A 72,089-nucleotide genomic window follows, 5' to 3' on the forward strand; every position below is an offset into this window, starting at 1 on the left:
ATTGCTACTTTTTTAAGTATTAAGGATAACATTAAAAATATGAATGTGTAAAGATATATCAATCAAACGCGTCCAATAATTTGAAGTTTTAATAACTTCCACAAAAAAAAGATTTTTATGATATTTTCGTATGAAATGCTATAGCAACAAATATAGAAAAATTTGACATAATATAAACATCAAATTTGTGGCTACGCACCTTTGATACTTAATTATCTAGCTAAGAAACAAAATGATATATGCCGACTGATTATGTTAGTAGTAAAATCGCCTTCGAGTATTTAAAAACTTTACGATAATTAGCGATATACAACTGTAAGATAGCAAAACGAAAGTAGGGAATTTTCAAGATTTGCAGGAAGTGAATCATAAAGGTAAAATATTTTCTCCAAGTGTTAGTTTTGCTCATTGAAATATTTCAATATTATTTGTGAGTTAAAAAATACGATTTTTGTCCCCTTTTATTGTTAGTGAAGGGAACGCATATACAATATCTATATCTATCATCATCATACAGTTACTTAACAATCATGAAATAAACCCTAATTTTTTAAGTTTCGTTTTTAAGAACACATTTCCTGTCTATCGGTAACCTTTCTAAGCTGTCTTAAATCGGGTATAAAATGATTACTAGTATACTGGTAAGACAAAATGAGATTAGGATTGATGATACCATTATAAAAACAAGAGGGCCCCGGGCCACAGCGCTCATAACTGCCCATGCTGTTCTTCACCAGATTATTCCTTTTGTAAAACCTTAATCCGAGATTCCTCTGACTCTAACCCCCGCTTTTATATTATGACTTGTGCGGGGAGAGTCAGAGCGGAGGCCATATTGAAAACTGGCAATTCAGCGATACGGGCTAGTGTCGCGACTCTGCCTACCTTTTACAACTTTATTTCGCGGACTTTACTCCCGAGACGCGAGAAATCAGTACAATAATTATTCTCCTACTTGTTAATCATGATTGAAAGGATGCTACCGCCGTTTAAACGGTCCTATCACCGACAAACGAAGCATCACTTGAATATTGTCGCCTCCTCGCCATTCGACTTCTTCGCGCATGACGTCAGCACACAAATACACAAAATTCCAAAGTAACACGTGCTCAAACACGTATGGACCTTTCGGAAAAATATGAAAGTGTTGTGAAAAAATACATAAAACAATATAATGATGTTTCATTTATTTATTTATAAGGAAAGCAACTGTCAAAAACGACTTCTATGCTAAAATTCGGTTAAAAACAGCATTAACACCAAACATAATAATTTCACGTGATAGTTTTGTTTGTGTAGTTGTGTATGACGTCATGCGCAAAGAAGTCGAATGGCGAGAAGGCGACCTAATTCAAGTGATGCTTCATTTGTGATAGGACCGTTTAAACGAAGAAAGCATCCTCTTAATGATGATTAACAAATAGGAAAATAATTATTTTACTGATTTCTCGCGTCTCGGGAGTTAGGTCCGCGAAATAAAGTTGTAGAAGGTAGGCAGAGTCGCAACACTAGCCGGTATCGCTGAATTGCCAGTTTTCAATATGGCCTCCGCTCTGACTCTCCCCCGCACAAGTCATAATATAAAAGCGGGGGTTAGAGTCAGAGGAATCTCGGATTATAAAACCTTTGCTGTCCTGCTCAACCCCTGGGACATGATTTGAACAATTTAGAATCTACACAATTCCATGAGGCTTTCATATGAGGTTTCAGCTTTCTTGACACAGTGGTTCTTGAAAAGATTTTAAAAATATGTTCCTTTATATTTCAATGTTAAAACTTAAATTCCCTATCATGGCCTCGCCCTACCCCTGGGGGTTATGATTTGAACAATTTAGAATTTACAATTCCCAAGGATGCTTCCACATAAGTTTCAGCTTATCTAGCCCGTCATTCTTTACAAGAAAATTAAAAAACTTTCCCTATATATTTCCATGCTAAAACCTGCATTCTCTAATGTGGCCTCGCTTTACCGCCGGGGGTGGGGGGCATGATTTGAACAATTTAGAATTTACACTACACTAGGATGGTTCCACATAAGTTTCAGCTACCCTGGCTCTGTGGTTCTTAAGAAGAAGATTTTAAAATATTTCATATGAAATTTAATGTTAAAATTTTATTCCTTATTGTGGCCCCGCCCTAACCCCATGGATTATGATTTGACTAATTTATAATTTACACTACCTCAGGATGTTTCCACATAAATTTCAGTTTTCCTGGCCCCGTTGTTCTTGAGAAGAAGATTTTTAATGACTCAATCCTATTTTTGTCTTTCCTTGATTATTTCCTCTTGGAAGGGAGCTTGACACTTTATTTTAACAATTTAAACTCATCTGCACCCAATGATGCTCTTTACTAAGTTTGGTTAAAATTCATCCAGTGGTTCTTGAGAAGACATTGAAAATGTTAAAACTTTACACAGTTACAGTCTTGCGAACAGACGGACGACGGACATGGGGTGATCAGAAAAGTTCACTTGAGTTTCCACCTCAGTTGAGCTAAAACTATTGTGGATAAACATTTTTCTCTGAATTTGAAAAGTTTGCCCATGCTTTATATAAAATGCTTTTATTTAAAGAAATATAATATTTCATAATCTGCAAGTTACTCCATTTTCCCCTTAATAAGACAGGTAACTGAGTCAATAGATGAATCATGGAATGGAATGCCAATCAACACATTTTTTTATTATTCTTGCCAAATATATATAATTTGTGTTAAAAGTCTTAAGATCTGAAACGTGCACTGATTTACAACAGGATCAACAAGATTCCAGCACCCAAGACCAAGCATATTTTTCAGGGCGAAGCCATTATTTATATAGTTACAAATCGTAGAGGTTATAGAATATTACGAAGTAATTTATTCCGTAAGCTAATTAAGAATTTTCACATACATTTCCACACTCAAACTAGGAAGGCATTTAAGTCTGAAAGCAAAATGATTTGGATGAAGATTCTTCTGAATAAAAAATGAGGATATAAAATTGTATAGAGTCTTGTTTTTTTAATGTAATACAAATTCTACACTTAAACATTAACAAATTTTCTTTTTCAGTCTTATTTAATGACAAGTTCTTATGTATATAATGAAGTGATCATTGCTTTTAATTGAGTCTTAACGTTCGTCCCTGTTTCCCTGAATACTCATACTCGTATTTTCATAGATCTCAAATTCGTAACTTTCTACCGACTTCCCGTTCAAGTCAAAGCTTTGTACACATCTGGCGGAAGTTGTACATGTACCTCGCACTGTATCGCCCGGTGAAGAATGACACGAGCTAAATTCAGAATCAAAGTTACATTCAAATTTCTTCCTTTTGTCAGATCTTATAACTCTTCTCACCATGGTGATTACTACCATCACAACAATTACGACGAAAGTGAAAATAACGGATCCTCCAATAATGATTATTATTTGAAATTTTTCCATATAAGAACGCCCCTCTTCTTGTGAAGTCGCATTCCATACAAGGAGAATTTCTGGGATCTCTGAAAAAGACATTTAAAGAGACACCGTGAGGTACAAATGGAAAATTGACAAATGTAAAATTTTTGCATGACCGGTGTAAGTTTTTTTCAATTCCTTAAAGTATCAGGTTTCAGAAAATTACAGGTATCAGAACCTAAAAATTCTATTTTGATGGAGAAAAATAAAAGTAAAAATAATTTGAGTATGCCCCATAACGAAAATATTGCAAAATACACTGATGCTTCTTCCTTCCTATCTTTTTCTGGTTGTAAATGATTTTGCTAATATGTTTTTTGAATATCTAGAATTTGTAAACTTTCAATGAAGTTCAAAATCCAACCACTCTGCAACCAACCTTATAAATCTATACATTTTTGTTACTTAAAATTCTATCATTGTGAGAATTTGAAGAAAAAAAAAAACTCCCTAAAACCTGTGCGGTAAAAAAATATTCATTTTACTTATATAAATATAACTGATTTTGTTATTTTAAGGAATTTTGACAAAATTTTGTTTATACCCCATGTCCTTAAGATACCTGTGCCTAATTGACATCCCATGATATGATGACAAGCTGTCTCAAAACAATAACACTTGGATTGACATCTTTCTCCGTAGTTAGGAAATCTACAGGGATCTGAACAGGTCAGGCCATAATATCCAGGATTACAATCTAAAGAAATAATATTCGAATATCATTTACATCAAATTTCATACACTAGTAATGGACTAAAAAAATGAAGGGAATTTTAAATTCAAAGATATTGCTAGATTCACATATTCAAATCAAATAGTCATTTACTACATCGTTGTCTTAGTTTTCAAACTGGCATTTCCAACTTTAAATTTATTTCATGCAATTTTAACCCCCATTAACCCCCATTTACGCAGTCATGCATTTTTAACAATTCCATTTTTAGCATACCCCAAAATCACGCATTTTTCACGCAGACGCTCCATATGAGTTAAAAATTCTTGAGAGGGACGTTTAACAATAAACAATCAATCAATACAATTAAAGATGCATTTCATCTTTAATTTAATGCCAATTCCGATTTATTTTATATTTGCTAAAATCTTATAATATAAAGAAAAGTTACAATCATTATTAATTTTAAACATTAGATAAACCTGTAGCGCGCCATAAAAGGCTTGCGGGGAAAAGGTACATGTAACTTCGTATTTCTCGTGAACATTAAATGTATGTTGCGTCACAGTTCAGTAAGTTGTAAATAGTTTAATTGAATTCTAAAAGTTGTCAAAAATGCATTTTATCCCTTACAGCTGTATGGCATAGATTATTTCATGGGCTTTGGCCTTTATGTCATTAGGACAGGTTAGCACCTAAATAAAAGTATGATATTCTGATATATGTGATCTAAAGAATAATTTGAGATAAGATTTTTGGAGGGAACATCCCTTGCTCTAAGGTCGAATTTACATGTAACAAAAAGCCTACGAAAAAAGTAGGAACCTGTTCCAGACAATAATAATCATGTTTACACAGTTTATCCTCATTATCAGCTCAGATTGGTAGATCACCAGGTCTTGTTACCGCACTAATGTTATTGTTGACTTGTGATTCAATTTCACAGGAATTCAGACCTTTTTAGTCTTATATTATTTCCTTACATTACATTACGTTTTCCTACTTACGAAATTGCATTGAGGAACAAGAGAGTTTATTACGCGTAAAAAAAAACCAAATGAAGCCGAATCTTATTTGTGTTATGAATAGATTCCATTTTAAAATGATCGACTTCTTGAAAATAGTTTATTTCCAACAAAAGAAAATTATATGATTTCATTGAATATAAATATGATAGTAAAAATAGTGCAAATACGCATGACATATTTAAATGTCTCGTGAATATATTCTATTTTTAAACTACATACATGTATGAATTAAAAAAAAAACTCCGTAATTATGATTCGCTATTGTTTTAACTTCTGTACACAAACCTGAACTATTTCGACATCCACCGACAAAGTCACAAAATTCCTGGGTGCAGTTGCATTCATGTTGACATCTTTTCCCATAGCTCGGGTATCTGCAGGGATTTTCACATTTTTTGCCGTAAAAACCAATTTTACAAGCTAATGAAAAGAATATATATTTTTCCCAAGTTTGGATTTTACTGAAGCAAATAATGGGTCTTTAAGGTCAGAGACATTGCTAAATACACAAAGGATATACTTTGCATTCAAAATTTAAAAAAATTGCCTTAAGAAGAAAAGAACTTCTCGGAAAAAGTCGCATTTTAAATCAATGATCATTAGTTATTTGTCACAGGGTATATGTCTACGTTTTGAGTCTACTAAAAGTGAAAACAGAGGAGACTAAAGGTTTTTCAAATTGGAATAGTTATATAACAGGTTATTGCATGGCTTTTGGCCTTTAGGTCATTAGGATAGGAGAGCACCTAAGCAAAATTATGATTTTTAAATAGATGTGATCTATGGAATAATTTAGTAAGATTTTGTTGGGAACAGTACTGCTGTAAGTTATAGGATTGACGACACAAAATCCTATAAAAAGAATGAAACCCTGTCTCAGACAACATGGTTCATATTTACGAATAATTTTCGGCTCAAAGTCAGCTCAGATGACAACCGCTCATTTTTTTATTGCTGTGGTTCAATCCTGCAGGACATCGCGCCTTTTCAGATTAACATTCTTTTCTTGCATGACAATTTTTCTTATCAATCAATCTTGAAATGGAAGGTCTTTAGATACATGAGAGTTTATTGTTTATTGTGCATCATAAATTACCGAAATTTTTTTTCTTCAATATTATAAATGTAAGAGGTCCAGACCTGATATAATACTTAAATTGTAGGTCAACTGTTTGAAAATAAAATTCCATGTTTATTGAAAGGTCAGATGTATTCGATTATTAATTCTTTAAAAGCTGTCTGAAATAATATTGAATTTCAGTCAATCAGTGAGTTAGGCGTCAAATAATAATAATAATAATAATAATAAGATACATTATCAACTTCTTGAAAATAATGGTTTTTCTTTAGCAAATTTAGAATCATAAATGAATTGAATGAAAACATGACAGTAAAGATGCACATACATATTTCAGTTTTAAGCAAAATGTCTCATGAATGGTATCTAATTTCTAATAAAAAAAACTCCGTAATTATGATTTGCAATTTTTTTTAACTTCTGTATGTGTACAGACCTGAACTATTTTGACATCCACTGACAAAGTCACAAAATTCCTGGGTGCAGTTGCATTCATGTTGACATCTTTTCCCATAGCTCGGGTATCTGCAGGTATTTTCACAATTGGGACCGGAAAAACCTATTTTACAAGCTAATAAAGAGACTTTTGTACGTATTTATGCTTTTATCTGAAATTTATCAAGCAAATAAAAGTTAAAGTTAAAAAATACCTGTACATGTATTTAAATCATAATTCCAAGAGAGGCCGGGGAGACAGCATTTCATATCGTTACTAAAAAGTTTAAGTAGCAGCATAAATTGTATATAATTAACAGCATAGTGCGTAACATTTATTCTATCATTTAATTATTGTTAGAGACGATGTCAAATTATAATTACCTTGAGCAAGTTGACTCAACAGTTGCTAAAACATTAAATAAAATCACTAGAAAGATTTTTCTGCCGTCCATTTTTGATATAAGGCATTTTGACAAGGAAGAGATATATACTGTAATGTCGCTGCGAAAACCTATTTTTGCCTATTTCCTGCTTTGCATTTTATGGAACCAAAATGTGCTTTAATTAATAATATATGTAGCTATATCTAAAAAAAATACATTCATGTGCCTCTTTCCGTGCCCTTAGTCCAAATAACAATTTTGGAAAGTAAAATTTAATTTAGCAAAAGGAATGTATCCTTTCTGAGGATGAAAAGTCGCACATAAGATGAAACTCAACCATTCATTTCACTTAAAGGTGACTGAAAGTATGCTGAATGTTGACTAAATTTTAGAGTTCTGTTGACTGAAGGGTAAAAGTTCGTCCGATGACATGTTTAAACCCTTTCTTAAACCTAAAAAGCAATTTTGAAAATTTGCAATACAACTTCAAGATTTTTACTTAGATCTTTTGTCTAAGCTAAAAAAACACCTTTTGCTCTCGATCGAAATGCTTGATATAAAACATTGTACACACACGTGTGAAAATTCCATTACTAGAATTGTCTCAATCATTATTTATATCATCATTGCTATAGTTCTACGCCGTTGTACATTTCAAAGACTTTTTTTCAAGTAAATATTAACGAAGGTGTTTTATATTGATGCATACCACTACTATTTCGAAAATAAGATTGTGTTTTAATACTTGTAAAATTCTAAAATGTTTATGCAGCATAACACACTCCTCAATGCAGTTGATAAGATCAACATAAATACTATTGCTGCAACTTAAAAATATTATCGTATATGTTCAAATTATTTGAAAATAAAAATAAACATGTATTTGATTATATCCTTCAAAGTAACTGATAGTAATTAATGACATTTGTATATACATATACGTCTAGTAAATGAATTGTGAGTAATTGACAAACATATCGATGTATTTTAAAGTATTGAATTACATTTGTATGTGATTGGCCCAAAACCTTACCATAATTTTGGTTTAAGCACTTTATATAGAGATATATGAGATAGAATAATTCTCGTTACTCCTAAATATGACTTTTGCTGTGTATCTTTTTTTGGTCTTCAGCTTCGTCATACTTTCAAAACATGAGAAGAGGAAAGGGAAAACACGTGTGCTTACATTTCCTAGTAGTAATCATTCAGGTAAGGACATGTACCCTACAGTGATTTTCTATTGGATATACTTAAAAAAATTTGGTAAAACCTCATAAATTTTTTCAGTATATTTTTGCATCTGACATCAGTAATGAAAAATGCAAACCTAGAAATATACTTTAAAATCTTTAAAAGAGAGAGAGATAGAGAGAATATCAATTTGGTGTTGTTATACGGACTTTTAAACAGCTAAATAACAAATCTTGAATATCTATTTTTACTCTTAGCTTCTCTAAGAACACTCTTGACCATTTTCAGTGAATGAGAAGTCATAAGTTTTTTTTTATTTGTTGTCACCTTCTTGACGTTTAATGCATGAAATATTATGAATTCAAAGTTATCTTTTTTTGTAATTGAATTTTAAGTGTCACACATTATGAATTAGCAATAGGTTACTAGTTTAAAGTCCATTAAACAACAAATTTCTGGAGCAGAGCAAACAGGGATCTCTTTAACATAAGTGGTTGGATCCGGTGCCATGGAGACGTCAGCATCGGTCACATCTGCCATGTGTTCCTTATCATGATCTGAAAATAACGGAGAACTCGTTTATTATTTCAGATCTTTGATACCGTTTTAAGCTGTCCTGCATCAACGCCGACTATAACGTACGTATCTTTTTGTCCGACAAGTCAAGAAGAATGGGAAAAGGCAGCTGAACGGAAGAATTGTGAGAGCATTGCTGCTATTCAGAACTGCACTGATCGGAGTAAATTTCAATATCATTGTTTAATGAATCACTGGAAAAACGCAACACTAGAAGTTTGTGCACCTATTTTCTACTTACAAGGTAAGTCTTTACAAATCTGATATTATGTTTTATATGCCTTTATCATTATATGAATAAATGTAAAGAGATAAACATGGAAGAGTGAAGACAAAGCAAGCTTTTATAGTTAAGATAACACATTAAACATAATGCAATTTTCAGGCTATTGTGCAGAATTTAACATTCAGATGAAACAAGTGGCAGAAATTTACGACGAAGGATTCGAATGTCTGAAGTTTAATGGCACACACAAATGTCCACGAAGATACCCGTCCATCGAGGCATATAAATGTAATGTCAAGTACATTTGTAAGACGTGTATCTACAAATTAAGAACTATCAATACATCACATAATTATATTCATTTAAAACATTTTTTCTTTAGATCAACGATGCTATAGATACAAGAATATATCTACATATATCTGTACGGAAAAATTAAGGTAAACAATTAATCTGACTTAAACTTTTGAAATATAATTGATATACGTACATATGCATGTGTGTTATAGAAGGGGGTGTAAGTAATATCAATTTACTTTATTCCAAAGTCAAATGAGAAAGAGAGAGAGGCATAGAGGTAGTATTTTTATTTACAGTTCAAAAGACATGTACAAAGACAACAGTTGGATAGCACTTGTGTTTATTATCATCGTTTCACTCCTAATTGGAATCCTTGCCTTCGTCGTTGTGATGATGAGAAAAGGAATTTGTAATAAACTCAGCAAAGGTAAACAAAAGTAAAACAATCTAGTTTATATAAAATAAAAAGATGTTGGTTATCAAAATACACTGAAGACAGCGTGGCTAAAATGGTGGAAAATTTGATCATAAACTTCTTCAATAGCTCATGGTCAATGTCCTTCCCTGTCCATAATTTTCCTAACGTATGGGATCTTGACAATTTTTTGTCTTGTTTACTCAATAACTGGACATATCTACATCACATTTCATGAGTAATTTCTTTTACTTTTTGTTTTTTTTATCATTGTTTCTTTACAAAGAGATGGATTAGAAATATTTTTACTTCTACTTTAAATCAAATGGTTCAAATTACTCTAAGTTAGAACAAAACAGTATTATAAGAAAAGTTTAAAATTGTTGACAGTAAAGGAGACACAAGCGAAAGAGGTACAAAATATAAGATTAACATAATTTTATCTCCATCAAAGCCGTAACTAGGCTCAAGTTTTTAGTGAGGCAAGGGTGCTGGGCATTCCTAGTCCTAGACGGGACAAAGATAGTACCTGATGGGCAGACATGGGGGTTTACATGGGGAGGGGATCCTTAGATCCTTAGATCTGGGTATTAGAAAATAAAAGATTTAATCTTAGAAAGTTTTTAAGTTTTAAATTATCGCTTGCATGGCACAGTGGTTAGAGCGTATGCTCTAGAGTCGCACTTACATCGCAGGTTCAAATCCCTCTGCGGGATGTAGAGACCGGTCCTTCGGAGGAGACATAAAAACCGAGATCCTATGTTACAGTAAGTGATGGCACAAAAAACATCTCTCACTGTTCAATCATCTTCGGTGACTCTGAAAGTCCATTACAGATTTAAATCCTTTAGGTCACCTGAGTTAACTGAGGTGACCTATTGCTATCCGTAGTACGTCGTCCGTCGTGCGTCGTTCGTCGTGCGTAAACATTTGAACATTTTCAGCTTCTTCTCTGAAACCGCTGAACCAATTTCAACCAAATTTGTCCCTGTCCCCCTGGGCCGGAGCCTTGGGGGCGGGGCCAAAAACACTAAAATTAGTGCAATATTTAAAAATCTTCTTTACTCTTGGACATCAAGCAGTCAAACTGTTGGTATGATTGTAATCAGCATTTAGTCCTCTACCAAAATTGTGAAATTCATGGCCAAAGGTTTAGGGGTTCTAGTGTTAAGGCGGGGCTATATGCATTATATAGTGAAAATGCATACATTCTTTAAAATTCTTCTTCTCTGCTCATGGGCATTAAATAAACTAACCAAGTGCATAGTAATATTGAATAAGACTGCCTCTACCAAAATTGTGAATAAACATTATATAATGAAAATGCATAAATTCTTTGAAATTCTTCTCCACTCATGGGCATTGAATAAATTTACCAAGTGCATAATTATGTTGAATAAGACTGCCTCTACCAAAATTGGTAAATTCATGGCCATAGGGCCAGGGGTTCTAGGGCTAGGGCGGGGCTATTTACTTATATAGTGAAAATGCATAAATTCTTTAAAATTCTTCTTCTCTGCTCATGGGCATTAAATACACTAACCAAGTGCATAGTAATGTTGAATAAGACTGCCTCTACCAAAATTGGTAAATTCATTGCCCAAGGGTCAGGGGTTTCAGTGCAAGGGCGGGGCTATTTACATTATATCGTGAAAATGCATAAATTCTCTGAAATTCTTCTCTACTCATGGCCATTAAATAAATTTACCAAGTGCATAGTTATGTTGAATAAGACTGCCTCTACCAAAATTGGTAAATTCATGGCCATAGGGCCAGGGGTTCTAGGGCTAGGGCGGGGCTATTTACATTATATCGTGAAAATGCATAAATTCTTTAAAATTCTTCTTCTCTGCTCATGGGCATTAAATCAACTAACCAAGTGCATAGTAATGTTGAATAAGGCTGCCTCTTCCAAAATTTTGAATTTCATGGCCCCAGGGTCAGGGGTTCTAGTGCTAGGGCGGGGCTTTAAACATTATATAATGAAAATGCTTAAATTCTTTGAAATTCCTCTCTACTCATGGGCATTTAATAAATTTACCAAGTGCATAGTTATGTTGAATAAGACTGCCTCTTCCAAAATTGGTAAATTCATGGCCCCAGGGTCAGGGGTTCTAGTGCAAGGGCGAGGTTATTTACATTATATCGTGAAAATGCATAAATTCTTTAAAATTCTTCTTCTCTGCTCATGGGCATTAAATCAACTAACCAAGTGCATAGTAATGTTGAATAAGGCTGCCTCTTTTAAAATTGCGAATTTCATGGCCCCAGGGTCAGGGATTCTAGTGCTAGGGCGGGGCTATATACATAATATCGTGAAAATGCATAAATTCTTTGAAATTCTTCTTCTCTGCTCATGGGCATTAAACAAACTAAACAAGTGCATTGTTATGTTGAATAAGACTGCCTCTACCAAATTTTGAAATTCATGGCCCCAGGGTCAGGGGTTCTAGTGCTAGGGCGGGGCTATATACATTATATAGTGTAAATAAATTATTTCTTTGAAAAACTTCTTTTCTGCGCCTGGGTATTAAACCAATGAACTATGTGCATAGTTATGAGGAGGAAGGATGCCTCTTTGAGATTTGTAAATTTCTGGGCACCTTGGCCAGGGCTTCTTGTGTTAGGTCGGGGCTCTAATGTTTATATAATGGAAATGCGTGAACTCTTTTGAAAATCTTTTCCTTTGCTCTTGGGTATTATGCCAATGAACTAAGTACATATTTATGATGAAGAAAGTTACCTTTTACATAATAGTTAATTTCCGGGTCCCTGGATCAGAGGTAGTTGGAAGAGGGGGGGTACATAGTCTGCAAAATAAATTAATGCTTTGAAATTTGGCATAAATGATACAATTTTCAAAATTTTGAAATATGTAGCCCCAGGGTCCGTGGTTCCTGTAGGATGGGTTGCAGAACTGGTTACAAGTTGAAAATGCATTTTATCTTTCTTACTGTGATCTTCCTCTGGATATTAAGTAGCCAAAGTAAGAATTCTAAGTGTATAATTATGATGAGCAATGGTTCCTCTTTCAAAATTGTGAATTTCATCACCTCAGGTTTAAAACATTAATCAAATTCAATTGTTGGAAAGTTGTTACGAGATACGCAGGTGACCTATAAGGCTTGTGGACCTTTTGTTCAATATTAAACTCTAAAAACTTAGTGTGGCATTTGCCTCACTTGTCTCAATGGCAGGTATGTCAATAGATCAATAAAATTCGGAAAAGAAAAAAAAACTTCATAACTGTTTTCCGAATGGCATATTTAATTTTATGTTTGTGAAAGGATAGGATATATCAAGTTTATTTCACTTAATTCTAACCATAATCTAATAGAAATGTAAAAATACGTTTATCTTCTTTTTTAAACAAGTAATAGACCCTTGTCTAAAAGTATTGCTCAAATCAGGGAATAGTATTCACCTAGTGCATGAAAATCTCTTTATGAAACAGTAAGGCTATAATAGTCGTAATTAAAATTATTCATTTCCAGGAAATATGGATTCAAGTGAGGTTATGTTATGACATTCTAAGGATATAGTGGGGTCACATTGGGGCTGAAAAAAAGATTGATCGCTTTAACCACCACGTTACGAAATCTATGAATATTCGTTGTGTGTACGTTCGATTACAGTAAATGAGCTTATTGATGCTAATTTTTTCCCCCAGAAAATTTGATTTTCATATAGTTTGGGTTCAGTCTCCATTTAAAAAAAACATGAGATATATTTAAAGAAGCTCTAAACACTAACAAAATGTGCTTTTTGAATTTGTAGAAAAATGTATCATATAAACCGGTGCAAATTGAGACTAATTTGTTCATTTTCAACATGCATAAGGTACGTGCCGTAATTCTGCAAAAAATATGTTCAAAGACAATAGACTATGCGTGAACAGAAACACTGTTGTTTACTTACATTGGTAATATTAATTAAAATAATCAAATCAATTGCTTATTCTTTGTTAAATGTAAAATTAAGCATATTTTAGTCTATTACATATTGTGTAATTAACTGTTAATAACATGTTTTCTATCTCACTTCTAAAGGCAGATCACTATAACAGCACGAATATAACCTACAATTAGAACATTTTGAAATGCACTGTTTAGAGCTTCCTTAACATTATTTTTCACAATTTGAATGTAAATGAAGATGGAGACTTTAGTACGAAAGCCCAGAAGGCTCATTCGAGATTCGAGGTTCGAAATACGAAATTCGAGATTCGAAATACGAGATTCGAAATTCGAGATGCGAAATCCGAGTTCCGAGATTCAAGATCCAGATTAACCAATAAAAAGCGGGTTCAACATTTGATTACTCCCCTTTATTATGATTTTACTCTCAAGAAATCGTTTAATATATTTATAACAAATGAGTCATTTGATTTAAATCACAATGCAAGAAAGAGTGTTAAATATATTAGAAGGAAATTTAAATGATTATTTGAATTTTGATCAGCAAGATATACTTCAATTTATATTATGGCTTCTTAAATATTCGTAGGATCGTTTTCCTGATAGAGGAAATACATAAAAATTAAGTATTCAATTACTTATCTTCATACATGGCTTTGATTTCTTGAATTAATAAAAAATTACGAGGGTTGATCCAAAAGTAATGTCACAACTTCGATAAAATTTCTCCTAGTCGACGTAAATTAACAAAATTTTACATGATGGAAGCTATATTTATTTTAAATCAGTCCTGAAAAATTCAAATTAAAATCATTTATACTTTTCAAAATATCGTATTAAACACAAAGTGCGAATATGGTAGTCGCCGCACCTAAATAACGTCATAAAACGGATATGCGCCGTCACACACTTTTAAAAACGCCTTCACATCGTTTTATTAAAAAAAGATTGATATTCACAAAACATTCACATATTTTATTTTCTTTAAGAACAATTGGCACCAGTTGTACACTTTATCTATAATTTAATCCTTCATCAAAATTCTTTGAACAATACCATAAGACATACTTAAAAGTGTCTCATATCACTCAAACTGCCACTAATCTCTTTTACGACAACGTCGACGCCATTGAACGTTTCCACCCGACCTCCTATCTTTCGGTATTTCTGTCCCCAAATGATCATTTATTTACCTTTTACCCGCCCAAAATCTCTGAAACCATCCATGAACAAGTCTCTCGTTAACATCCTTTCCTCTGTGAGTTTTATTTACCATCATAACCGTTTTTACTTGTGATTTCCCGATTTTGAAGGAAAAATACATTACAACTCGTTTCGGTGTTTTATTCCATTTCGACATTTCCTTTCTGCAATACATCAGATATTAATAATACTGTTTATGATGAAAAAAAAAATGCTGTCATTGAATTTTTAACTAAAGATTAGAAAATGTCATAAATTTTGTCTTTAAAAATATTGGACGATTAGACGATTTTTAGATGCTTTTTTAAATGTGTTTGTCTTTTTTCATTCAACAAAATTAACTTTAAAACGTGACGTTTAGTTGTGACGCGGCGACACCCTCTATGTTTAATGTTTTAAACATCCATAAAATGAATTCAATTCAACATTATTAAATGAAATTTTTTATTTTGATTAGATTTATGTTTATGCATCTTTTGGTGCATTATATTTGATACTATGACGCCAAATATTAAAGATATGGACACAGTGACATTACTTTTGGATCAACCCTCGAATATATACATGTACAATACAGGTTGCCGATATGAATTAAAATAAATGCGGCATTTATTTTATCTAATATCAATAGTAGATGAGTCTAAATTAGATGCAGAACTATAGCGTTATGGTTTTAAATTTTAGTCTCTGACTATACCGTTATGACCAAAGACTAAAATATACTCGTGAAACCTTATAACGCTACAGTTCGATTCAGCAGTCAAGTCTCACTGCACAAATGTACCCTTTACAAATGTAATGAAATATATGCCCTTGAATTACTGTGCAGGGTAGAGATGATTCATAATATACTAGTATTTCATATCTAATTATAATCAATACAATATTCTCCCTCAGCAATGATTTGATAAAAAAAATAGTTGACCTACTTAGACCGCAAGTCAACGATAAGACCATGTAATATTCCATATATACGTATTTACTATTTTGTTTAATGAGAAAAATAAAATTATACATGTATTTTTCAAATTGTAATCCAGATTTTATTTTCATTTCGTTTTAATACATAAAACATTTTTTCTTGCAGTATTATTTTAGCAAATGACCCATTTTTAAAAAATGTATTCAACAATTTCTTGATAATAAAAACATAATAAAGGGGAGTAATCAAACGCTGAACCCGCTTTTGATTGGTTAGTTTGAATCTTGAATTTCGAAACTCGAATTTTGAATCTCGAATTTCGAATCTCGTATTTCGAAACTTGAATCTCGAATGAACCTTCTGGGCTTTCGTACTTTAACCATTCAAGTTAAAAATCATTGTAACGGCTTTAATATACCCGTTTCCCACTTAATATGCTGATGACTGTCGACGTCACATTAAAATAAGATTATCAATTAACAAGTAGTTCAATAAAATACTGTAAAATAGCATATTTTAGAGGGGTCAAATTTTCGTGGTTTGAAGAAAATATATTGGTTCATGGGGATTTGATTTCTGAAGAATTGTTCACTAGTAATATATGTGAAAAATTGCATTTCGTTGTGGACATAAATTTCTGGGTCTCTTTATACCTTGAAAATCACGAAAATTAGCCCCCCCCCCCCCCCCAACGAAAATCAGTGATTTCACAGTAAGTGAATCAAATGTATTGATGAGAACATAAATGAAAATAAACTTTTAGGAAAAAAATAAACTTGTACGTGAACATTTAAAATTGAGAAATATAATACGTATATTATTTCGAAATTCCTAATACTAACAATAACTGTTTAATAAAGGTTGATAATCAAAACTTCAAAATTTCCTTATGCAAACACCCCATAAATGTACCTGATAGAAACTGGAAGAATAACACAAATTGTATTGGCGGAACTGTCATGGCTTTATATTAAAAATCAACATTCACATTTAACATGCAACTGGCATGTTCATACAAATCAACATTCACATTTAACATGCAACTGGCATGTTCATAACCTATGCGCCGATCTTACAACTGGTAAGCTTTTGGCAGCATAGCATTCACAAATATCAAACAAACCATATCATAGCTGGGGGACCTGGAGAAAACAGTATCCCTCAGCAAATGGTTACTTGTCAAAATTGCGTAAACACTAACTGTCAGTATTATCACGTTTAAACAGCAAAGTCCATAGCATTCTTCATCAGTATGTAAGCCATGACGATTTCTGAAATTGTCACATTCACACAGCAAAGTCCTTAGCAATCTTCATCAGCATAAAAGCCATTACGATTTCTGAAATTGAAAGAAAACACACCGCAGAAAACGGGAACCAAAATAATTCATGAACTACATTTAAAATATTCAAACCAACCATAAAATTTAAGGGAGGGAAGGGAGGGGATTTTTCCGTCTGCTCAAAAACAAGATGGAAGATGAAAAGACCTGGCGCATGCTCATGAATACTCATGTATTATTAATCGTAGAATCATAATGATAGAACCGTATAATTCCGGAAAACGGGTTACACTTAATAGCTATTTATAATTTCACAATAGAAAGCAATATATACGTCATTCTCAATAACTTTATTTATCTTTTAGGGATAAATCTGATTATTTCGAAATTCCTAATACTAACAATAACTGTTTAATAAAGGTTGATAATCAAAACTTCAAAATTTCCTTATGCAAACACCCCATAAATGTACCTGATAGAAACTGGAAGAATAACACAAATTGTTTTGGCGGAACTGTCATGGCTTTATATTAAAAATCAACATTCACATTTAACATGCAACTGGCATGTTCATACAAATCAACATTCACATTTAACATGCAACTGGCATGTTCATAACCTATGCGCCGATCTTACAACTGGTAAGCTTTTGGCAGCATAGCATTCACAAATATCAAACAAACCATATCATAGCTGGGGGACCTGGAGAAAACAGTATCCCTCAGCAAATGGTTACTTGTCAAAATTGCGCCAATTGGATTTCAATCATAATGAAATCCAACCGCCATCATAGCGGCCGAATTTTGACCACAGTTAACATTCATCATTCACAAATCACATCACATCATAAAGCCACAACAATTCCTATTCCCAAAATTCATGCACAGTCACTTTGATGGATAAACAAAGTTATTACCAGAGCTGAATTGCCTAAGAGCAGCCTGCATTGTTGACAAGAAAATTTGATTACCTAAGGGAGATAAGTGAACTCCATCATTAAGAAAGAGTTTTCTTTGATCAATTCTGATATCAGGATACTTAATTGAAGCACCATTTGACCTTAAAACAAAGCTAGCAATAGAACTATTAATCCTAGATCTTGATTTCTCTGCAGCAACATTTGAAAATGAATGACGCCAATATACCCTGGGCAAAATATGTGACCAAACAATGCAAGTCAAAGGCATAACCAAACGCAACTTGTTGATAACAGTTTTCATAAATTTTTGTTGTCTTCTTAAAGGATTATTATGTTTGGCAATGTCATTACCACCTACATGAATAACAAGAAACCTTGGATGTGGCTTTGTAGAGTATAGGTCCGAAATAACCTCGTTGAATTTGGAAAAACTCAACCCTGGTAATCCCTTCCACAAAACTTTTACCCCTGTCAAAGAAAGGTCTGTGCCAAATTCTGGAGAATTCAATGCAAATTGTTCTGCTCTTTTAATAAGGGATGAACCCACAATCCAGATTGAATCTACAAGATTTAGAAACAATACATGAAGCAATCATAACAGTCTACATAATCATGAAAAACAGCACAAAATTATAACCCAACTCTAATTTTGATACCCAGATGACAACAATATGGTCATGTGTAACCATCTTATTAATAGTATCATTTACATCTAAAATGTAATCAATTCAGGTCTGAGATAAAGCTTGTATGCATCAGATACCCATCTTCCCTTTCTTTGAATTTCATGTTCAGATATGCCAGACAAATACATATGTGTAGCAGCCCCTATTCTAAAAGAGTGTGTTTTGAAAGTGTTTGTTTCAATACCTAAAAATCTTAATGCTTTGTGCAAAACACTTGAAAACTGGTATGTTGATAAGGGTGTACCATTGATATGACAAAATAAAGGGCCATCCTCTTGAGATCTGAATTGCAAGAAAGTTTCCAGTAAACTAAAACACACTGTAGACTCAACTGATTTGCTGATAGTAATAACTAAACCTTTTCCATTCTGATCGGTTTTCGAAAAACGCAACTTCAATTTGATATTTTCATTACTTAACTGTAAATCTGAAAGCTGAAGTACATTTCTTAAACTCTTTTTTGATGCTACAGCTATTTCGCTTATTCTAAAAAGACCAAAAAATGCAGTTGCAAATGTGGACCCAAATAATAAGTGCTCATACTTGGATTTTGTAACCATTGGCAAAACATCCAAAATTTTTAGCAAAAGCTGATATGTTACCGGGCTTCTGATGTCTTTTGAAGGCTTAGATCTTTTTAAACCTGTCAACATTTTTTGCACAATAAATGATTTGACTGGATTGTCTAGGCCATGTACTTGCAAACTGTGACTCAGAGCTGATAAATATACATTAGCCGTAGAATGAGAAAGATTTTTTGATGCTAGAAATGCTACAAAATTTATTATATGATCTACTGGGGGTGGCCAAAATGAAGGCAATTGAAACTGTAATCTGAAGTCATTAAAAACAACTATGGCTTTGTCATATGCAATTTTTGTGTTGTCAGAGAGGCTAGCTTCAATTAAATTATTGACATGTCCTTTAAAAGGTTCCAAAATGGAATAGGTACTTGATAAGGATGGCAATCTGCCCATGGTGCCAGCTTCCTGAATCTGTTCCACTGCAATCGAGAAACTGAATCTGCAATCTCATTTATACAACCTCTTACATGAACTGCTTTAAATTGAATATTAAACTTCAAAGAAAGCAATACTAATTCCCTCATCAAAATCATGACTCGTTTATTCTTAGATGTTTTGCGATTCAAGATTTCAACCAAAGCTATATTGTCAACATGCAATATTAATTTCTTGTTTTGCAATTTGTCTGACCACAGGTAAAATCCTAAAACTATAGGAACAAACTCTAGAAAGGTTATGTCTTTTCTTATATCAACATTCCACTCCTGTGGCAAACAGAGATAGGACCAGGAAGTTCCAAAAACCACACCACAACCTATTGAGCCTGAGCTGTCTGAATAAAATTGCACACTTTTGTCAGATTCCCATTCCAATTCTGGAAAACTTGTAGTACCATTAAAATCATTAAGAAATGTTAACCACATTTGAAGATCACTATGTATTTCTTTGGAAAGCCGTACAAAATGATGTGGCTTAGTAACACCAGACATTAACCCATATAAACGACATGTGAATGCTCTACCTGCTGGCAAGGCCTTAGTAATAAAAGCTAATGAGCCAGCTAAAGACTGAAGCTGCTTTAATGTTATCTTAGATTTCCCCTGAATTTCCAGTATTTCTTTTTGTAAAGATTCTACTTTATCCTTTGGAATGAAAATTGTCTGATTAACTGAGTCTATACCTAAACCTAAGAACACTATGTATGTTGTTGGACCTTCAGTTTTTTCTTCTGAAACAGGAACACCTAACCCATTACAGATATTTTGAAATGAATCCATCAAAATTTTGCAATTGTTTGTACCATGAGCTCCAGCAAATAGAAAGTCATCCAAGTAATGAAGAACATTTTTCAAGTTGGTGTTATACTCTACCACCCATTGTAAAAAACCGGAAAATTTTTCAAATAAAGCACACGATATGGCACAACCCATCGGTAAACATTTGTCTATGTAATATTTATCAAGAAACTTAAAACCAAGAAGACTGAAGTCTTGGGGTCTAATTGGTAACAACCTGAATGCATTAGAAATATCCATTTTCCCTAATTGTGCATTTTTACCTAGTTTTTGAACCATGCTAACAGCTTGATCAAAAGATGAATAATTAACTGAGCAAATTTCAGGATTAATGAAATCGTTAATACTGTTTCCATGAGGAGCAGATAAGTTGGTGATTAACCTCCAACCCCCCTGTTTTTTGGGTAACAGTCCTATTGGGCTGCAATGAAAATTTTTAAATGGTGGGGCATCAAATGGACCCATTATACGACCTAAGTCAATTTCTTTGTTCAGTTTAGCTAATAATTCATCTTTGTGCTCCAAGGCTGAAACCATATTTTTACAAGATACTGAACCCCTGGGACCCTCATAATTCAATGAGAAACCAAATGTAAACCCATGTAAAAGTTGATTTGCCACTGTTTTATCTGGATAATCTTGTAACAAGTTGTTTAAATTGGTAACATTGATTGGCGTAAAACCTAAATCCCAAAGGCATGGATCTTCATTGCTGAAATGGCCTTGAGAATCTAGATTGGGTCACATTAGGATTAATGTTTTGACGACCGACCATGTGCGAAGCCCCTTTTGGTGTATTATGGCTGGTTTGATTACTGTAACATTTGATAGAGGGGTGGTTTTGTCCGCACTTTAGACAAGAGTGTAAATATCTACAATCTTTCTTAAGACATGAACCCTTCAAGTTGAAATCATAACAACGCCTGTGCTGATGCAAAGTAGAAGTGGGCTTGCGTTCAGCGACTGTTGCCTGACCCATGTAAATCAACCATAATTCTGCATCTATGTTTTCCCAACTGATCAAGCTATTTTTGGAGCGCCTAAGCCTAAATTGAATGTCATAATCCCTCCACCCCAAAGTGGTAGACCGTGAAGCCCCTAGCCTTATAGAACTGATATACTTTAAAATGCCTTGAACATGCTGAGGAAACTTTTTTAAATAGATGGCAGCATAAATCAAAAAGGAATCAGTCCATTCTGAAATATTGACAATTTTCCTATCCTTTGATTTGTTCTTGATTTTAATTTCACCATCCTCAAACACAAGCAGTTGCTGAATTTCAGCAGCTGGATCTAAATGCAATAACTTAGCAAGATCTATATACTCATTATTCCAGATTTTTTCTTGTGTTGTCAAGGGTATGTTAGCCCCAAGATCTGCTGTAATACTAACAAGGGGATTAACAGGTATACATGTACCTGGCTGATAAGCAACATTTGTGGTTGCTGGAGCCGTAGATGTCTGTTGCAGCTGAGGCAGTGTGCTATCCATGGAATTGACCTCGGATGAGACTTGTAGGCCACTGGAGTTAGCCGATAAATCTTGGCTACCACTTCCGGCATGCTGGATAAGTGCAGGCTCTCGTGCTGGTTGCGCCGAAGGCCCCGTTGTACTTGCAGGGGGTCTGACATAAGGCGATTTTGTCTTGGATCTCCGCGATGTCCTCGCTCTTAACAATCCAGTGCTCATTTTCTTGCAAATAATTAATAAACCGTCAGAGATTTGTTTACTACTAGTTGTTGATATTTAAATGTGCATTATATTCAATCAAGTATCGGAAATAAAATGCTCTTGTTTTACAATACTATTTTTTGAAAATTAGTCAATAAATTCTAAACAAATTCATTAAATGTGAATTAATATGCTTGCATTAAGCTATTTACATACATAAATTCCTTTGATTAATACAATACAATGTCGATGATACTGGATTTGTATTCTCAGCAATGATTTTTCCGTCTGCTCAAAAACAAGATGGAAGATGAAAAGACCTGGCGCATGCTCATGAATACTCATGTATTATTAATCGTAGAATCATAATGATAAAACCGTATAATTCCGGAAAACGGGTTACACTTAATAGCTATTTATAATTTCACAATAGAAAGCAATATATACGTCATTCTCAATAACTTTATTTATCTTTTAGGGATAAATCTGATTATCTCTGAGCGGGGGATGTGGGAAACATGCCCTCGCCCAGTACGTCCTCTTTCTTTATGTGACAACGATCTACATTTCTGAGTTGCAGTGAAATATATGGAGATAATGAACAGTATCCAAGCTTAAAACTGCATTAAACAATGCAAAATAGGAGCAAAGCAAACACGGACCTCAAAAAACATCAAAGGTGATATCAAATTTCATGGAGGAGTAAGCATCCCTTGCAGACCGGTCACACCCACTGTGTGCTCCTTGTCATGACTGGGAGATAATGGAAAATCTGTTGTCAATTCAGTGTTCCAAAATGGACTAACAATTAGTATGAAAAACGTCAGTCAGTTTTTACAGTCAGTATTGAATATTTTTAATGTCCAAAAGAACCAATTTGAACTACTATATTGGAATCTGAAACTTCATAAGATTCCTTACAAATGAAGAATAAGCATCCCTCGCTTTCAAGTAAATATCCAGATATGAAACAGATGTGTCAGACTTCATGGTATCTTTTATCTCAAGCTCACCTGGAATATATAGTATCGATACAATGACCTTGTCATCAAATACAATTTATCATTGAGACAAATGCTGACTGACGTTTTTCATACTAATTGTTAGTCCATTATTTATACATTGAATTGAAGAAGGATTTTTCCGTTATTCATGACAAGGAGCACACGGCGGTTACGACCAGTCAACGGGGAATGCTCACTCCTCCATGGCACCTAATCCAACCTCTGATGCTTCGGAGGTCCGTGTTTGCTTTGCTCCTATTTTGTATTGTTTTATGGACTTTGATATTGAATACTGTTCGTTATTGTTAACTGCCAGCACGTCGTCGATATATCTAAATGTCGATTTGAGGACCACAGCAAGTTTTTTTTCCTTTCACGTATAAGATTTAATACAAATTCTGTTTCATATAAATACAAAAACTATTCTGCTAAGAACGGGGCGCAGTTGGTACCCATGGATATTTCAATAGATTGTTGGAAGACTTAAGGTATCTAAGAAGAACAAAAAATATATTAATAAGTGTTATGAATTGACAAACGTATATTTGTACTTTTATAAGAATTGTCTCTTCATTCAAACAGATGACTCTGAAGAAGGACGAATTCTCTTACAGCGGACGGAAATGACAATGGAAAACATTTCAGTAGAGTGTCAAAAACCTAATAAGAATGCGGAACAGAATAAACTTGGTAAGTCACTATTTCCAAATGTTACAACGCTGTATACCGGTATTTAATTTGATGATTTTGAAAGTTTGGATATTCTGTCAACATACATTAGGATTATGAACTCCGTATTCTGTGCATTTATATTAAAAACAAAACACTCAAAAATTTTTATCATCAATGAACAGCTTTTTCCCTTATTGCCTCTTGATTTAAACAGATGACACCGAAGAAGGACAAATTCCCGTACATGTTTATCAGTCGGAAATGCCAAAGGAAAGCATTTCAGAGGCTGGCAGTTTTTCTTCAGGGTTTCAACGGCCTAATAAGAATTCGGAACAGAAAAAACTTGGTAAGTCACTATATTTCCGGAATGATATATTTAATTTTATGATTTTAAAAGGGTGAGATATTTTCTCAGTATGTATTAAGATGCATATTAAAACACAAAACACTCGAAAATATTTAAAAACAATGAACAGCTTTTTTGCCTTATTATTATGTCTTATCAGTCTTTTTCCCGTAGTGTTGAAGAGATGTTAAATGAATCTGTTCTACTTTCCGAGATAATTGGCTTTGGACTATAGAACACATTCCACTGTTCTCAGCACTTAGCCTTAATATTCAATTAAAATTATGATATTTTAAAACTAATAATAAAATAGCATTCAAAATGTAAGTAAGCAATTTGCTTTCTTCAAAACTGTGGAAGAATAATCAAGAAAATGAATGCTTGGTTTATATTGTTCATATAATATAAAATATATTTTTGACGTATGAATAAAGTTTGTATAACTATTAGCGTAAAGATAAAGACTGGGCTACAAGAGAAGGTCGAAATTCAACTAGAAAATATAGAAGAGATAGATGTATTAAAGTCTATTAGAATCAAGGAGGTCATGATTATTGATTTCCTAAATGATTTAAACATCCTCAAGTTGTAAAAATATTATTTCATTCAAATCCCATAGTTAGGTTGATGTCACAATGGGGTATTAAAGAATATGCTTGAAAATTTAGAAAAAAGAATTGCCTTTAAATTTGTTCTCAAGAACAGCAAGTCTGCAATCATTCTAACGTACTCAGTGATGCAGATTCGTTTTTTTAAATTACGACCTTGTGTGAAGAAGTACTAATCCAAATGTGTATAGTTGACAAATGATGTGAGGAGGATATAAGGGTATATTGAAATGGAAACTAACAAGGACTTTATTAAGCAGTGTCACTTAATTCTAGGCTTCCATTCTGAATATGCAAAAGTTGTGTAGATATTTTTTTAAAGTAATAAATCCTTGTGTAAAAGTATTGCCCAAATCAGGGAAAAGAATTCACCTATAGGGTTCAATAAATGATATTATTAAACAATGAAATCATTTTTAAAAATTCTGTTGATTTACAAATAGGTTAAGGGGACATGTTTGAGCGTTGCTGCCAATAAACCTAGAGTATGATAAGCATTATTTTCACGAATATAATTTGTATTTCTGTATAGAGTCGCCCGTGTAGCGCAGTGGTAAGAGCGTCTAGAGTCGCTAAGTAAGGAGTTGATCCTTACGTTGTGGGTTCAAATCCCGCTATGGGACGTGGAGACCGGACCTTCAGATGAGATCGTATAGACTGAGGTCCCGTGTAGCAATAAGTGCTGGCCAAAAAAAGATCCGTTCCTGCTCAATGGCCCTAAGTGCCGAGTATAGGACAAAATTTGCAGCTCTCCACCGGCAAGTGGTGGCGTCTCCATGAGTGAAAATTCTCGAGAGGGACGCTAAACAATATACAATCAACTAATCTATTGCAAAGAGAAAAAAATGAACATTTCTAAAAAAATTTTTATAAAATTACATATGTATAGTATATGAACTGTGTATACTTAACAGCCAACGCTTCGATGAACAAACGAAAGGCTTCTGCTAAAAGTGTGAAATTTATGAAATAAAGGTGTATATTTCCAGTTGTTGGTATTCATATATCTAAGAAGAAAAAAAAAACAACTTAACTTATTGGTGTTATGAATTTACAAACTTTTGAATGAACCTTGATATAAGTTGTCTTTGTATTTCAATATTTAAACAGAAAACACTGAAGATCTTACTAATCTTCCTACAACGGACGGAAGTGCCAAAGGTAAAAATTTCAGAAATTCGTATTCTTTTTTAAAACATTTCAAGTACTTGAACTATGAAGAATAATTAAGAACCCTATATCACCACTCAGTAATAGAAAAGGAAGATTTAAGCATTCTGAAAATTATCTTTTTTACAAAAGATACTGTTTACTACATTTTGATACGGAAATCCTGTAGAAAAAAGTGGTAAAATTTTCAACACATACGTTGGCATGAACACCAATGTATTTTGACCTACTGAAACAAGAAAATTATACAAAGTGCCGTAAAGTCAATCTAGAAACAAGATGTGTTTGTGAAACACTGATGCCCCCGTATGGCAACATAGCGAAGGTTAAGCTTTCTCAAATGCAGATCAGATATGTTAGTACCTAATATAAGGCCTTTTCACAAGAAATACAAATGTGAAATATAAAACCCTAGCACCACCTGTTCAAGGGTTGTGACCAAGTTTACATTTGTAAAGGTAGGATAAACTCCGGGGTCAAGGTCAAAGGGTCATGGTTGTTGGTTCCTAAAGAAACGCCTTGTCTCAAAGATTACAGATGGGAAGTATGAAAGCGCTGGCCCTTACCGTTTGACCAAGGTTAAAGTTATTAAAAAGTAGGTCAAACTCCAATTAAAGTTGTTGGTATCCAATGAAAGGTCTTCTCACAAAGATTACATATTTGAAGTATAAAAGCCCTTGTCCTTAACGTTCAAACGTCATAGCTAAGGTTAAAGTTTTTTTCGTAATTAGGGAAATATTCAAGGTCAAGGTCAAAAGGTCAAAATCGTTGGTTTCAATTGAAAGGACATGCAAAAAAATTGATATTTAAAATATGAAATTCCTAGTATCTACCGTTTAGAAATTAGTTAAAAGTCTTTGTGCAAAAGTGGATCAAACGTCAAGGTCAAAAGGTCAAATTGGATGGTACCCAAAGAAAGGTCTTGTCACAAGGAAAACACATGTGAAATATGAATATCATAGCTCCACTAAATCAAAAGTTTTGGGCAAGGATTAAGTTTTTGCGGACAAACAAACAGCTAAACAGCTATACAGACACACAGACAGACAGCTAGACAGACGGACGGAAACGACAAAAAATATATACCCCCGAAACTTCGTTTACGGGGGCATTCGTCTTTTGGGTCACCTAAGCTGAGAGTTCATTGTATTTTTATCATATGGCGTATGTCTCCTTCCTGTCTTCCGTTTTTCTGACCGTCTTTTCATAAGATCTTCATATGTTGGTATCTTCTCCAGAACCACTGGGCCAGCTTAACTTCTCACAGGTCAAATCAAATCTATTCAAATGTCGATCCCCGCCTTCTTTCAAGTAGAGATTTGTGATAATCTGACTCAACTTTTTAGAATCTTCTTGTAAAAATACACTGGTCCAGGAAAGACGAAACTTAAGAAAACAAACTATATTTCAAAGTGATCTCGTGTGGTAATTAAGATAGGGTTAAATTTAATTATAAAGATCAAAGTTTTACCTAGATATAAACAGAAAAAATCATGAATATTTTTTTCTGAAAAAAAAAAGTAACAACCTGATTAGTTTTCAATTCATTCAAAAAGTTTGCAGTAGGTCCTGGCACGAACAAAATACTTGTCTGCTCAATGGCCCTGAGTGCCGAGTATATGACAAAATTTGCAGCTCTCCACCGCAAACGGTGGCGTCTCCATATGAGTAAAACATTCTCGAGATGGACGTTCAGCAATAACCAATCAATCAATCAAATAATGTTATAATATTCAAAGGATATTGTGGAATCACAATGGGAGCTTGAAAATTTCATATGAATAAAAAAGTTAAAATTATACCCAGATGGATTTATGGGACAGGTATAAGTGTTGCGGTCAATAAGCAATATTTCTCTACATCTACTTAACATATATCCTGTAGGTCTACGGATGGAGCTTTAAGAAGATCTCAAAGTTTTTTTGCTCATATATATATATATATATATATATATATATATATATATATATATATAGAAAGCACAGAGAAATTCACTTTTACAAGGATACTCACTTCCGCCCCAGCCCGGGGTTGAACTCTCGACCTACGGAATCTGTCTCCTAGCAGTGCAGAACAGCGCGTTAGACCGCTCGGCTATCTAGGCAAGTTAAAAAACTTGCTTTCGATGCCGATGGAATTCTCACAACGCTGCCCTACACTACACGGTCATTGAGAATGGAAGTGAGATACAGTTATTTGGACATTAATTTTTAGAGGATTGTTACCAATACATGTTGTGATGAAATTAATTTTATTTATAAAGCACAAATTACAACAACTCTTAAACTAATATAACTGCCCTAAGTGAAGAAATATTAATATAGAAAGCACAGAGAAATTCACTTTTACAAGGATACTCACTTCCGCCCCAGCCCGGGGTTGAACTCTCGACCTACGGAATCTGTCTCCTAGCAGTGCAGAACAGCGCGTTAGACCGCTCGGCTATCTAGGCAAGTTAAAAAACTTGCTTTCGATGCCGATGGAATTCTCACAACGCTGCCCTACACTACACGGTCATTGAGAATGGAAGTGAGATACAGTTATTTGGACATTAGTTTTTAGAGGATTGTTACCAATACATGTTGTGATGAAATTAATTTTATTTATAAAGCACAAATTACAACAACTCTTAAACTAATATAACTGCCCTAAGTGAAGAAATATTAATATAGAAAGCACAGAGAAATTCACTTTTACAAGGATACTCACTTCCGCCCCAGCCCGGGGTTGAACTCTCGACCTACGGAATCTGTCTCCTAGCAGTGCAGAACAGCGCGTTAGACCGCTCGGCTATCTAGGCAAGTTAAAAAACTTGCTTTCGATGCCGATGGAATTCTCACAACGCTGCCCTACACTACACGGTCATTGAGAATGGAAGTGAGATACAGTTATTTGGACATTAGTTTTTAGAGGATTGTTACCAATACATGTTGTGATGAAATTAATTTTATTTATAAAGCACAAATTACAACAACTCTTAAACTAATATAACTGCCCTAAGTGAAGAAATATTAATATAGAAAGCACAGAGAAATTCACTTTTACAAGGATACTCACTTCCGCCCCAGCCCGGGGTTGAACTCTCGACCTACGGAATCTGTCTCCTAGCAGTGCAGAACAGCGCGTTAGACCGCTCGGCTATCTAGGCAAGTTAAAAAACTTGCTTTCGATGCCGATGGAATTCTCACAACGCTGCCCTACACTACACGGTCATTGAGAATGGAAGTGAGATACAGTTATTTGGACATTAGTTTTTAGAGGATTGTTACCAATACATGTTGTGATGAAATTAATTTTATTTATAAAGCACAAATTACAACAACTCTTATATATATATATATATATATATATATATATATATATATATATATATATATATATATATATATATATATATATATATATATATATATATATATTTTCATGAATTTAGCCCCGATATTGAGCCTTTATTGCACTTTATTTTTGCTTATTGTTTTCAGGAATATAATTCTTATTCCTCTAGATCTGTCAGAGAAAAAAAAAACGAAAATTTTCCAAAAATACTAAAGAATAATAAAATGTAAGGTGTGTACATCAATTAAGAACGAGTGGCTTCTACCAAAATTTATGCGACATTGATATAGAATTCTAGTTACATGTATATCTAAGAAGAATAAAAAATGCTTATAAGTGTTATATGAATTGCAGACTTATAAGCATACTTTTAAGTTGTCTATGCTTTAAATAGATGAAACTGAAGAGGAAACTGATCTTCTTACAGCAGACAGAAACATCAAACGTAAGCATTTGAGTAACCGATCATTTTCTTTTCATAAACTTTCATCATAAAGAATTATAAAACCCATACCTCTACTTAGTGACACGAATATACATATGTATACGAAAATTAAGTCAAATAAGATATTTTAACCACATTTTAACAGCCCTGCTTAATAGTAATGGTAAATATTCTTCGTACGTTTAAAAGAACACCAATTTATTTCAATTTTTATGGAAACATGAACATTAATTTACAAAACAAAATGTCATAAAGTCAATCTAAACAAAAAGGAATTTTCTTTGCTTTTTGGGTCACCTGAGCTGAAAGCTACTGATCTTTTACGTTTAATTTTGAGGCCCTCGAACTCTTTTTATAGAGAAATGATAATCAAATTGACATAATTTGAAGTCAGTTTTTAAAATTCGATTCTGGTCTAGGAAAGATGACACTTAAAAAAGCAACTATAAAATGTTGATTTGATTGTTAAAACAATATTTTCTCGGGGTAAATTGGAATTACAATTAAGGATGACCATTCAGTACTTGAGAATACAGGTATACAGTAACAAAAATCATTCAAAAATATTTTCCCAAAAAACCGGACAACCCTGATTAGTCTTAATTAATATGGAAGCATTTTCAGATAGCAAAGATTCAAAATTATTTAACACATCAACCCCAAACCTAGCGGGGGAGGTGAGGGAGGGAATTGGGCCATAGAAGGGGGTCAAAGTTTTACAAGAAATATAGCAACAAACGAAATCCAAGCTCAAAGGTCCATTAAAACAATACACGCCGTGAGCGGACGAACCTCCATCAGAGATGTGATCAGGTACCATGGAGGAGCACGCATCCCTTGCATAACGGTCATACTCGCCGTCATGATCGAGCAAGCGGAAAAATCCGTGGACAAATCAGTGGTTATAAAATGTTTTAAACATTTAATTAAAAATGTCAAACAGATTCAATACAACGTTGCTCAAATAAAAAAAAGGATATTCTAATGCAATTGTTTTGTAAAACACTTTTTCATTGGCTAATGCACTGATGTTTGAAGCAGTAAAACGAGCATTAACGAGCGTGAAAGCTTTTTCATTGTGACGTCATAATAGAGCGACGCAAAAACACAATGCTCCGTGACGTATTTCATGTAACAGAATTCATCAAAATAAGACGTAAACAACAAACAAAATGCATGGATTGCATTAGAATGGGAATAACTAATCTTCTAATTTGGTATTTGCGACCGTTAAGGCTGATTTAACGGTCGCAAACATCCGTTTTACCGGCTCCGCTTACGCGTCGACGGTAAATCTCAGTTTGCGACCGTTAAATCAGCATTAACGGTCGCAAATACCAAATTACAAGATAGTTATTCCCTAATTAAAGCGCAATATGGGGAATTTAGATAATCAGAATGTTTTTAAGAAAAAAAGGAGACCATAAAAATGAGGATGATAAAGAAATAAAAGATCTTTACAATATAGCAAACATATTTCAGCTTTTGTCTAAAACGTATTGAGAGGAAAAATATAATGAATGGATTTGCTTCAAAATCAAAATGTTTGATATTGTAGAAAGACCATCTTCAAAGACAAAGCGAGCACCGGAAATGCCAAAAAATGCTCCTTACAAGAATGATGAAACAAAGTGAGTACATGTATTATGGAACATCTTACGAAATTCAGGTGATAACTTTTTGTTTTCTGTTTCAAACACATATTATACCTATGTTTTTAGACTTGGTTAAACAAGAGTATTATATAATTTCAAAGTTTTGAACACTGAGATGAAATGGTTTCTTCACAGGGTGTTAAAACAAGGACACTGCAAGGCGGAGGATAAATTTGCAAAGTGGATATCTACGAGGGTTGTTCAATAAATAATGTACTGAACTCTATGACATACAACATAGAAATCATTTGACATTAAGCTTGAGTTTCTCTATTGATTGAATCTTTAATGAATTGATAACAGTTTATTTGACCACTTTTTATTACAGAGTTTCAATATGAGAAGCTGGAAAACAAGGGCTTTTCAGGACACTGCATTAGAATCAGTACTAGACTGAAAATAAACTCTTCATTAAAGCTTCTGTATAAATACTAAGAATACCAAAGAAATTTTCACTGAAATATGTGAAATTTACAGCAATCAATGTCTGTTTTTATAGACACATGTGTAGGTGGATTTCAATGAATTCGAACATAAATGGTTTAATGAGCATCAAAAATGCTTTTCAACAACCAATGTACTGTTTGCCAAAATTTAAAATGTTATCACTGATGACGTTTAATTGACTTTAAAACAAATAGGAAATTTGATAGGAATCATTTTCGGGGAGGTTCACACTGTTTTAAAGAAACATTGGACAGTAAATGAGCTTAGTACTCAATAGTCACCCTATGTTTTGAAAAATGAGTGAGAACGAAAGCGTGTAAGAATATCTAAACAATTACTTTCAAAAAATCAAAAATTGTAGTCTCCGCGTTTGTTTGAAATTCGAACAGATAATGAAAGTTGAATCCATTGCTTTAAACCCGCTTAACAAATTTACAATAAGATGCACTTGACAAAGCAGCAAAGGTCTGAGAAAAAACTACATTAAATTTCTTAATGACAGCGTCCAAACCCACACGCCACACAGAGTAGAGGGATAATAGGAAAGTTAATGTTTTGTCACATCAGCAATTTTCACCAGATCTGTAACCTTTTCACATGTTTCATTTTCCAAACTTGAGAAAAAACACCTTTCAAAAAGAAACAAGTCAAGGAAATAAAAGGATCTGCAATATTCCAGTATACGAAGGGGCACAATTAAAAACGTGTTTTAAAAACAATTCGAAATTGGATGAAAATGTTACGGACATGTGTTTTGATTAAAAGAGAACATTTAAGTGAACCATTAAGACTACGAGGGGTTATCAAAAAGTTCGTGGGCTGAGGCTATAAAATTAATACTATGTAGTCTGTGCTTTCAGAATTTATAAGGAACATAAAACAACAAAAAATGAAAACATCTTGAAAATTTTAGCTTGATGCGTTCATTAACTGCCGAATTATCATAGAATAAAAACGATATTATATGATCACCTGGCGCCGTCGCCGTTTAGTTTCGTGACGTCCCACTACGTCATTGTTTTTCAATGTCCGCTTTCTCTACTTCACACACTTATTTTCATGAGATTCCCTGGAGTTAAATAAGGACTTAAATTCATCTTATTAATATGATTTTACAATGTCATTAACAGTGGCTTTCAATACATATAATTTTGCAAATTGATTTATACTTTGGGAAAGATCCTCGCTTGAATGTACAAACATATTTTGCTTCTTGGAGATTAATTTATACATGATCTACGTCATTTCGTGATTGATTTTTTGCACCTTGATTACACATCGGCATTACGTGTGCATCCCTTTTCTCTCTCATTCTCTTGGCATTAAAAAACAAGTACTCTAAATGCATTTTATTTCTCCGTAGCCAGTTAAAACATTTCCTAGGTCGAAACCAGTTTTTTCATTGGCAAAAATTTATAGAATGTTGAAAAAGTAAACCTCTCCCCCTTTTTGACGTCATTTTCAAGGACATATTTGTTTGAACACTCCATGTAAAATTTATGATAAATTTTCATAGAACTTCTAGGATGAGGAAAAAATTCATATTTTATGGAACAATAGTATCCTAACACATGTCTGAATTAACGGGATTTTGGATGTCAAATGTTCATATCAAAAGAGTTTTCCTCAGTTACACTTAGGTCGAAAAAAACGTAGAGTTCGAGGTTACGCCAACTGGACATAACATTGCTAACAAAAACATAACTAATTTATTACAAAATAAAATTTATGATTTGAGGTTTATTCTATAGACAGAAAATATCATGCTTACTAGATATTTAAGAATTCATTGATGTGCCTAAAGCGGTTTTAATTTTATGGCGCTAGTCTACGAACTTTTTGATACCCCCTCGTAAATCATTGAAAAGCGTTCTTTGTTTCTTTCCGAGCACTGAGGACACTATTTATTGAACAGTCCTCGTATAAATCAAGGCAGCATTAGACATCAATTCCGATGGAAATTAAGTCACTTCCATTTCGAACATAATTAACTCCCAAACAAACACACACAGTTAAAATTTATTTTATCCCCTCGAACATCGTTGTGAGGGGTTTACAAAGAATACAGGCATTTAACATTACAAAAAATGGACAAACTTCATAAAGATCCACCAATATTCGTGGTTGTACGTTGCTCGACATCAATAATAGCTGTAGTATATAATACAATATAATTAAGATAGACTTTGGCAACACTCCCTCTCCTGCATGACTATATATTGTATATATTGTAGACGTTTTTTAATGAATAATTTTGTGGCGTTTGACAAATCTTGTTTGTATCCATTTTGTATCTGGTTTAAAAATTATGGAACTTTAATGTTTATTGATATTTACTTTGAAAGTCAAAATATCTCGACATACTAATTTATTCATTCAATTGGCTCGATTTTAGAGTAGCTGAACAAGTACGAACAACCGCTGAAGATAGGGAAACCCCAACAGCCCCACCAAGAAAATCAAAGAGGCCTGCAAATGATAAGTAAGTTGAAAAAGTTGAAAATGTTCGACAAAGGGCTAATTTTATGATAAAGAGACAAATTTTATATCTATAATTTTATTCAATCATTATTTTTTTGTTTTTAGATGCTCAAATGACTTCATAAAGTCCAAGTGAAAAGTTTCTGCGAGAACCTGATCCATAAATTTAAAAAGACAGAGCATAAAAGAAATGCAAAATCATGGAAATTGATTTACTCATTTTGTGTTTATTTAAGGGTGGAAGTCCGAAAACTTTGAGAGAAAGAACTGTTCGAGGCCCGAAGTTTTTTCTCTCACAGAATGAACAATTTGAGGACGTTATCCTACTTAGACATTTTTTTCTATTGTTAACTTAACTAGAGCCGAGCTCGTTGCAAAGAAACGAGTAGGTCTTCCGTCGGAGCTGCGGACAGAGAAATGACCTTGAGTCAAGGTCATGCCACGTTCTAATGTTAAAGCAATCTTTTAAGGGTAGATATCATCTTATTATGTTTTACTATTAAAAGAAGGACACCATGACACACGCTGATGATGAGCATATCCCATTTGTGTGCTACCGTATTGACAAATTCACACATGTTTTTTCAAACAATGCATCCAGCCAAAATATCTTATCCTAAATGACCTTGATTCAAGGCCATAACACACTCTGCATGATTTAAGCCATACCTTTTTTTTTTTAGATAGGCTTTGTCACAGCTAATATGCATGTGTAAAAAGTTATGGTAAATTTTAAGCAATGTTTAAATTTTGGAAAAGCCGGATAAACTTCAAGGTCAAAGTTCATGATATACAAGTATTTGAAATGATTTTATCACAGGTTACGTACATGTGATATTTGTGTAATATGAAAGTTCTATCTCCTCTCATTAAAAAGTTATGATCGAGCCTCAAGGTCAAGTTGTCAAAAGTCAGTGTATTTAGAAAAGAGTTGTCTTAGGTAATACACCGGGGTAAAATAAAAGCCCTATCTCTTCTCATTCAAAAGGTATGAGTATTGTTAATGTTTTTGAAAAGGTCAAAGGGTAAAAAAATCAGTGAAGTTTGAAAGGCATTGTCACAGTTATTACATTTTTATAAAATGGAAGCTTTCAAAAGTTCTGGTCAATTTAAAGTAATGTTATTTTTTTAAGTAGGTCAAGCTCCAAGATCAAGGTCACAGGGTCAAAAATCACTGTGACAGTATATTTGAAAATCAGATGTCACAAATGATGCACTTGTGAAATATCAAAGTCCTATTTCAACTCATTCAATAGTTATTATCAAGTTTAAAGTTCTCGTGACAGATGGACAGACTGGCTGACAAATAAGGTTTAATGTTCCCTAAAAAATAAATACATGAAATTTGAACATGATAAATTGAGAAATACGAATAATAAAAAGAAACTAGATGAGATCTCGTTGCGAGCAACGAGTGGGTCTTCCGTCCAATTCTTGATGAGATGAGATAACATTTTGATTGCGATTTTCATTCTAAAATAATGATTTACCACAATCTGTAAAAAGACATTGAACATTAAAGACTTTTAAAAATCGGCCTTTTGCCCCTATCGGCCACTGATTTTAGGAATCAGCCCTCTTTATTCATATCATCTTAAAGCTCTTAAGATTTTGAAGATTTTTTGTTCAATAACTATTCAGAAATTATTTTTCGTTTTTGAGATACTAGTATTAGCAAAAGAAATATTTAAGGGGCCAACCCTTCAACACCCTAATGGGGACGTTAAGCAAAAAATGTAAGGTTGCATATTGTTCAGAACATTATTTTGAACATCTTTTGTTCAATATTGCTTATCAAAATATTTCTCCCTTTCAAGATATCATCAAAGCATCAAAGATTTAGCATTCTGGCCCCTTATGGCCCCTAATTATGTACCATGCGACATGAAAATCATAATATATAGTTGTAGATGGTTGACATGAACATCTTTGCTTCAGTAATGTATAACAAAATATAAACTGATAAAGAATTATGGATCGAAGACTTTTGGCCCCTCTTGGCCCCTAATTTGAGTGCGTAGCCCCTTTTTCAGGATCTCATCATAAAGATCTTAAGATTTTGAACATTTTTTGTTCAGCAACTGTTTAGAAATTCCTTTTTGTTTTTGAGCTATTAGGAAAAGAAATATTTAGGGGCCAACCCTTCAACTCCCTAATGGGGCTATTTAGCAAAAAATGAAAGGTAGCATATTGTTCAGAACATTATTTTGAACATCTTTTGTTCAATATTGCTTAACAAAATATTTCTCCATTTCGAGATATAAAGCATCTAAGATTTAGGATTCTGGCCCCTTTTGGCCCCTAAATATGTACCATACGACATAACAGTCATAATATTTAGATGTAGATGGTTGACATGAACATCTTTGCTTCAGTAATGTATAACAAAATATTAACTGATAAAGAGTTATCGATTGAAGACTTTTGGCCCCTCTTGGCCCCTTATTTGAGTGCGTAGCCCCTTTTTCAGGATCTCATCTTAAAGTTCTTAAGATTTTGAACATTATGTGTTCAACAACTGTTAAGAAATTCCTTTTCATTTTTGAGCTATTAGCAAAAGAAATATTTAAGGGCCAACCCTTTAACTCCCTAATGGGGCCGTTTAGCAAAACATGAAAGGTAGCATATTGTTCAGAATATTATTTTGAACATATTTTGTTCAATATTGCTTATCAAAATATTTCTCCCTTTGGAGATATAAAGCATCAAAGATTTAGCAGTCTGGCCCCTTGTGGCCCCTAATTATGACCCATACGACATAAAATTTATAATATTTAGATGTAGATGGTTAAGATAAACATTTTTGCTTTAGTAATGTATTACAAAATATTAACTGATAAAGAGTTATCGATTGAAGACTTTTGGCCCCTCTTGGCCCCTAATTTGAGTGCACAGCCCCCTTTTCAGGAACTCATCTTAAAGCTCTTAAGATTTTGAACATTTTGTGTTCAACAACTGTTTAGAAATTCCTTTTCGTTTTTGAGCTATAAGCAAAAGAAATATTTAGGGGCCAACCCTTTAACTCCTTAATGGGGCCGTTTAGCAAAATATGAAAGGTAGGATATTGTTCAGAACATTATTTTAAACATCTTTTGTTCAATATTGCTTATCAAAATATTTCTCCCTTTGGAGATATAAAGCATCAAAGATTTAGCATTCTGGCCCCTTGTGGCCCCTAATTATGAACCATACGACATAAAATTTATCATATTTAGATGTAGATGGTTAAGATGAACATTTTTGCTTTAGTAATGTATTACAAAATATTAACTGATAAAGAGTTATCGATTGAAGACTTTTGGCCCCTCTTGGCCCCTAATTTGAGTGCCCAGCCCCTTTTTCAGGATCTCATCTTAAAGCTCTTAAGATTTTGAACATTTTGTGTTCAACAACTGTTTAGAAATTCCTTTTTGTTTTTGAGCTATAAGCAAAAGAAATATTTAGAGGCCAACCATTCAACTCCTTAATGGGACCGTTTAGCAAAAAATGAAAGATAGCATATTGTTCAGAACATGATTTTGAACATCTTTTGTTCAATATTGCTTATCAAAATATTTCTCCATTTCGAGATATAAAGCATCTAAGATTTAGCATTCTGGCCCCTTGTGGCCCCTAAATATGTACCATACGACATAACAAGCATAATATTTAGATGTAGATGGTTGACATGAACATCTTTGCTTCAGTAATGTATAACAAAATATTAACTGATAAAGAGTTATCGATTGAAGACTTTTGGCCCCTCTTGGTCCCTAATTTGAGTGCTCAGCCCCTTTTTTAGGATCTCATCTTAAAGCTCTTAAGATTTTGAACATTTTGTGTTCAACAACTGTTTAGAAATTCCTTTTTGTTTTTGAGCTATAAGCAAAAGAAATATTTAAGGGCCAACCCTTCAACTCCCTCATGGGGCCGTTTAGCAAAAAATGAAAGGTAGCATATTGTTCAAAACATTATTTCGAACATCTTTTGTTCAATATTGCTTATCAAAATATTTCTCGATTTCGAGATATAAAGCATCTAAGATTTAGCATTCTGGCCCTTTGTGGCCCCTAAATATGTACCATACGACATAACAATCATAATATTTAGATGTAGATGGTTGACATGAACATCTTTGCTTCAGTAATGTATTACAAAATATTAACTGATAAAGAGTTATCGATTGAAGACTTTTGGCCCCTCTTGGCCCCTTATTTGAGTGCCCAGCCCCTTTTTCAGGATCTCATCTTAAAGCTCTTAAGATTTTGAACATTTTGTGTTCAACAACTGTTTAGAAATTCCTTTTTGTTTTTGAGCTATAAGCAAAAGAAATATTTAGGGGCCAACCCTTTAACTCCTTAATGGGGCCGTTTAGCAAAAAATGAAAGGTAGCTTATTGTTCAGAACATTATTTTAAACATCTTTTGTTCAATATTGCTTATCAAAATATTTCTCCATTTCGAGATATAAAGCATCAAAGATTTAGCATTCTGGCCCCTTGTGGCCCCTAATTATGTACCATATGACATAAGAATCATTATATAAAGTTGTAGATGGTTGATATTAACATCTTTGCTTCAGTAATGTATAACAAAATATTGACTTTAAAAGAGTTATTGAATAAAAACTGTTGGCCCCTTTCAGCCCTTAATTTGATGAGTCAGCAAATTTTCTTGATATCATATTAAAGATCTTGATATTTTGCATAAATGTTGTTCAGTATCTTTTAACAAAATATTCATATTTTAAAAGATATGATACAAAATGTCTCAAAAAACCGCTCATAAAACGTGTCCTAAATTTTGACCCCTACCGAGCTTCCATACTAAGCACTTCCGGAAAATATCCTGACCATGTTGCAACGTGGCAACATGTCCTCTATCATCACTAAAAATTTCAGCTTTCTAACTTGAGCCGTTTTTGAGTTCCATCACAGACAAGGAGGTCCTCCAAATTTTGATCAAAGGGCGATAACTCCCGACCGGAAGTGAATTTCCAAAAAATAATTTGCCGGAATTAACTTCAGATGACAACGCATCGACTGTGAAAATTTGAAGCAAATCGAACGAGCCATCTCCGAGAAATCTTCTGCACAAATTTTGTAAGAAGAAAAAAGAATAAAAATAATAAAGGTAAAAAAGAAACCGAAGAATAATAGAAGGGTCTTCCGCTGAAGACGGAAGACCCTAATTAGAAAATATTAGAATATAAATCAGGTTTCCTACATGAGATTTCCTTAAAGACTTATTAATACATATTATTCAAGTACATGCAATACATGTACGTTGGAGTTTCAAGACGCGGAGACCGGTCATTTCGATGAGAACATATACACAACTGTCTCATTACGGGGTAGGTGGTGTCATAAAAGGATTAAATTCGCCTTCAAGGTACCACCTCTGATTTTTTTTAAAAGTCTGTCTTTGCGCTGCTAGTGATTTATATTGTTTAAACAGAATTTAATTTTGTGAAAAGAATTATTTTTAATGCTTATTTTTGACATATGCTTAAATTATTTACCTACAGTATCAATTTGAGTTTAAATAGTAAAAAGAAATTTGTCACTCAGTATTTATCTAAGAAATTAATGTTAATCCTCTACATCAAAGAGCGTCTGACTTGTATGTATGATACAAATTGCGTAAATGTGTTAATTGAAATTTGAGTGAATCCCGTATGTTGTGTGAGAGAGTCAGTTTTTAGATCCGCCGTGGACTATCCCGGACGTGAACATTAGATGTACTGGACATTCCGTCATCAAAAAAATATAGTTTTACTCTGAACTATTCCGAGTTACCAAAACGTTTGTGTGTGTCTGTGTGTGAGCTTTACAACATGTCTTTGTTTTCTGTGACTTAATTTGATTTATTTTTCAAAATACAAACTTTAACTTTTTATTGCTTGACTTTCGTTTAATAAATTTTCATCACAAGTTCACTTGTGTTACTTTAACCAAATATATTCTATTAAAATAATGATTCCATCTTCTTTGTAATCTTTAAATTGCCAGAAATATAGAAATCCAGAAATATCCATAATGAAAATAAAGAATGTTAGAAATGAAATTATTAATTGTCGCAAATGCAATGCAGAATTCCGGAAATCAAATGCAGCAAAAACTGGTACTTCCCCTTACCCAAAGAAACTAATATATGTAGTACATGTACACACTTCGATGCTCGATTGAACACTCTAATCGGCATAACTTTTAGAAATTAAAACGTTTTATATATAGGAAAGTTTAGTGTCGCATATCAATCTTTTTTTCATTTAATTGACGACCTGCGATTAAAAAAATGTCGCATATGATTATTGGTTAACATTATAATTCAACACCAGTCCTGACCTGTAGTACGTGAACAAACTAAACAATTGACATTCATTGTATCATTTGAGGGAAGGGGGTTACGTATCCACCGCGATGAGAGGAAATTTAATAATCTCTTTTAGTCCAATAAACACGAAAGAATGGCCTGGAATATTTGTATGCAACTACATGGCTTTCTCAGAAACAATTTTGCATTTGTTAAAAAATTTCTAATTATTCATTTTTTTCTCTCGTATTCTGAAAGCTCGGAATGTATTTAGTTACAATTATGTACCCGTAAAATCGTGTCATAGTGATATTCTTTTTATTCGAGGAAATAAAAGAAATACATTCGGTACAATACAATTATAAGTTATGTAGCAATTAATGCAAAACTCAAAGTTGCTTCATTTAATTTTCGATTTTCATGAGAATTGGAAACGTCACTTCCACTTACATGTTTATTTGTATTTTCTAATTTAAACAACATCGCAAATTTTTCTGACATAAAGCAATTAGAATAACTTGATATAGGCCCGTATACATGTAACGATTGCAATTACACATGTACTTCAAAGTGGAGGGGGAGACGGGGCCTAAAAAAATCCTCGTACTACATACTCCAATAATAGACCATCCGTACAAATCAAAAACAAGTTGCAGTATTGATATCCCCAATTTTTTAAATAAACTATAATGGACTTCACAAGGGTAGGATTTAACATTAATTTATGTACATGTGCAATTAAAATCACTTTCAAATTTGGCAGACTTATCGATAGGTCATCCTGTGTCACCTTTCAGTGTAATCGATGAACTCGTCCATAGATACCTCAGCAGATGAGAAAAGCGCGCGTAATCGTCAAAGAATAGAATCCGACATTCAACACTTTTAAATCATGTTCAAGAAAACCTTTATATTCGTGTATAGAAATATTCTTACGATTAGCGCAAATGACATATTTTCTTGATTTTAAATCTAGGACTCTAGTAAAAATCAAAGAGCGGTAATGTTGACCTCACGAATGTATACAGGTCAATGCGCGATCGATAAACGGGTTTCATAACCATGCGATAACTGTATACACAAAACACGCAAATTGTACACACAAAACAATCAGGGTCCGAGGAAAATTCCACGATGCATGAATTGAATGACAGTGAATTATCTTAAGTTTAACATTCAATTTAGCTAGGGATATCATTCTTATCCAGTTTATTTCAGTTATACGTGTTATACGCATACGCATACTGTAGAAGCACAAATTTTCGTGGGCATAAAATTTCGTTGTTTTTCATGAAAAATAATTTCGTGTGCATTTAATTGCGTTGTTTTAAAAACTAACCCTATTCAATATATAGTCATATAAAATTTCGTTTGGGATTTAATTTCGTTGAATTTTGTTAACAACGAAATAAACGAAATTTAATCCCCCACGAATATTTGTGCTTTTACAGTATATAGAATTCTTTTCACATGCCGTATAAAATCACTTACCTGTACAAGGACTATAAAGTTTTCTGCTCATCTAATAACACATGATTTCAAAAAAATAACGTTTTCATGAGATCAATAAGATGTTAAAATACCCATTTCATATCGATAATCATATCGAAATATTTACCGATTTTGAGTTATAGAGCAAAAACTTTCAAGCTCCCTCGATCCCTAATTTGAGGGGCCAGCCCCTTTTTAATGATGTCAAATGATAGATCTTAAAATTATGCACATTATTTGTTCATCATGTCTTAACAAAATATTTTTAGTTTAGAAGATAAGAAGCAAAATATGAGTAATTTTTGGTTCTTTTAAGCGTTCTAATTTTTGACCCCTATATAGTGCCATTTTGAATAGAGAAATCGAAAAACAAAAACCGATGTGCACAACTTCAATCCTTCTATTATCTAAAATCAGTAGAATTCCTGCTCCAGCTTTAGCCGTCTCTGAGCCTTTGTCTGGAAACGAAAGCCTATAAATTTTCGTTAAAAGGGAAATAGCTCAAAATCGGAAGTGACTTTTTGAAATTTATGCCAGCATTCTGATAGAGTTAATAAACGTCTATAATCTCTGAAAATTTGAGCGAAATCCGTTTAGAAATGAGCGAGTTACGAGGTCTCAAAGTTGGCGTCTAGGAAAAAAAAAAATAATAGGGAACTAGAACCAAGCCCGTTGCAAAGCAACGAATAGGTCTTCCGTTGGAGCTACGGATAAGAAGACGTAACCTTGAGTCTAGGTCAAAAGCCACATTCTAAAGTTATACAAGTGAAAATTTAAACCTTGTAAGAGAAGCAACTTGCAATGTTTAGCTAGGAAAAAGACTGTAAAGGAATATATGTGACCTTGAACTTTCCAAGTGACCTTGAACTCTCCAAATGACCTTGATCTAAGCAATGACTAAATTTCGTTATAAAAATATTATCCATGTGTTACCGTCTGGAAAATTTCAAACAAATTTCCTTAGATATTCTTTCTGTCCATGCATCCAACCAAAAACATCTTATCCTTGGTGACTTTGAACTTGAGTTAAGGTCACATCCCACCCTGCATTATATCAGCAATGTTTCACTAGTAGAAAAATGGTAGCGAATTTACAGTTTCACTGTCACTAACCTTGACTCGTCCAAATGACTGGATATGTTCAGCCATGTGTTTTTTTTCTGACCATAATCGAGGCAAAACAATTCATTGGGTTCAACACAATGTCGTGACTATATCTCTACTTGTTTGTACTTATAACAAAGGAAGAGAAAACTAGCCATTGCCATCAGACCAAAACTGTAGAAGGAGTAGCGTTTTAAAGGAATTTCACAGAAATTTCTATTTTTAGTAATCATGACAACATCGTTCATCGAAATCAAAAAACGATGCACTTAATTGTGTATCACGGTGCAGTCTACTTGTGTGCTCAGTTACATTGAAATCAAACTAAAACTGTAGGAGGAGTAGCATTTTTAAGGAATTATACAGAAATTTATATTTTTAGTAACCATGGCAACACCGTTCATCGAAATCAAAAACGGATGCATAATATTTTGTATCTTAGTGAAGGCTACTTAAGTGCCAAGTAATATTAAATTCAGACAAAAACTGTTGAAGGAGTAGCATTTTAAAGCATTCTAAAACCGATGAAATATATGATGTATCTTAGAGAAGTGTACTTGTGTGCCAGGTTATATTGAAATCAGACCAAAACGGTAGGAAGAGTAGCATTTTGAAAAAAATGTTTACAGACAGACGGACAGCTAAACAGACGAACGGACGGCGGACACTTTATTATCGCGGACGGCGGATACTTTACTATCGCATAAGCTCTTCCGAGGAAAATATGAGTTAAACACTTATTTAAAAGGAGTGAGGTCAAGGTCAAAAGAAAGTTCAATGTCAAAAGAAAAGTCAAGATAAAAAAGGGCGATATGCAATTAAATAGTTCTCATCAGTATGCATCAACATGTGAAATTTGATATTAAACACCATTTTGAATGGTATGCGCAAGTTTAGAGATTATCTCCCTTGTTGCACTCTAACGTTGAGGAGGGGAGTTTTGTTGCCGCGTAAACAGACAGGTGGGACAGATATTTATATATTGGATGCATTGCATCATCGATATACTGTAGTTTATCGTCACTTCATGATTACCAGGATGCACTCTACAACTCGAGAATAACTAAATTAAATAAAGACATCATTTTAAAAGCATTAAATCGTAGCAAAAAAGAAAATATCAATTGATGTGACACTTCAGACGAGGGAAGAGATATGAACCTCTCATAAATACGGTACACATGTATCAGATCATTGCACGTCGGCAATCTAAAATGACATATATTGATTCTCTTCCTTATTATAACTTTAAAAAAGCCCTACTTTCTTAGAAAATGTTTGTACAATCAAGAAAATCGGTTACTTTTCATAAAAACTACGTTTCTTTCATTTTCAAGTACCGTATAATAGTGAGTGCAGCGAGCTCAATAGAATAACGTGTAAGAAAAGAAGTTCGGAATTGTACACACGTCAAGCAAATTTTGTTGTGCAACATTCCCAGAACTCCTTTACTACCCAATGTCCTTTGCGCGAATAAATAAATAAATAATAACACAAGTAACAGCTTTTTAAAAAGCTTGCCTGACTAATGTCATCAATATCTATAGAATCTATATGCATGATAAGCTATAAACGTTTACATTTGGGGAGGTGGGAGGGAAATTATTTCACTAGAGTAAATTATGGAGATGTTGCACAAAACATCATGCGTTCATTTTAAGTTGTAAGATACTCATCAGAGCAATGGAAAAAGAACACATTTTATATAAACCATATATATTGTTTGTATCTCAAATAAAAAATGAAATCATGATCATGTCCCGCTGTAGATTCGAACCCGGGACGTAAAGATGAACACCTCCCTCCGCGAGTCTAAAAATGGTTTTAGAGGATGACGTAAATAAGGGAAAACACTTGATTAATGCTTGAAAGCATGGCTACATATAAAGGTGACAGCTGAAAATATGATAACTACAAGAAATTGAGAATCGTAACAATTATAACTGACGTGCAGAATATGTTTATTAGTTTCTTGGGTATGCCAAAGCATCAAAGATTGTTGGAAACGTGGGAAAAATAATTAAAGCTTTAATTAAATGACCCAACAAACTTGACGGCGATATATGAATGGTGCGAATTTAGGAAGTTTTTTCCTAGGGATGAGGGGTCAACATCAAAAATATTTGTCAATTCATGTTTTCTCAATCCTGAAATTTGTGAGAGGACACTTTCATAAGTCTTACTCTGTGGAGGAAACCCCTGGAGGGGGGGGGGGGGGTTATGATCAGATGTTTTATTACTTTAAATGATGTAACTTCTAACTCACTTCACAATGTCACCGATTTGTTTTATTTTCCAAAGCTCGACCAGGATTCAGACAGAAAAGAACATAATTCATGCAGTTTCCATTTTCATTCAATAGAATATTCCAGGAAAAGGGCGCAAAAACCTACACGTGACAGTTTGGCGCGAAATAATAGTGTCACCCCTTACCTAGAAGACAAATGGACTAATCCAGTAGTATAGAAACGCAGAAAAAAGGTCAAACGAACATATCCGAATAAGAACTCGCATGAAATTAATAGATGCTAGCAAAAAGCTAAAGGAAATAAATACATCAATGTATTGTATTAGCAATATGTTTTTTTTTCTGCTAACAGAATAGATAACTGTTGTTGCTGAAATGCATGTAACAAAATCCGATGATAATCAGCATGCACAAAATTTTGCTGGCTAACTGTGACCTCTTAGCTTCGAACCCAGGAAATATTGATCCTTAGTAGTTGTGGCGTCAGGCAGTAAAAGACTTTCAGTTTGTAGAAATATTTCAAAAATTATTTTTGCGCAATAATTATACAGTTATTACTAGCTTACTCTAAAGTACTCTATCGTTCTAGCTTACTCTGTTTAGTCGGACCTGTTTTTTCAATGGGTGGCTCTGTACAACTCTCCGGTCTGTCATTTTTTTTTCGGTAGAGCTACAGATCTGCAGCTATACTGTATATGAAGTTTGATTAAAATATCTTGGATAGTTTGTTTGAAACTGAGCTTTGAATTTAGCTAAAGGCAAAGTGTGACGGAAGGAGATACGGCAGGATGGAAGACGTCCGACATGACAAACACTATATCCCAAGCCATATTCATGGCGGGGCATAGAAATGTCGTGTATGATTATGGTTTACATAAAAAATAGGTTGTGATTTTCTTTCCGAATTCAACACCAGACTTAACCTACATGTTTACATGTATACGCATGTACAAAAACAAATCAACCAACTTACATTCTCGGCTCAGAAGGAAGACATTGTATTCATTTTAAACATGTTAAAAGGGGGGGGGGGTACTTATAGTGATGAAGAGAAATTTAACCACGTGTCGGTCCATGAAACATGAAAGATTATTTTTGGAATGTTTGTATACAATTGCGTGGCTTTCTGTGAACTAAATTAGAATTTATTGAAATATTTAAATAATTCTTTTAGGGATGCCGTGATATTTTTGGCAGTCTGTGTAATAACTGTTCGGATATAGTGTCTTTTGAAGGTACAACACCTTTCTTTTAATATTACCAAAGGATTTGCTGATCCTTTATTTCCGTATAGTCGAAATGCATGGGAGAAGGAACCAGAAGTCTCTGTCGAGACTGAAGCTCTACTGGTTTGAAATTATAGCAAAGGAAGAGAAAAGTACTTAAGCAGCTGGGATTTGAAACTTTACAACAGGAATAAATAGAATAATGATCGTTGATAAAGTCTCTTTCTGTTCTTAGTGTAGTCTACTTGTGTGCCAAGTTATATTGAAATCAGATCAAAACTGTAGGAGGAGTAGCATTTTGAAACAATTTTACAGATATTTCTATTTTTAGTAACCACGGCAACACCGTTGATTGAAATCAAAAACCGATAAACAGATTTATGTATATTAGTGTAGTCTACTTGTGTGCCAAGTTATATTGAAATCAGACCAAAACTGTAGGAGAGTAGCATTTTGAAACAATTTTACAGATATTTCTATTTTTAGTAACCACGGCAACACCGTTCATCGAAATCAAAAACCGATACACAGATTTATGTATTTTAGTGTAGTCTACTTGTGTGCCAAGTTATACTGAAATCAGACCAAAACTGTAGGAGGAGTAGCATTTTGAAAGAATTTCACAGAAATTTCTATTTTTAGTAACCACGGCAACACCGTTCATCGAAATCAAAAACTGATACACAGAATTATGTATCTTAATGTAGTCTACTTGTGTGCCAAGTTATACTGAAATCAGACCAAAACTGTAGGAGGAGTAGCATTTTGAAAGAATTTCACAGATATTTCTATTTTTAGTAACCATGGCAACACCGTTCATCGAAATCAAAAACCGATACACAGAATTATGTATCTTAGTGTATTCTACTTGTGTGCCAAGATATACTGAAATCAGACCAAAACTGTAGGAGGAGTAGCATTTTGAAAGAATTTCACAGAAATTTCTATTTTTAGTAACCACGGCAACGCCGTTCAACGAAATCAAAAACCGATATACAGAATTATGTACCTTAGTGTATTCTACTTGTGTGCCAAGTTATATTGAAATTAAACCAAAACTGTAGGAGGAGTAGCATTTTGAAAAATTGTTTACAGACAGACGGACAGACGGACGGACGCCGGTGTAAAGACGAATAATGACCCCCATCGAATAATGACCGGGGGTCATTTTTCAACGACAAAAAATGACCCCCTACCCGTAGAAAAAAATCATTTTTTGTAGAAAAAGTGTCCTAGGGGTCATTATTTTATATGTTAGTCCTATAAAAAAAAATTGACCCCCATTGAAAAATGACCCCCTTTATAGTGAAAAGAGATTCTTTAATTGTCAAGTAAATAAAATTTCTTTTTGATATTCCTCCTTATAGTGTTTGCTTAAAGAATGATATTCCACTTGTTTTTAGAAATCAAACCATGCAACAATCAGGTTCCAATACTCTTTAATAGAAAAATTAATTTTTCCTTCATTTCAACGTTTAGCTTGTATAAATTTGGCAAATCCTATTTGACTATGAAAGAGGAGGAAATTTTTATCCCCCCCAATAACTTTAAAACAAAGCAAAAAAAAAAAAAAAATGAAAAGCAAAAATATCAATAAAACTCTATACCTTTCAATAATACTGAAAGAGGCTCTAGATAAAATATTGAAATGAAGTTAAGCCTTCACACAAGTTCTATCATATCATAATTTACTTCGCCATGATTAAAGAATACTTTAAATTTTGATGGGTGTATCCTTGAAAGTATTGTGGCAAAGTAACAGTTGAAAATTAGTAGAATAGTAGATTAATTTAAGCTTATTTTAAGTCCCTCCTTATAGAAAAATAAAGGTAGGGTAGCATTTTTGTTGCTTTTGTTGATAATCGACTTCCTCCTAAATAAGTTAGGAGGTGGTGTGGGTATAGCGGCTAAAAATATGCTCTGTAAAGCTATGGACTAGTGTAAAATACACATTCTAATGCAAAAACTATACATGTAGACATAACCTTTTGATTTAGCACACAGTATTCATTACATTTCTTAATTCTTGTTTTACTCCACCCTTTTACCCATTTCTCAGTATACTTTTCAGAGAATATGAAAATCAGAACAAACATTTTCATTTTTGTACCGTCTTCTTTATACTGTATCATAATATGAAAAGTTAATTGAAGACCATTTCTTTTTATGTCTCTGTAATCGAAGATTCGGGGGTATATAGTTTTATCGTGTCCGTCTGTATGTCTGTCTGTCTATCTGGCGGTCTGTTTCTCCGCAAAAACTTTAATCTTGACCATAACTTTTCATTTATTGTAGCTATGTCTTTCATATTCAATATGTGTATATTCCTTGTGACAAGACCTTACTTTGGGTACCTCCAAATTTGACCTTTTGACCTTTACCTTGGGGTTTGTCCCATTTTACACAAAAATGCCAAATTTTTAATTTACTTTGGCTATAACTTTAAACGGTAGATACTAGTACTCTCATACTTCACAAATGTAATCCTTGTGACATTAAACCTTTCTTAAGAAACCATCCACTTTGACCCTTTGACCTCTGAGTTTGACCTACCTTTCAAACACTTATCCTTAGCCGTTGATTTTGAACAAGTGGCGCAAGGGCTTTCCTATTTTGCAATTGTATTTCTTGTGAGAAGACCCTACTTTGGGTACCATTATATTTAAATTACAATTAAGAAAAGTTTAATCCTCGCTTTGTTGCCATACAGGGGCAAAGCTGTTTCATAAACACATCTTTTTACATAAGAGGAGTTGCAGATAACAGATGGATACCCCAAAGCGTAACAGACGGAGGGAGGGACATCCCGATCACTATATACCCTCCCGCTCTTCAAGCGGAGGATATAATAATATATGATACTGCCGATTTTTTTCTGTCAGTACGATGATTTCCACCATCGAAATCTTTACTTCTTTAGATTCTGAATCATCGCCTTGGCCTTAAAATATAGCTATAATCGTATGTTATGAGATCAACATATCATCAATTTATTCCAAATAAGCTCAGGTGAGCAATTTGGCCAACATGCTTTTTTTATCTAATTTTATTTTTTTTGCCCCCTAAAAATTTCAGCTTAAATCCACAGGGAGTCATTTTTCTACGGGGGTCATTCACTTCACGTGGGTTCTGCAAATTTTTATGGTGGTGACACTTTTTCTACGGGTAAAAGGGTCATTTTTCTACGTCGAATAATGACCGGGGGTCATTTTTCGCTGTCGAAAAATGACCCCCGGTCATTATTCGATGGGAGTCATTATTCGTCTTTACACCGGACGCATTACTATCGCATAAGCTCTTCTGGTCTCTGACCAGTAGAGCTAAAAAACCGTATGTGGATTGTTCAAATACAAATTAATGCGATTGTGTTTTTCATCTAAATAGACACTTTTTTTTCTTCTCGTTTTCCTTTTTTTTGTAAAATGCCGTTTGCTTTGTTTAAAACCTTGTTCATACGCGGGACCAATGTGAGAAGAGAAAACAAGTTGTCCTCAAGCAATTTATTTCTAATGATGAAAAAAACCGAATGACGATGAAGACAATTAAGGTGAAACTATTTACTGACACCCTAGTATCTACATTTGATGTCACCAACATTAACAATGACTGACCGGAAGGACGTTTGGGAAAGAATTTAAATTGATATTTTATTGTCGAGATATATACTGGTTGATGATAAATAGTATTAACGAATTTTCAATTTTTTTAAAAATCGTATTCTGAAACTCTGGATGTATATATTTTGGCCGTTATTCTACGCAAAAGTGCATACATGTATATTTATACTTACATTGGCTGTACATATACAAGCAATGTTGAGATATTCTGTTTATTCAGCGAAAAAGTATATTATTTTGTACAATAACATTTAAAGTTTAGTAGCAAATAACTGCTTACTCAAAAGTGCTTAATTTAATGTTGGATGTTTTCCCGTGAATTAGAAACGTCACCTCCACTTACAACTACCATGCATGCGTGCATGTAAGTTTAAAATTCATAAAACAATATCCACCTCGATAAAAACTGAAAAAAAAATATTGCAAACCCAGCTAGTGTTTATTCGGCCATCAAAATACATAAAACTTGCAATGAATAAATGTACAAGCGATTACGATAGATTTAAACAAGCTGAAATAGAGTGAAATTAAATGATATGAAAGAAACGACATGATTTCAAACCCAATTTTCCATCTGTAACTATCGAAGTACACAATGGATTTTCACATATGCCCACTGTTCTCTGCGACCACGGCTTGTAAACGAGGATAGGGCAACACCGGATATAAACTGTTTGCTGTATTACAAATACGTGAATAATAGTATATTATAAAGTATTTTTATGTTCAATGTTTATTTAATCTTAAAAAAAAATGATACCCCGGTAAATGGAGGAAACAAAAGAGTGATGGTAAAAAATGAAACGTACATAATATTACCTATCACCATCCATTACTAATTATAATTATATGTCGAAGCCCCTTCTCAATTACAATTGAAATAAAATACATTAACACAGAATAGAGAAATATTTTTTTTTAATTTTGCGCGAAGCGGCCAAAGAAAGCGAACACAATTCAAAATGATTTTATGCACAAGTGTTTGGAATTACGATTAAATATAAAAGATGGGTGAAATAATCTTATTGAATCGCGATGTAATTAAAAACACAGTTTTCTATTAATTGATAGGTCTTTGTACACAATGGTCTAATACAATCACAAACACTTGCTTTGTTTATGTCCACAGGTGGCTTCTACACTGGTGACCTCGATAGGCAGCGTGGGATTCGCGGCTTGGGTTACATAACTTTAACATGGGGATCGTAAAATGTATACAACTAATGATCGTGAATTATTCGATGCATAAAGTTTAAGATTAATTATATAGTTTGTTACAATGATAAACGTAAAAAGATAGATTTCATATCTTCCGCTTTTAAAGACGTGTTCACTATAAAACTAATTAAATAAAGAAAAATAGAAAAACTAGTTGTAATAAATAATTTTATAGTTAATCATAAAACACGATAAAAACCTTATTTTGAAGAAAATCAACATAAAATACCGTAGGGTATATTATTTACAGCAAGTTATACATGTACACAAAAAGAGGTCGTTTTTACTTGCCGAATAAAAACGTTACATGTTTACCTGACCTGCTTTGGACTGCATATTATGCAATAACCCCGGTATATTCGAACAAATAAACATTCTCATCAGATCAAAAAGGTGTTAAAGAACAATTTTGCTCGAAAGATCCAGATCGAAATATTTACCGTTTTTGAGTTATAAAGCAAAAACTTCCAAGCTTCATAGATCCCTAATTTTAGGGGCCAGCCCCTTTTCTATAGTATCAAATGAAAGCTCTTGCAATTATGCACAGCTTTTTTCTACATGTCTTAACAAAATATTTTTAGTTTTCAAGGTATAAAGGAAAATATGTCAAATTTTTTGCTGTTTTCCGCGTTCTAACTTTTGACCCCTCTCTAGCGCCATTTTAAATGCAAAAATCAAAAAACAAAAATCGATGTGCACAACTTCAATGCTTCCTCTTTTCAATTTCAAAGGGTTTTGTGCTCCAGTTATTACCTTTTCTGAGCCTTTGTCTGGAATACAGAGGTATGAAAAATTCAATCAAAGGGGAATAACTCTTGAATAGAAGGTAATTTCCGAATTGTTTAACAATATTCGAAAAGGGTTTGGGGAAGTCTAAAAGCTCTGAAAATTTGAACAAAGTCTGTTCAGGAATGAGGAAGATATGAAGCTTCAAAGTTGGCGTCTAGGAGAAAAAAAAAGAATAATAAGAATAATCTTAATCATCAGAATCAGTAAAAGGTCTTCCGTTGGAAACGGAAGACCTTAATAATCTTAACCATCAGAATCAGTAGAAGGCCTTCCGTTGGAAACGGAAGACCTTAATAAACTGTCCTAAGTGATGGTTATGTATCTGCTATGATTACGTAACACACTTGATTGTCCAGAGAGTGAGGGGTGAAAACAATAGCTGTATTGTTTAACTTAATGGACAGTGCCAGGTAAATTTAGATTTAAATGATAGCTCACACTTGATTTCTGACTACTTCCCATGTAAAACTTCATGAGTGAAGATGTCCTCATCGGATGGAGAAACTAATACAGATTTCCCCAAAATGCAGGCCAAAGGGTGGTAAATACCTTAAAGTAGGTAGGCAAAAACGAAAGCCTGTAGATATACAGATTCTGAAGTTAGTTTTCAAAAAATAATAACGCTCCCTCTTGTATGTTAGAAGATGTGCCCAGGGGGTCATACCGCATATCAAAGCAACGATGGCCAATTGACTAAACTTTGGCCAAACTAACTTAACAAAATCAAATACAAATCAAAAATTTATAAGATAAAATGGAAATCTCCTTTTCTATGGTTTAAGGAAAGGAAGTGTTATCATGATCAAATATAACTTACTCTAAAGGATTCACTTGCAGTGGTAAAAGACGTGGATAAAAACATGAGACACATATCATTCATTTCTGACTGATCACTTAAGCGAAATATGGAATGCTTTTATATATACCTCATAGACCTGTTCTAATATTTGGAAATGTTTCCCCGTCACACGCATTCATCTTATATGTCAACCATTAAATTAATATTAAAAAATTGCAAAATATTTGAAAACGAAATCAAGAAGAGTCATTATAAATAGTTTGAATGACGTTGACTTTTGCTTTTATGCAGGCATCATTTTATTTGATGGGAACGAAATGCAGTTAGAAATAGGTTTAGATGTAGAATCATAACAACGGCATGAATTATACCCGTGCATTCCTAAAACCTCCTGTAATGTGCGATGGGTAAGCATATTTTGACTGCGTTGGTTTTAGAATCTTTTCCACACCTGGACTCAAGTAAAACAATAAAATACTTCAATACAGTCTTGATGCAAGTTAACAAGCATTACTTGTCCACTATCGGGTTCCTCCTTTTTCTATAAGGTGTCATTTTATAATATCCTGTTTATGAAAAAGTGTCCCCCAAATGTGGACATTTGGTAATGACCTGTTTATGAATGAAATGTTTTGAATTAAGTCGATCTGTCTTACAAAGAGAGGTGTCTATGAATGACATTACACATGCATTCATGCTTTGGTCAAAACACCTCATTTTACTAGGTTTAAAAAAGAATCCAAACATGATCTATTGTTTGTCACTTAAAATAATCTAACTGTTAGAATACCTCCCATACACTTGAATGTTATCAGTGACATGTATGAATAATGTCTCTGTCGTAATGTAGCAAAAAACAAATTACCCAATGAGAATTGCTTCGAAATATTTTCGACGACTTTTGAAGAATACAAAAGTATTTATATTAAAATAAATACCAAATAAATGAAAACAAACCTTCTCGAGGTTGTGCAACCTTTAAACTACAAAAAATGTTCATATAAAGACGAAATTCAGTTTTACTAATTATTTCGACGTCTTTTTCTCGCTTCATGTTTGCCATGTTGACATTCGATTCGGAATTAGTATGCACTGAATTAGAGTTATCCCCCGTTTGTTCTCTTTGCTATATAGGCTGACTTCGATCAGGTGAACTTGAGTAACTGTTGTTGAACTAGAGTAACATCGAACCCGATATCGTTTAACTGGAGTGACGTAATTACCGTCTTCCTTGGAAGACGGTATTGTATAGTTGAAGTTTTTTTACAGTCTTCGGACTATGCACTTCCTCTCTTTTGTGATTGGTAGAAATTGCATGATGAGAAAATTTACAATTATTTCATTGGTTGAAATGCTGTTCAAGGCAAGGGAGATAACTTTCTGATGATCTATTTTTCGTACGACTTAACAATTTCGCAAGATTTCCAATCTTAAAAAAATGACAAAACGAACAACAAATTCAGCAGTAATTATTTCTTAATAACATGATATTTTTTATAGCAATAAATAAAAAGGTCTCTTTAATTTCATTATAAATAAAATTTGATAGTTATTGCTTGCAGGCTTTACAATTTGTTATTATTCTTTTCCCCTTTCTTGTTTGAAGAATGAATGGGAATCAGCCGAGGTTTGCCGAAAGCTCTCGGCCAGTCAAAGTTTACGGAGATGACCGAGCGACAACTGTGGTAGGGCTAATGCCCGTGAAAAGCTAATTTAGAAATACAAAATCAAGAAATTCAAAAGAATTATACGGCCTGTTAAATGTAGATCTGTTAACTGTTTAAAATTGTTGCTAAAGACGGTAAGCTTTTTTGAAAAGCTCTACTTGTTTTTCTACCATAGTTCAATCAACGGAAATACGAGGGTAGAACTATGGTAGAAAAATTACGTCACTCCAGTTAAACTATATCGGGTTCGATGTTACTCTAGTTCAACAACAGTTACTCAAGTTCATGATCGAAGTCAGGCATTGTCATTACAATGAACGTATTCTGTCCTTAAATCGGGTCAACAGGATATAATCATCATTTTAACGACATATTTTTTTGTTTCTAAATATTAAGCTATCCAGTGTGTTTCAATCAAAATTTTCTTTAACTCGATAATATCGTTTAGAATATTAATTTAGTGCAATGCTCCGCACGAACCCGATCTTAAACTATATTATAAAAAAATACAAAATCTTTTCCCGTCTACAATCAATAAAAAGAAATTCAAATTTGATCTGTTACTGTTTAAGATACACACAAATACCAAACATCAGCACAATATTTACAGTCGTTTTAAAAAAAAAAGTGTGGAAAACCAAGTGGGACAGACTGACATACAGCTAGACAGACATACAGACAGACGGACGGACATCCCGAACACTATATACCCTCACGCTTATTAAGCGAATGTATTTTAAATTGATACGTCAGTGACAATAATCATGACTGAAAAATAAATCTAAGCAAAATTAAGAAACTTGATATTTCTTTCAAAAGCACATTACTTAAGAAAAATGCCTTTAGAGTACCATAGCATTGAAATCAGCCTTGCGCTATAATTATAAGATCTATTCAAAGTCGATTCTGGTAGATAAAAAAATAAGCGATTCAAGTTTAAAATAGCAAAAGTTAAATATGGAAACAATGGAAAATGGAAACAAATTCAATCACAGAAAATTTAAAAAAATATATTTTTTAAATGAAAGATAACTATATCACATGATTGTGTTTAAATATTCAATACGACATGTTATTAGTAGGTGTGAAATTCTTCCTTCAATAATGATTATTTTAAACTGCACTGTTTTGAAATGGCTGTCGCATTGAATTGTACAAATTTGATGACACTACTGAAAATCAACATTGTTTACTGGTAATTTCATTTCGGGGTAAGCTCTACCCAGTAAATTAATAAACCCAACCCACTGGGACTGATTTCTAGGACTGCTGGAACCTCTTTCTGGGACTGCTGAGACTGCTATGGGGCTGTCTGGGACCGCTTAGTGCCAGGTTGGGTCTGGTTTGTACTGTACTAGTATATTGCTGCATAAGTAAGGGAAGTTGACAATTGAAAAGTTAAAGTGATCACGTTTATCATAGAACTTGGTCGTTAGATTACCATTAACGTCTTTTAAAGTAAAATATTCAAATATGAAACAGATGTGTCGGACTCTTTGGTATCTTTTATCTCAAGCCCACTTGGATATATCGTATCGACATAAGATTGGAAATATCCATTGTTAATTGACAATACGTCGTCGATACATCTAAATGTCGAGTTGATTGCCACAGTAACTGTTTTTTTTTCTTTTCACGTAAACAATTTTGGACAGATTCTGATTCAGAGATAGTTGGAAGTCCTGGTCTCCAAAAACCACAAAGATGTGGTCAATCAAAAACTCAAGCATTTTTTTAATGTCAACTTTAGAGTACTTATGTGTTCACTCAGAAAGATGTTTAACAAAACAATTTTGCACATTACATAATAAGTAAATTTAAAAGTTCCATTTTTATTGAAAAATTGTCAGTGTTTAATATCAAAAAGCCTGGGTTTTAGTTTATTGTGGGAAATGTTTGTGTTTAAAGCTGAAAAGTTGCAAGTTCTTTAGCTGTTGGACTTGGTAAAATCTTGTGATTTCAAGTTTTCCAAGTGTTCCTTAGAACATCTGATTTACACTACTTCTGGAATATATTGTTTCACAGCACTCTTGACGTTTCATCTTCACAACTGTTAATATCTTAGTGAGGAGTAAAGAAAGAGTATTCGTTGAACATTTACTGGAACCCGCTATGTATCTTTATGAATTTTCGGAATCCAGTTTAGATATGGTCATTTAAATTAATTTTGATTGTTTGGAATACTAAAAATATTTAAAAGTGACATATGATTTTGATGAATATCTTCCTTAGAAAGAGAACTTTATGTACAAATTAGATTACCACTTGTAGACTTAAATCCAAGTTCTTCAAAAAATAATTTATATAATGAGCCTTGCAAAGGAAGACAATGTTGTTACTTGCTTTGTCAGCAGGGACCAGTTCGAATTGATCATGTAATCTACCTAATTTTTTTTACCTCTGGATTATTGACTACAAGTGATGAGCTTGCCTGTTATTGATGTCTTCACGATTTTGATGAAAAAATTCAGTCAATATTTAACTTAATGATAGATTTTATTTGTTGACAGTTAAACTTGCGAGATGGTAACTTTAAATGGGACTGTTGATATCCTTGTTTGTCAATAGCTTTCTTTATTTTAAAACACGTTCGTAGGTGTAGGATATTATTGCAAATTGAATCAACTGGGAGACACAAAGCCCATTTGCAGGTGATATTGCAGGGTATATTGCTACTTCTTCAACCGTCACGATATCTCAGTCAGTAGAACGCCCGCTCTATGATCTTAAAATTGTAGATGCGATCTCTTCCTGTGACTCTGAAAGTGGTGAAAGCTGGGTAACCGGATGTGAACAGTTCTATAGGTCATGTGAAGGAGGCACCGTTTAGTAACTACAAATAAAATCCATGCAAATATATTATGACAATTTGTTTCCAATAACGTAATTTACATGATAGTAACTCTTTATCATTATGAATAATAATTAGATGTTAAGGGAAGTAACTCAAAATTAAAGAACAGTGATGGAATTTCTGTGTCTTATTTTTATATTTACATTTCAGCCAAAATATATTCATGTCATCGGAAATAAGGATACGACAATATATTTACTTTATGCAAAATGTCAATGAAATAAACGTGTTTTAGAGAAATCGTATGGTTAAAAATAATGTAGGTTCTTTTTATCAACATTTTACATAGGAAATGCATTGAGATTTGTGAAAACATTGATTCGACAAAATCTAAAAAGGAAGGCTGGCTTGTAGGATTAATCGAACCAGAATTAAACATGTTTGTTGCCATTAAACCTGTTCAAAAGTTATTGAAAAATCTATACGAAAACCAGAAACCTTGGCAATGTCCTTAATTAAATATTTAACATTAACAGTAATGTACATTTCTCATGACAAAACCTTTCTCAATATACTATGACTTTAAGAAAATCTTATCCATGAAATTTGACCTTATTAAAAAAATTATCATTACTTTCATTGTGGTCAATACTTTTGACTGAGAGGAGATATGACTTCCGTATTTCACATCATCTGCGACTATCCTTTTCCAAATGTTTTATGAACCTCTATTCCCGACCTTTTAGTTTGACCGCTTTAACAATTTATTTAAAATTTTAACATTAGCTCAAACTTTTTAATGAACATTCATATATTTCATACATGTGACAACGTATTTACAAACGTTCTATCATTATATTTGTTGATCCCATTACTTATTCTTCAAAATTTAACTTAAAAAATTGATGATACCTTTTTAGTGGAAAAAATAGGACGTTCATTTTTAACAAATATATGACAAACTGTGACAAGAAGTTTCGAATGTGCTTTGACAATATTTTTATAAAAGAATATTTTTTACGAGATTTTTTTTTCTATTAGAAAAGTTATTTTTCTCATAATTTCATAAATTTTAATAATGAGAAGTTAATTTAAATACCCAATTCACATATTGAATATGATGTTGCGAACTTTCGAAGGAGATGAGATAGGGCGTGCATAGTTCTACATGTATTAACATGTGCATTAATTGTGGCATGTTGTTTCCTTACACACCAAGTTCCCCCGATTTCCAAACAAAAACAAACATTGCTTAAATCTTTTGAATGAGAGAATATAGGACATTTATATTTAACGATTTTACATGAACATTACCTATAACAACACCTTTCGGTAGGGCATTTTATGTTCGACGTCATAACCTTTACCTAGCATTCAGAAGGACAGACAAGAGAGACGGTTAAACATATACCATAAATAATTGCACCCTGACCACTAAGACACCGAAAGTTGTAATTCACAATTTTGAATTATATAAATTTCCTTGTTCTTTTTCTTGTAAATTTTTGCTTCTGAATGAGAGAAACGTGTGAAAATACACACCTTTTTTGTTCTGGTACACACCTGTGGGAGTATTTTTAAAAATCAGGTTTCATGTATATACATAATAAAATTATCACATGCGTAAAAATTATGCCAATAATAATAATATGTGAAGATTTACACACATAAGCAATTTTTCGGCGTATGAACGGGTATACGTTGAGTGTGAAAACAGAATAAAACAAAATTGTGAAATATACTGATTCCCCCGTATGACAGCTTATGGCGAAGGTTAAAGTCTCTCAAATGCAATTTAAACTCCAAGGCCAAAAGATTAAAAATGTTGTTACCAAAAGAAAGATCTTGTGTCAATGGTTACACATGTACCTAGTAAATATGAAAACCCATGCACCAATCATTCACAAGTTATGAATAAGGTAAGTTTTCATGTGGATCAACTCCAAGGTCAATGTAAATGTATAGGTCCATATGGATGGTACGCATGAGAAGACCTTGTCATAAGAAAAAACACTTGCAAAATATAAAAGCCCTGCACCAACTTTTCAAATGTAATGACAAAAATTTTTAGATGTTTTTCAAAAGTAGGTTGAACTCTATGGTCAAGTAAAATAAGTCAATTTTTGGGGATCCAAAGGAAAGTCTTGTCACAAGGAATATATACATGTCAAATAAGAAAGCCACAGTACTAACTGTTCATACGTTATAGCCAAGATAGATTTAATTTTTTTTTTCAATCTCTTAAGGTCAAAATGTAAAAAAAAAAGTATATTCTGATCAATGGAAAGGTCATATAACGATGAATCAACTTGTAAAATATAAAGCCCTAACACCATCTTTTCAAAACTTATGGACAAGGTTAAAGTTTGCTAAAGTGGGTCAAATTCCAAGGTCAAGGTTAAGTGGTCAAATTAAGTGGTACTGTGGTACCCAATGGGGGGTCTTGTTACATAGAATGCACTAATGGGCGTTTTCCAATCTTTTTCGAATTTGATATTTTACTTGCCAGGAAAATCTATCTGGTACGTAATATCAAAATCGTAAAAAAGCCTGGAAAAGGTAAGATATTTCGACTAGGAGTACACAGGTGAATTTAAAAGCCATAGCTCTAACTAGTCAAAAATGTTGGACAAGAGTAAAGACTTTGAGGACAAACAGAAACTATGTACCCCGGAATTTTAGATTACAGGAAATTTAATTTTTGTAAGGTTTATATTTATTTTTTGTTCATCTTTTAGATATTTAGAAAAAAAGAGATTACAAAAAACGCCCTACAGAATGGAGGAACTCCAGTTTGAAGGTGACAATAAAACGGTTGTACTAAGTTCTTCATCAAAAAATCCTGTTTAATTACTTTATCAAATAATGTATTGTTAATTATCGGATACCATTCCAAAAGCGAGGGAAAACATAAAATACAAGAAATAATGCCTGAAGTCGGCGACAAAGATCGGCGGTGTAAATCGAAGGATATTACAACGCTTGGATCTGTAGCTCTCTGCTTTATCTGTCCGAATTTTCTCGGACAGAGAGCTACAGTTCTCCAGCTACGTACAACGTACAGTGGACATGCAAATAAAACAACTTTTATGGAGCTTATAGCAAAACGTTTTCAAAATATAAAATTTTAGGTTTTTCATACGGAAAACATTGTAAATGTTTATATGAAGATTAATTTATGAAAGAAGAATATAAATATCCCTGGATCCAGAGTGCTTATTCCTGTCCACATTAAAATAAAAAAAACGGGTAGTTTATTGTGCTAAGCAAGATAACTCTCAATATTGATGCCGCCATTTTCCTGCAGTACTCTTGGACGCCGTAGATCATGTTTTAGTGTCTTTCATTTGTTATACATTTGAAGTAGATTTTGTTTCTTTGTTATTTAAGAATTTGTTATTTAATAATATAATTAAAATAATACGTATTTATCATTTATTTTCCTGATAAAGTACGATAAAGTACGATGTTGTTGTTGTTGTTTTTAATTTATTTGAAGTTTTGTCCTCCATGGCGCATATGATCCAACATCCAGTCTTTTTAGCTATAGAGTCCATGTTGCTCTGTTCGCAATTTTTTGAATTTTCAGCTTCATTATAGATCGTTATCGCCGCATTTCAATACTTAATATTTGCTTCTTGTGGACTTGCATTATTTATAATTAATTTATTAAGGTCTTTCATATCAAAGTTAATTTTCATTTTAATATAAATTAAATATGGATACTGTATAACGACCAGTATTCAACCTCAATGTTCATTCAAGCAATAAAAATCGGGAACAGAGAAATCACAGACCTCCAAAAACAACAGAGGTGGGATCAGACGGACGTACAGACGGACGGAATTTTTACTCACATAGCGATGCCCCCATAAAACGAACTTCAAATTAAGAGTCGCCCGCGTGGCGCAGTGGTTAGAGCGTCTGCTCTAGAGTCGCGAGGTAAGGAGGCAATACTTACGTCGCGGGTTCGAATCCAACTGTGGGACGTGGCGGCCGGTACTTCGATGAGACTGTATAAACAGAGGTCCTGTGTCGGAGTAGGTGCTTGCACGGAAAAGATCCCTCCAGGCTCAATGGTCCTAAGTGCAAAGTATAGGACAAAATTTGCAGCTCTCCACCGGCAAGTGGTGGCGTCTCCATATGAGTGAAAAATTCTCGGGAGGGACGTTAAACAATATACAATCTATCAATCATTAAGATCTTTATTCAGCTCTCATAGTCACTTTATGGAGATTCGGATTTTAGTTGTACCATACGCGGGTTTTTAGGTCTTATTCGAAAGACACGAAACTCTCACTCCAAAGTGCCAAGTTCCTGGCGAAGAAAAATATTAACCTTTATACAAGAGGCCCAGGAGCCACATCGCTCACCTAAGCACTGCCTAGGATATAAACAAGGATTGAATATACTTTAGGTAACTGAAACATACCACTGTAGTATAGATAGAAATTTACTAATAAAAATCATTTTGCTTTTATCAGACCAATTTTAGAACATGTAGACATTGTGTGGGATAATTGTACCTGAAGTAGTTCAGAATTGCTTGAAAATGTTCAGATAGAGGCTGCAATAATCATTACTTGGCTTAGAAATAATTAGTCCAGAATTTGTTTGTATGGTAAACTAAGATGGGAACCATAATATCTTAAGGCCCTGTCACACCAAGTTGCGTTCACACGGAGTCATTACGGCGTTGTTAAATTTTTAAAATCGTCGTGGAATCGCAGGAAAACTGCACAAATTTCTGTAAAATTTTCATATTATGAAGATGTCACGGCGTCCCTACGGCGACGGACGCGATCCTCACGGCGTTCTACTGCGTTCCCACGGAGATCTCTCGGCGATTGACTGCGCTTCCGCGGAGTTTTCACGGCGCGTTAGGAGTTTTCACCTCGTGTTCACGGCGTTCTCACTGCGCTGGCTGCGTTCACAATACGTTCACAATGCGTTCTATACTCATTGATTTAAATTCTTAAGGAATGTAAAACATTTTTGTTTAAAGATTCAAGTTACACGATGAAAAAACTTCTAATCATGCCAAGAAATATTCTTATTAATTAATAATTTTCTATTTACATAATTTAGTACTTAATTATAAATAGTTTTATGATTAAATTCCCTTTTTTAAATTTTATCGGTTCAGATGTGTTGTTAGATTTTCTTTGATTTTATTATGAATGTAAAAAAAAAATAAACACACTGAAAAGTTTTCTACAAAATTTAAGTGAAACAACAGAACAAGTTCTGATGTAATTTTCTCTTCCATTTTTGTTTTCACTCAGATGCTCCTAGTGCAACAAATACGTTGGAATAATTGCTGAACAAATATGATCCCATCGCTCTTGTTTTGTGAGCTGGCTGACAACGCCCTAACAACGCCGTGAAAGCGCATTGTGATCGCCAACGGACGCTGTAGAAACGTCATGGGAGCGCAATGATCGCAGTGACGACTCCGTGTTGTCGCCGTGTAATCGCAGTCCAAAAAATCACAAGACGATAAATCTCATTAGAAGCGCCGTAAAAACGCGATAGAAACGCAGTGACATCTCCAAGAACTCCGCGACATCTCCGTGAGGTCTCCGTGGAAGCGCAGTCTACTATCACTGCGTTCGTGCCGCGATCATGTGCGTCTTCACGGCGCTCGTACGGAGCTTCCACTACGTTGTTGGAGATCTCACCGCGCTGCTACGGCGATCATACTACGTTTCTACGGCGTTCTTATCAGACCGCGATCACACGGCGCGTACTTTGTGCATGCCCAAAGTGATCGCCGTCCTCCTGGCGTTCTAGGAGACCCTACGCGACCCTAGGGCGTTCAGTGGAGATCTCGCCGCGTTGTCACGGCGCTGTAGGAGACTCCACTGCGATCACCTCGGCGTTTTGCATTTTTTGAGGACGCCATGCAGTCGCCGTGAGGACGCAGCCCTGGTGTGACAGGGGTTTTAGGAGAGAAAACACAAACTTTAATTGATGTAAAAAATGATAAATGGTTCTGCACCTGATTATTTGTATGATTTGATCCCACCTTTTTTCCAGTTCATCATGCGTTCAACCTAAGTTCTGGACGTAATAACTGATGTATACCAGTTTGTAAAACAATGTCGTGGTAGAATAGTTTCATTCCCCCAACCATAAATCTTTGGAACAGTCTTAGTGATGATGAAAAAAAAACATATCAAACATTGTAGGTACATTAACTTTGCTAATAGAAACGAGAATATCTTACATTGTTAGATGCAAAACAATGCTGGCAATCGTAATGCACATTAGGAAAAATCATTTTTATCAGATATCCAATTATGTCAAAAGTCTGGATTTCATACATAAGATACTGAACATTATCTTATCAACGTCCCATCATATTTTGTTGACAGAAACTTACTGGTAAAAAATTTATCTGATATTGATGTTGTTTATGAACTCTGAACTCTTTTAAAAAGAAAATGTCAATAATCTTTTCAAACAAATTGTAAAATATTTCATATGTATATGAATTCATTAAATCTTCTAAGAGACTAAATAAGGAAAACTGTAATATAAAATACTTTATTAAATGCATAATTTTTTCTAAATTTTTTTTTAAGCTGGAAAAGTATGTAAATAATTTGTAAACAGTTAGGAGTTGTCATTTCTATTACATAATATTGATGAATAATAGTTGATTGTGATTTCTTTTTTACATTTGGAACCTTTATTGATAATTATGTACAAGTATTGTTATTTAATATATGTATATTGACCTATTATACTAGAAGAGAGTGTACATAGACCTTGCCTGTTGCCCAATCTTTATTGTATTATACAATAAATATGTTTATAGTAAAAGTAAATAGTCATTTATATATGGTTTGAATTCTCCTATCTCATATATAAGTACATGTACTATGAGTATACATGTATAATAGCACTTGAATGATTTTCGATAAAATTATTTAAGGGTTATACATGTACATGTTTGAATAAAAACTTGAAAACCTTCTTGTATCTATAGAATTAGCAAAAAGCAACACATTTCATAAGGAGAGTTGATAAAGGAGTTTAAAGCAAGAGAAAGTTTGTTAAACGGACAGCTTGACTTTTTTGTGTTTCACCTGCAATTCATCTCACTGTGTAGTAATACACAATGTCATGCATAATTTAGACCAAATATTGTACACATTATTTATTTAACAATTGCCAAAGGAAAAATATTGAGAAAAGAACTATAGGAACAATTATATCAAGTTCACAATCTACGCTAGAGAATTATATAGGACAATATAATTTCCTAAGTACCAAAACTCTAGACATGACAAGTTTTTTTTTTTTTTTTTTTTTTTTAATGAATAATGTTAATAAATATTAAAGGAAAAGAAATATATAATAGCATTGTCATGTGCAGTGAGTCGTTGCATTATTCTAATTGCTTTATATGAAAAAAATATTTCCCTAAATATGATAAATCTAGTGATTTGTAATTTTGTATTAAATATTTTGTAAGTCATATTCGAAAATTTGTTATTCATATTCGCAGCCTTTTAATTTTCATTCTAAATTTCATGATTTAAGTGGAATACATGTACTTTTTTCATCAATATGTGATATTTTCTTATCTACCAGGTATATCTGAAAAATCGATTTATACATTCATAAAAACATGTGAATGTTTTGTTGATCACATACGTACCTCTGGTATAGACTGGAATGATTCTATGAAATGATAAAGTGACTAGTAGAAGTAAAACATTTCCAAATAGACTTATATCCATGGTCATAGATAGTTGTGATGGGGAACTTGGAGATCTGTTCACAGTTTACAATTAACAGTCCGCCTATAGATATAAATATTTTTATGTATATAGAATTGCAGGAAGAAATTGAAAATACTGCAACGAGTTTTCAATTGTGAATAGTTTAATATTCAAACCTTTTTGAATTAAAATGCGTTTAATTGCGTTAAAATGACTTGTATGTTTAATAAAAGTGTTTAGTGCCACATATGCAAAATATAATAGACAATGCAAGACTTTTAATTGTACAATGTACATCTAGAGAGAAATGAAATTATGCATTCTAATACTCAATGGCCTTGAGTAACGAGTAAAAGCTGAATGTTGCAGCTCTTACCCGACAAATGGAGGATTCTTAATATGTGTAAAAGTAATTTCAAATGGAATGTTAAATACATGTAAGCCAAAAATATCAACCACAGTAAATTTCCTGCCCCATTACAGTTGATAATTAGAAGTCAGGTCAACATATTCTTGAAAGGATGTGGACATATGTTGAAAGAAGAATGTATTGCACTATAGAACTTACAGGGGCTTTGACATTTCAAACAGACTCGTCACTTTGACATCAAAACGTACGTCTTCTCTTTACTTTATATGTTCAACCATTCCTCACGAAAAAATAAAAATTAGGTTTGTAATATCAAAGACAACTGTTTTTACAACGAAATTAGAAGTCGGATATGTTGGTATCTTGTAATCGATCATCAACAAGATAACCTTGTTTCAATTCACTGACAACTTTAATAATATATTTTGAAATTTTCAATAATTTGCTGGAAAAACAATAACAATATGCACTTATTGTGCCCCTTTTTTGAGCCACTGTTTTTGTTCTTTTAATTATCCCAGTGAACTTGAAATAGAAGCATCAAGTCTCAGCTGTATCATATTTGGATTCTTAACCTTCTATGGAGATTTAGCACAAACAAATAATTTGATAACAAACTCGATTTGCCTTTGTATTATCACCTTTCTTATCAGATGCCGTAATATCCTTTTATTATTTGCATTTGGTTTATAACTTTTGCAACTTTTTTTCTTAAATACAATTATTTTTCGAGCCATGGAAGGCTTCTGATATACAATGATGTCATATGATTTTCCTACAACTTCGTTTAAAGTCAGTGTTTCATAAATTTTATGGCTTTGCTTTGTTAACAATTATAAAAAAAACATATGACTTGTTTCATATTAATTGTTAGACCATCGTTTTTTATATTATTTGCTTACTAAATATAGCTCATTGAAGGTATATCTGTTCAACTCAGACAACAGATGATGTCTACTCCACCTTCGCATCTACTTCCTCCTCTAAAATTGACAGCGGATCCTTGTTTTATGCCGTGTTAACAGATATGCATTGTTTGTAGATTTTTAAGATTGATGACTGTTTATTCTGTTATCGAATGAAATATTTGTAGGAAAATCAATGAAGGGTAGAAGATTGACGTCATTTTTTAGTGTTAATGTTGTCATGACAAACGGAAGGTCTTGAAAAAGAGGTCATTAAAATTCATAAAAATAGATGAAAAGGGAAAAGCAGGAAAACTGATCAATCCCCAAAAAAATCTACAAACAAATTTATGATGTAAACAGATTTAGGAACGGAAACTCCTGAGGTGGGATAAGGTATACTAGAAGGTAACTATCCCCTGTTGTCCCGTGTAAAGACGAATAATGACCCCCATCGAATAATGATCGGGGGTCATTTTCGACAGAGAAAAATGACCCCCGGTCAATATTCTACGTCAAAAAATGACCCCGGTCATTATTCGATGACCTTTTTGCCCGTAGAAAAAGTGTCACCACCCTAAAAATTTGTAGAACCCACGTGAAGAAAAATGACTCCCTGCGGATTAAAGCTGAAATTTTAAGGGGGCAAAAAAAAAGTTGATAAGAAGCACATTGGCCAAAATGCTCACCTGAGCTAATTGGGAATAAATTATGATATGTTGATCTCATAACATTATTAGGTCACCTTAGTAAACTCAGGTGACTTATTGCTATCCGTTGTTGTCCGTCGTCGTGCGCCGTGCGCCATGCCTTAACATTTGAACATTTTCAGCTTCTTCTCTGAAACCGCTGAACCGATTTCAACCAATTTTGGCACAAAGCATCTATAGGTAAAGGGAAACAAAAATTATAAATTTCATGGTCCCTGTCCCCCTGGGGCCTGAGGGGTGGGGCCAAAACCACTAAAATTGATGAAATCTTTAAAAATCTTCTTTATGCTCCTGGACATCAAGCAGTCAAATTGTTGGCATGATTGTAATCAGCATTGAGTCCTCTTCCAAACTTGTGAAATTCATGGCCCCAGGGCTAGGGGTGCTAGTGCTAGGGAGGGGCTAAATAGACAGTATAGTGAAAATGCATTAATACTTTGTAAATCTTCTTCTCTGCTCCTGGGCATTAGATAAGCTAACCAAGTACATAGTTATGTTGAATAAGATTGCTTCTTCCAAAATTGTGAATTTCATGGCCCCAGGGTCAGGGGTTCTGGTGTTAGGGCGGGGCTCTATTGATTATAAAGTGAATATGTATAAATTCTTTAAAAATCTTCTCCTATGCTCCTGAGTACTAAACTAATGAACTATGTACATAGTTATGATGAGGAAGGATGCATCTACCCAATTTGTGAATTTCATGACCCCTGGGTCAGGGGTTCTGGTGTTAGGGTGGGGTTTTATAATGATTATATTGTGAAAACGCATGAATTCTTTGGAAATTTTTTCCTTTGCTCCTTGGTACAATGCCATTGATCTAAGTATATATTTATGATGAAGAAAGATGTCTCTTTCAAAATGAAATGGTTAATTTCAGGGCCTCTGCGTTAGGGGTACTACAGACGGGGGTTTGGGGGTTGGAGGGGTTATATTATAGTCTGAAAATAAAGTAATACTTTGAAATCTACTCTTTGGTATAAATCAACCATTTATGATGATGTCTTTTTGAAAATTGTGAAATATGTGGCCCCAGGGTCAGTGGTTCCCTTTGGGTTAGTGTGCACAACTGGTGGTTATAAAGTGGAAATACATTTTCTCTCTTTTACTCTGATCTGCCTTTGGGTATTAAGTAACTAAAATAAGCATGCTTATTTTCCAAATAAGCCTCTTTCAAAATTGTGAATATCAAGGCTTTTGGTTTAAAATAGTCAAACCAAATTCAGTTGTTGAAAAGTTGTTACATGTTACTCGGTTGGCCTATAAGGCCCGTGGGCCTCTTGTGCAATCATAGCAATATTTTAAGGTCAATGCGATGATTCAAAATCTAGATGAGTAAAAGATTTTTCGAGCCTTAAGGGTTAGGTGAACATTGTTTTTCGATGGTGGAAATCGTACTGACAGAAAAAAATCAGAAGCATTGGAAAGTGGGAGGTTATATAGTGATCGGAATGTCCGTCCGTCTGTTATTGTCTACTTAAAAGTAATAGACACAATAATCATATAACTGTTAATATTTGGGTTTAATATGTGTCTCTGATGAGACCGATTCGACTTTATAATTACCTGACTGTAAGCAATTGTCAGTTATTACAGTAAAACTCGATTATAGCGAAGTCCTGGGGACCTGTGAATTTGATTCGCTATATCCGTAATTCGTTACATCCGTATAACGAATTCGTAGACCCATATGTAGCGAAATCGCAAGATGCATGTTTTCCCTCAAGTATTAAGTACCAAATATGTTTGGGAAGCAAATATTACAAAACATACATTCGATAAATAATCAGGATTATTTGATTTTATATCAAATAGTCAATATTAATTTTGAGACACCCTGTATTGATTGTTTAAACTATGTATGAGTTATCTTGCAAGCTGGAACTACGTACGAGTTAATTATACTCGATATCCGGTATACCCTTGCTGAAAACCCCACATATCTTTTTTTTTATCTTTGAAGCAGAAGCATGCCGCCTGTGAAAACCAAAGACAAAAGTAACAATCGGAAGAGGCCGATGGGTTCGCCAGCTCGGGTAAAGGGGAGAAAAAATCGTCGCACCCGAAGCCCCGCTGAGGCATAGTCACAGTGCCCGGAGGAGGTGTCAGTTCCTGAGGAGCCCCAAGGCCATCCCCCCGCAGACGTGAGCATCTCGACAACCGACACCCCGGGTGAGTCACTCATTCAAATGGCAGGTTTACCACAGCAGCAAACTTGCTCAGCGGACAGTATAGCCGCTCATGTACCTCATAAACTTAAATAAAAAAAATATGGAAGGGGCAATTTGTAGATCTTTCTCTCTTGCTAAAGTCGGCCAAGGAATTAGTTGAATGGGATTCACAAGGGGAAGTCCATTTTAAAAATGGCCGTTTATGTGTTGTTAAGCGAATACAGAACTCGCAATTAAGTATAGAAAAGTGGACTTCAGCTTTTATGATCTACATGAGTATCATTTTCGAACACTGTGAGGCAAAAGCTCAAGAAATGCTAAAATATATGCGAGACATCCGGCTGGCAGCTAGTCGTTCGTATAATTGGTATAAGTACGACGAACAATTTCGACTACGCAGAGTATCAAACCCAACAATGTCGTGGGGGAAAATCCATAGTGAATTCTGGCTTATGTATGTCAACAACCAATCAAATCTCAATTATACATCACAGCCACAAGAATATGCACATGCTAATTTAGGTCAATATTCCAAGAACACAACACAACACTTCCCCCTAAAACAACACAGACAAGTGCCAAATATCCTTTAAGCTGTAATATATACAACCAGGGTAAATTCTGTACTTCCTTCCCCAGATGCCGCTACAGCCACACTTGCAGTCAGTGCAGAGGAAATCATCCCAGAGTCAGCTGCGCAAGGAAAAAAACATCTCCATACATTAGGGCATACTCATATTAAATTTGATTCACTTAAAAAACATTTCCAAGGTTATGAACATTCTCAATTTCTGCTCCAGGGTTTTAAATTTGGGATTAGACTGCAGAACCTGGGTCCTAGGAGAGCACGGTTAAGTAAAAACCTCCCAAGTTTGTACAAAAATTTGCCCACAGCACACCAAAAAATCAAAAAAAGAATTACAACTCAACCGAGTAGCTGGGCCATTCCCACAACCCCCCTTTTAAAACCCATCAAGTGTCACCAGTGGGTTTGGTCCCTAAAAAAGATGGGGACATGAGGATAATACATCACCTATCATACGCTAATGAAGATTCATTAAATTTTTTCATAGATTCCACAGAATGTTCAGTCAAATGTTCAAGTATTGACGAGGCAGCAGAAATGATTGCAGAGCTAGGGAAGGGAACTTTTTTGGCAAAGTCAGACATAAAATCTGCCTTTAGGCTTCTACCTATTTCCCCAGCCGATTTTGATCTGTTAGGCTTTAAGTTAGAAGGTTCTTTTATACTGACAAAATGGGCCCATTTGGTTCCTCAATAAGCTGTGCGCTTTGGGAGAAATTTGCACATTTTTTGCATTGGTTAACTGAACAGCATACAGGCAATAAGTTTATCTTGCACTATTTAGACGATTTTCTTTTTTGTGGATCCAAATTTTCTTCGGTTTGCCACGATACCCTTGACAAGTTTAAGTCCCTTTGCGAAGAATTGGGTGTTCCAATAGCTGCAGACAAAACTGTCGGACCATTTACTCAACTTGTGTTTCTCGGTATCCTTTTTGACATCAAAAACATGACTATGGCTCTGCCAACAGAAAAGTTAGATAAGTTAAGGCATGTCATCAATTCCTTCCTCTCCTCAAAAAAAGTTACTTTGCAAGAACTTCAATCGCTCATAGGTCAACTTAATTTTGCTTGTAGGGTGGTTGCCCCTGGTCGTGCCTTTTGCAGGCGCCTCATTAATGCAACAATTGGAGTTTCAAAACCTCACCACAAAATTAGGCTTACTAAAAATATTAAGCAAGACCTCCTTATTTGGCAAGTATTTCTGCGATCATATAACGGTGTTTCAGTGATCAAAACTCAATTTTTAGATAATCAAACCATACAACTTTTCACTGATAGTGCAGAGGGAAGCAACGGAGGATTCGGCATTTATTTTGGGGGGAAATGGGCATTTGGGTCCTAGCCTCAGTCTTGGGCTAATTTGGGTATCACCAGAGACATGACATCTCTTGAAATGTTTCTAGTTATGGTAGCTATTACATTATGGCATGGGTGCTTACAAAATACAAAAATCCTATTCCTCATTGACAACATGGCAGTAGTACATGTCCTTAACACACTATCTTCTAAATCAGACAGAGTTATGAATATTGTCAGAAAGCTTGTATTACTTTTACTACAGTATAATATTCAGATAACAGCAAAATACATACACACAAAAGAAAATTGCATTGCTGATGCTTTATCTCGTTCGCAGTGGGCCAGATTTCGACGACTTGCACCAGAGGCAGACCTATGGCCCATACCGCTACCACGCCACATTTGGGACATTTAGAACAGGAAGCTTCAAGACTTTTGTATAGGTCGTTAGCACCCAATACTCACCAGGATTATAACACTGCATTAACAAAGTTCAAAAATTTCATTGCTCACTATGGGTTGGCTCAAAGCTGGCCTGTCCCAGTTCATCAGCTGTTACAATTCGTTGCATTCCTTTCAATCAATAACTTCACTTACAGAACTATATGTCTATACATTAGCGCAATATCTTATTACCACACAATCAACAGGTTTCAGGACAATACAAAAAATTTCAGTGTTACAAAATCTATCGAGGGTTTTAAGAGGTCTGGTGGTTTAAGTAAAGACATG

At 33.8% G+C, this 72,089-nt stretch overlaps 3 protein-coding genes and 1 pseudogene across 8 annotated transcripts; 2 read left to right on the top strand and 2 right to left on the bottom strand.

The window, feature by feature from the left end:
- Positions 1-321: 321 nt before the first annotated feature.
- Positions 322-39,838, top strand: LOC134280013 (uncharacterized). The gene is made up of 14 exons (XM_062762442.1): positions 322-374; positions 8,180-8,256; positions 8,830-9,058; positions 9,200-9,328; positions 9,423-9,480; positions 9,637-9,767; positions 23,762-23,869; positions 24,066-24,197; positions 25,916-25,966; positions 29,706-29,756; positions 31,315-31,387; positions 34,254-34,340; positions 34,445-35,739; positions 39,523-39,838. The coding sequence occupies exons 2-13, from the start codon at positions 8,200-8,202 to the stop codon at positions 34,473-34,475; spliced, it is 1,137 nt and encodes a 378-aa protein (XP_062618426.1). The 5' UTR covers positions 322-374; positions 8,180-8,199; the 3' UTR covers positions 34,476-35,739; positions 39,523-39,838.
- On the bottom strand, positions 3,057-7,125 carry LOC134280014 (cell death abnormality protein 1-like). 3 transcript variants are annotated; one of them, XM_062762444.1, is made up of 6 exons: positions 7,043-7,125; positions 6,880-6,935; positions 6,660-6,794; positions 5,431-5,565; positions 4,007-4,141; positions 3,057-3,488 (listed from the first exon to the last, which is right to left on the bottom strand). In XM_062762444.1, exons 1-6 carry the CDS (start codon positions 7,111-7,113, stop codon positions 3,115-3,117), a joined length of 906 nt encoding a protein of 301 aa, XP_062618428.1. In that variant the 5' UTR covers positions 7,114-7,125; the 3' UTR covers positions 3,057-3,114. The 3 variants fall into 3 exon arrangements, with proteins under 3 accessions (XP_062618428.1, XP_062618427.1, XP_062618429.1); XM_062762443.1 differs by having other exon boundaries at positions 6,874-6,935; XM_062762445.1 differs by lacking the exon at positions 6,660-6,794 and having other exon boundaries at positions 6,874-6,935.
- On the bottom strand, positions 16,621-22,597 carry LOC134280010 (uncharacterized). Of its 4 annotated transcripts, XR_009994817.1 has the most exons (4): positions 22,392-22,597; positions 21,923-22,196; positions 17,216-18,559; positions 16,621-17,136 (listed from the first exon to the last, which is right to left on the bottom strand). XR_009994817.1 is itself a non-coding variant. In XM_062762432.1 (3 exons), the coding sequence occupies exons 1-3, from the start codon at positions 22,518-22,520 to the stop codon at positions 17,084-17,086; spliced, it is 456 nt and encodes a 151-aa protein (XP_062618416.1). In that variant the 5' UTR covers positions 22,521-22,597; the 3' UTR covers positions 16,621-17,083. The 4 variants fall into 4 exon arrangements, 3 of the variants coding, with proteins under 3 accessions (XP_062618416.1, XP_062618415.1, XP_062618414.1); XM_062762432.1 differs by lacking the exon at positions 17,216-18,559; XM_062762431.1 differs by having other exon boundaries at positions 16,621-18,559.
- Positions 39,839-69,252: 29,414 nt separating the features above from the next.
- On the top strand, positions 69,253-70,213 carry LOC134279997 (uncharacterized; annotated as a pseudogene).
- Positions 70,214-72,089: the final 1,876 nt, after the last annotated feature.

The sequence above is a fragment of the Saccostrea cucullata genome, unplaced genomic scaffold, assembly GCF_032062105.1.
Source record: "Saccostrea cucullata isolate Sc308-1 unplaced genomic scaffold, CSIRO_AGI_Scuc_v1 ctg152, whole genome shotgun sequence".
Taxonomy (NCBI): domain Eukaryota; kingdom Metazoa; phylum Mollusca; class Bivalvia; order Ostreida; family Ostreidae; genus Saccostrea; species Saccostrea cuccullata.

Excerpts from the sequence above, each read along its gene's own strand:
- LOC134280010 (XM_062762430.1), bottom strand. The coding sequence starts at position 22,520 with ATGAGTATTCATGAGCATGCGCCAGGTCTTTTCATCTTCCATCTTGTT. Across the intron at positions 22,197-22,391 it reads TATTAATCAAAGGAATTTAT|AAAATGAGCACTGGATTGTT; the intron begins GTATGTAAATAG and ends ATTATTTGCAAG.
- LOC134280013 (XM_062762442.1), top strand. The coding sequence starts at position 8,200 with ATGAGAAGAGGAAAGGGAAAACACGTGTGCTTACATTTCCTAGTAGTA. Across the intron at positions 29,757-31,314 it reads AGCAGACAGAAACATCAAAC|AAAGACCATCTTCAAAGACA; the intron begins GTAAGCATTTGA and ends TTGATATTGTAG. Across the intron at positions 31,388-34,253 it reads TACAAGAATGATGAAACAAA|AGTAGCTGAACAAGTACGAA; the intron begins GTGAGTACATGT and ends GCTCGATTTTAG.
- LOC134280014 (XM_062762443.1), bottom strand. The coding sequence starts at position 7,113 with ATGGACGGCAGAAAAATCTTTCTAGTGATTTTATTTAATGTTTTAGCA. Across the intron at positions 6,795-6,873 it reads TGATTTAAATACATGTACAG|CTTGTAAAATAGGTTTTTCC; the intron begins GTATTTTTTAAC and ends TCTCTTTATTAG. Across the intron at positions 5,566-6,659 it reads TGGATGTCAAAATAGTTCAG|CTTGTAAAATTGGTTTTTAC; the intron begins GTCTGTACACAT and ends TCTTTTCATTAG.